The sequence below is a fragment of the Sceloporus occidentalis genome, unplaced genomic scaffold (assembly GCF_023333645.1).
Source record: "Sceloporus occidentalis isolate IW3139 unplaced genomic scaffold, rSceOcc1.0.p SCAF_154, whole genome shotgun sequence".
Classification (NCBI taxonomy): domain Eukaryota; kingdom Metazoa; phylum Chordata; class Lepidosauria; order Squamata; family Phrynosomatidae; genus Sceloporus; species Sceloporus occidentalis.
Window position 1 is genome coordinate 1,728,793 of NW_028317134.1, and position 65,493 is coordinate 1,794,285.

Sequence of the window (65,493 nt, forward strand, 5' to 3'; positions counted from 1 at the left end):
AGCAAGTGAAGGAGGAGAAATAAGTCTCTCTCATTTTACAAAATTAATCAAACCTGTTTGGATGGACGCATTAGCGCGTAAATTACTAACTGGGGTCCAAGCAAAAGCTACAAGTAAATTACTAACTGGGGTCCAAGCAAAAGCTACAAGTAAATTACTAACTGGGGTCCAAGCAAAAGCTACAAGTAAATTATTAACTAGAGTCCAAGCAAAAGCTACAAGTAAATTACTAACTAGAGTCCAAGCAAAAGCTCTGGCTATAGGCAAAATTGGTAAACACCAGGTCATGTAGAAAAACTACAGGATTCCTAGAGGAGATTGATCGGTAAAGTCCTGTCTTCTGGAATATCCTTGGCGCCCAGCCAAGATACATCTTTCAGTATATGTGTGTAATACATGCCATAGGGCCAAGCGAAGCTTTATGCTTAGTGCACATAGGTCGTTTTTTTCCAAACGCTTTCTGCAAAAGCTTTTTTTTTGTGCTGACCTCAAAGGCAGGCAAGTATCAGATAATAAAGATCGAAAGCACAATTCCCCATTTTTATATGTGAAGAAGCCACCCTTGCCTGCACGTCATAGTAAAAGCAAAATATACGATTTAGATAAATAGCCCTATTTGTCATTCAGACAGATGGTGCTGCTGGAGACTCAAACACTCTGTATTTTTGTTCATCCAGGACCACTTCCAAATCTCTAGTATTTCACTTTTAGGAAGCTATGAATACAATTCCATTCTGTATTATAGATCAGCTTAAAGCATTGTTCGCATTCAAATGCCAAAAGAGGATGCCGCCTTGGGCCCACTCGACAACAGCCAAGGTCTGGGGCAGGGATAGGCAAAGTGTCTGTATTAGGACACCAATGTCTGTTGCAAGGTTTGCGAAGGCCTATAGAACATCATTAAATTGTCCACCACAGACCCCAGTAAATGTCCACCATGAGCAATGTTGGTGCCTACACCTGGTCTGGAGATGGAGGTCTGCAATGCACAATAGGTGTTGGTGCCGCATCTGACTCAGACCTCTACCTTATAAATTCATCCTTTGTGACCTATACACTCCCTGAGGTTACCGAGTAGTCTTAGATATCCTTGTGGCTAACCCATGCATGTTTAAATACCATTACTGTATTAGTCTCTGCCACTTCTGCTGACATAGTATTCATATTTTATGTACAATATGATTACAATATATGTCACATCATATTCCAATAGTGCAAATGTCTGTATTGAAGGCTTCACCTCCAACATCCCATCAGGAGCCCTTGAGCAGATAAAACTGGGTTAAGGGTCCCAGTCAGGGACAATTGCCCCATATTGATTAAAGATAGGTCTACTCAGCCCAAACAGGCCATAATTAAGAGTGTGTCCTAAGAAGAGTCCCCACCCAGGAGTGTCTCGATCTTCACTTCAAATTTTCCATGACAAACGCATTTCCGACTGATCCTACTCATTACAGCTGTGCAAATCTAAAATGTGAAACATTGATGGTCTTTACGGGAACTGACCATAAGAGTTCCCAATTCTTGGTTTCTGGGCTATGTGCATATTTGTGGAATAATTGAGAAGAACAAAAACATCATCATAGAGAACGCGCAATGCGGATGTGTGGTGACCCTCTATAAACTTTTCAGAGCCAAGGACGTGATTAAACTGATTTCAGGGCTCCATGATGCCACAACAGAAACCTATTGAAAACTCAGACAGGATGCCACCACTCAGAAATCACACAGACGGTGCCATTAAGGAAGCCCGGTGTCTGGTGAGTTGTGTTAGGGACGCTTTCTGGTTTGCCAGGAACTGCCTGAGTGGGAACAGGTCACTGTCCGAGACCGTCCCAGGCTGATCTTCTGCTTGCTCAAACCTGCTCCATCACTGACAGTCTTGAGGAGCAGGATTAAATCCCCAGTCCTCACAGCCCTTGGACAGTTTTCAAATCTCCTTTCCACAAACTCCCACCTCTTCACTAGGGTGACCACATGGGCCATGTTTTCCTCGACACATATAATTTTTTCATATTGCTAATGCAGTATGCGGGATGTATAGACTAATTTAGAACCATTTAGTCAGATATACATCCTCCATACTCCACGGCGTCTCCATACTCCATACACATGGCTGACATAGTCATCTTACTAAGCACACTTTCTCTATTCCTGCTACAATACAACTTTTTTGCATCCACCGAACCGTTTTATGTTTTTGCCACATATCATGATTGCAGTAAAAGCTAAATATACGATATGATTACCTTGTATCCATTAGGTAGGGTGTAAGGGGCCCTCTGGGTCATTCATACCATAAAGGTACCTCTTAGAGATTATAGAGACTACAGGAAGTTCCAATCAACCAAAAAACGACATCATTTAGTAATATACTTAATCTTACGTCTTTATTTTTAGCCAAAATACACCAGTTTTGTGACTGGCTCATTTCTAGCTATTGATGCATCTAATAAACTTTTGGTGGAACTTCACCATTAATAAATCACAAGTATACCTTTAACCCTTTTTACTTATTATAGGTTATTATTATTAAGGTGCATCTCTTGATAAGGTGAATTCACAATTTTAACAGCATCTTTGTACATAGTGAATATCCATAGGATATTACATGTGTTTCCTTTGTATAATATATATCTTATATGTTCTATACGGAGCTGTGAATGCAGGACTAGTACTGGCTGCTCCCTGGCAGTTGGGAGGTACCCTGTGCTGTATACTTCCGGTCCAGTCACGTGACAGGCTGTACTCCTGCATGAGTCATAGGAGCAGCTGTGTCTGTGGAGCTCCCTGGGAGAGTCACCGGGGGCCAAACTGTGCCATTACCATTCAGCACCTGCTGATACATTGTAACAATAGGCTCATCATTCTCTGCTGCGCTGCGGATGGTGGCTGCCGGGTGGATCGCTGCTGCGTGCGTTAAAGGCACAGGCACACATTTCCCGAATGGTTGGAATACTCTGTGCAGGTTCCTCCGATACACCGATCTCTCCTATTCCGCGGTGACTACGCCTTTATGATCGCCCCTTCATCATCATCATCATCATCATCATCATGATCACGCCTTGTGTGCTGCTGGCTGTCTTTTGACTTGTGAGAGATCAGCCTGGGCAGAGACTGGAAGACAAGAGGAGGAGGAGGGGCAGAGTCTACATTATCACTTCATTCCTGGGCTCCTAGATGGAGGGGAGACTTCATTAGTTGCCATCAGACAAAAGGCTAGGAGTCCAGCCTTGGAGATGGCTTCCTTAAGCCTTGGGTTAAACCTGTCCAGGAAGAAGAATATATCCAGGAATGCAGCAGTGGAGAGGAAGAATCTGATCACAGTGTGCAGGTAATGTCATTCACCCTCTACCAGCATCTGCAGAAAAAGTTACCCATGGGCACTGCTCCTTTACTCGGATACTGGCTCACTTATTATTATTATGCTGCCCAGAGTGATCTGACTTTATTAGAAGTGTTAACACAGCAGAAAATGCAAACTAGCACACATTTTCCTATACAAAAGGGTTAAATAGACATGTTCAGTTTTCTATGTATTATTCATCACAGGGACCTTGTACTATCAGGAGCACCTGCAGGATCCATCACCCCTGTAGGAATATATTAGCACCTTTTATGAATAAATAGCAGGAGGGCAGAGTGGATGCCGCTGCTATTTATAATGTGTTCCAGTATGTATGGAAGTGATCTGGAACAATGTATTGACGAGTACGCAGAGAGTAACCTCTTTATAGAACCAAGATCAGCAACACTTTGGGGTTTATTCACTAAAGGGTGAGTTTGCTGGAGAGCTGCTGTTTCCATTCCTTGGCTGCACTATACATTATGGACTGCTAACCCTAGAGAGCTTCTGCTGCAGGAAGAGCTTGGCTAGCCCTGAATAATGTATAATTAAATCAATGTGATGTCTTCACTGCCCAATTATACGTAGCTAGCTCACCCCTTCTTGGTGTCAGTCCTTCATAATAGTGAATAAACACATCTAATACTCTGCAGAGTGTGGGATCTACTCACCAAATGGTATATTTTTGTGTACAACTCACTTAATAAAGTCACGCTTCTTATATGTGTCTGTGATGCCAAAGTTCAGATTGGATTTTGAGTTGATGCTGTGTTTTCTAACATCCACTTTTTAAGAATTGCTCAGAATGCAGGTGTGAGGGATATCCCTACCTTGGCTTTAATTAAAAGCTCAAACAAAATGCCAGAACCACATACTGGTACCCAGGGATAGCCATTCTTGTCCAGCTAACACATAAGAGACGTGGTCTATGGATGTCCTCAGGGTTTGCACAGTTTTGGGATTGAGTAATAAAAAGATTGTTTTGGTTCTGGTACTCGGAATAATTTAAAAATCATACTGCTGTTTGCTGGAACATAAATCTTCACATGCCGCTAACTGGGGCTAATATGGCACTGCAGCATCAGCATACAATCCCATATCACTCAGCCAGCCTGAAGACCAGATGGTGCTATATTAAGGTAATATATCTATACACACGCACATGTATAGTATGTATGTACATGAGATCCGCGGACATAAGCATGTAGAGGTGTTCTCATATTTGTGAAATAAAAGATGATACTCCTAACTGAAATGCAGTAGATTCCAAGCTTTCAAGATTCCTTAGCTTTATTCTTCAGGCATATTTATACAGTTGAACCTCTGTTATATACCAGAACAATAGTCGCAAGTATTCTCAAAAGCTTGCACTCTAAAGCAATTAAGTTAGCCAAATGGGGGTATCACCCAATTTGATTATACACCTGTATATATTGCTTGATAAAAAGAAATATTGACCCTAATGGCAGGTTCTTAAAAAACCAATGTTCCCTCCACCATGTCCTCTGTAGAACCACTAGGTCTCATTTTTGCCTATATTGGTACAAGACAAAGTGTCCACACAAAAACACCACTCTCTGCGACAGTTGATCAGTTGGTTTCTGTGGGGCATTTACTTAAATATTCATCACAAAGCTTGTTGCTACCTAGGTAGGCGTCAGATGAGGGTCACTATTGGAAAAAGTTACTGGCGAAAAGCTCCTTTCACCCCAACCATGCTGGACCCAAAGTGGGTTGCTCAGGCATGCTTGGTGCTGTGTTTTGTTTAGTCTTGAGGGGCCATAGTCAGGCCTGCTGGTCCACAAGAACGTCCTGGTTGAAGCTGGGGAATCCTTTTGAAATGTTGCTTTCATTTATGGTTCTGAGTGGATCCTCTAGTTTCTGTGCCCAGGGAACAGATTTCCAATCTCGCGCTCTGCTTACAGGAGCGCTAATTTATTCTCCTAACTGGATCATTCCTAGAAATAGAAATATAATAAGAAAAGGTGGCTGACCAGGAAAACACTTGGGAAAAGATTAAGATCTAAAATACATGTGATGTTCCCCCAGCTTTTGTTTAAGTTATGCCTTTTATTTTCCATTATATGAAAATGCTGTGGTTGATTGTTCTTAGTCTGTATTATGTGTGACTCATCAGAAAATCAGGAAATACAGCGATAAACCGCTGAGGAACAGTCTGTCAGAGGAAAGCAATTCAACCTTTTTTAAATCAAAAAGATTTTAACAGAGATCAATGCTTTGCTTCCTTAAAGAGTTAAAGGGACACTCCAGCCATCGTACACACTTTGAAGCATATCATAGTTGCGTTCCCCATTTATATTTTCATGTAGTGCGTTTCACAAATGCATGGGGGGGATTCAGCAGAAAATCCCCCCTATGCACATGTGCCCCCTTTTCCCAACACATCTCCTTGCGCATGATATACTCCGCTCCAGCGCTGGTTCTGGACCCACAATGCGCATGTTTGGAAAGGACTGTCATTGATTTCAATGGGAGAATGCCTTCCTGTCATTGATAATCGTCAAGAATAGTCAGACCATGGAGGAGGAGGAGGAGGAGGAGGGCAGCTGTTGTTGCAGGGCCGCTTTTTTGTCAAGTAAGACTACAACAATTTTAAAAAAGGGCATTAAAAAAAGATGGTTGGGGGTATCTTTTTAAGATATGATTTCCAAATGCAGTGTCCGTGATATTATTAAAGTGTAATGACATGTATTCTAATATAAAATATAGTTGATTTAGCGAGCCCATAACATTAAAAATCTTTTGTTGTTGGGCACATTGTAACCAAATTCACTTATACACGGGTTGCAAATCGGCTACCATAAAAGAGATAAGCCCACAACTTTCAAATCGAATTAGCTCCAAATCAATTACTGATTGATAATCAAAAATTGCAAGCTGTGGCTAATTTTAATAAATGATCTTATGCTAAAAATTGTGACAGTTTCCCTTTAAGTTGAAGCACATTGTGTTGAGGGGATAATAAAATATATAATTTTGGTTAGATAAGTACCGGTACATTACCCTTTTGAGTGACAAAGGTATGTGTGATATATTGCTTACACCTAGGAAGTTAAAGTGTTAAATTTGTGTAAAAAAGTAGTGTCTCTCTCCAAATACGCATGGTTGTCCTCTGGCTATAGTGTTTTACGGAGTTTAATTTCCTTTTGTAGCATTTTGTTTTTTTCTGGGTCTGCAGAAGATAAGGGATCATTGTATAGTCTGAAAGAGAAAATAATAATTCTACTAAATGGGGTAAATATAACAATGGAGACAGAATCTCGGTGGTGTGGATCGTAGGATGATTACCCTGGAACTATTTCTATGAATTTCTTCTGCATGCTTCTTATTGTGTTCTTTTTGCCTTCTTGTTAAGATGTTCTCTGCCTGGCTTGGAAGTAACAATACGAGTAACTAATCGTTTCTGCACAATGGATCTCCCAATGTAAAGCTTTGGCTATAGTAAATAGGCTTGTGAACAGTGGCATTTGCTGACATTTTACGAATTCTTATGGTTAAAGGGACACGCCAGCATCATAGGCGCTTTAAAGGATGTGATTAAATGAGAAGTCTCTTTAATTGTACATGGTTTGTGTCGAATTCCCCCCCCCCATATGTATTTGCCCCATTCTCTACCCCAAGCTATTTGCTGTCCACTAGTGTTGCAGGGTGGGATCTAATGAGACCCTCCTGTACATGTGTGGAAAGCGCCCCTGTTGATTTCAATAGTGTCCCTTTCCTGCCACTGATTGGCTGCTTCGAGTTGCCAATCAGTGGTGCACATTGCAAGATTTCAAAGCAGCCAGGGTGTGCTGCAGCTGTTACCTGCGGTAAATAATGTTTTTTTAACATTTAAAAGAATGCATATGAAATACTCTTCTTTGTCGAGGGTTGAGACATCAAAACTGTCCCTTTAACCCCCAAAACACCTTGGTGTAACACCACTAGTCTTCTGTTCTGTCTTCTGTGAAGTCAATGGGTTAAAATACATCTTTCCAGCAAACTTTACAAGTCTGTATTTCTAAACACACTTACTTAATTACACTTATTTTACAGTGAAAACAGAGTTAAAATACAATGGATCCACCAAGAGAGGATAACAAATGCATAAAATGTGGCGTTTAGATTAAAGGCCACAGTATATTCGTGGTGTCTTTCATGTGCAATCTACGGTATTATTTTTATTTTCCAACCCGCTTTATGCTTATTTTGTTTTCTTCATCAGGAGTTAGACCTTTTTTAACTTTTATTTTTAAAGATTTTTTTAACCGGTTCAATAATAGAGCATTTTCTTTTTCATTTACATGCAGCTCCTTCTGAATTAACGTACTTTTTGAATTTAGTTTATTACAAATTCAGGTCATGAATAAATCCGGGATGATTAGCAGTAAAGCCGTCTCTATGTCTTGCAGAATTTTAATCCTACAAAAAAAATGCTTCGGTGTTCTCTTCAATGCTCCTATACTGTAAAAACGAGTTCATTTTATCCGCTTATTGGCTTATCGCATTTTATATTAAAATGTAATTACTTATTAATATAGGAGCTAAGTCAAAGGTATTGTATTGGGTAATTCGACCTCAAATGGTATTAATTATTCACAGTATTTTGCATATGTGTCGGTTTATATTTTGGAAGGGGGTGAGTTTTGTTGATAAAGGGAAAGCTACCCACCAGTTTATTGTTTCTATTTTAAATAAAGTTATCAGATCTTATATTTTACTTTTTTCCTACGTAATTGTGTTTGGAAATTTAAACAAATATATACGTCTGAAAACCCACCTCAGTTATTCACCGTGACAACCACCGTCTTTTTTTTTTTTTTTTTCCTTCCCTTTAGTTAGGTTATTGCCCCTTGTCACGGAAAGTGATCGCTCCTAACCATCATTGTAATAACAAAGGAAGAACGTCTTACTTCTGCAACGTTTTGGCATAGCTCTCCCCTTCCAAAAAAAAGAGTCTTTTTAGTTGATATCTTTTACCAATATACAAAAGGATGTAAAGTTACATGGCTTTCGGGAACTTAGTGGTCTCCTCCTCAGATGGAAAGACTTCCTTCACAAGAAGAGACCACTAAGGTCCTAAAATATTGTATATTGGTCCAATAAAATATATCAACTTTTCTCCTATGCGATTACAGTAATATAGGACAGGGGGTTTCATAAGGCTAAAACTAAAGTTCCCGTTAATCAGGTTTATATCTAATTTCCAAGAGCCCCTTTTAAAGGCTATAGATTTCCTTAATATGAAAACTATTTAGAGAGTCGAAGACCTCCTTTTCTGTTAGAATACGGGCTTCTGGCTGACTCCGTGCGACCTGCCTTCCTCCTACATATCGTGCTGTCGCTGGAGCTGACAATGGAAACGTCTGGGTAATCACGCCGCTTTGAATTTTTCATTTGGTTTTACTCATTATTGGATACGTTTGTATTCTGCACCTTATGTGCGTTATCTGTGGCCAAGCTAATTACGCATGCAATCTGTTCCCGTTTTTGCCTCCATTGCTTAGTAATGTGCCTTTATATAATGTTAAAGGCAGCCTCCTCAACAAAGAATGGATATTAAAGTACTTTGTGTCATGTTTTAGGGGAAGCCGCAGAACAAAGCCTCCTCATGGCACAATGTTTCATGCCACTCATTGGCTGCTGGAACTGGCGGGAAAGGGAGCATTCTCTGCACGTGTGCCATAAGAGACCTCTACCACACGCTTAACTGGTGGGAAGTATATCATGCGGCAGGAGATGTTTGGCCGAGTGCTTCTCCTGAACAGCAAAAAGCTGAGGGCTTGGAAAGGGGCAAAAAAAATGGGGGGAGGGGTATTTTACTTTTATAGGGGGGCACAAAAATTAACGTGCCTGATACTGTATTTTGAAGTGATCTATCAACAAACATCCACAAAAGGAATGCCGCTAGAGAAAACATGTTAAGGAAAGGAAACAGGTTTATTATCTGAAATGGTTTACTGGACTTGTGGCGATTCATTTTATAGAGCGAATATGGTGCAAAGTGGGAAAAGTTGAGCAATTGGCAGGAACATTCGATAGGTTGCTATGGTGATTGCTCATTGCAACTCATTTTACACTAGAAGTGCTCTTTACCTCAGATGACTTAGGAGTCCCAAGAGGACCACTTCTTCTTGGTGCTTGTCAGGGAAAATGTGCTGTTTGTAGTAGTGAAACCTTCAGTGAATGCATTGCCCTCTCAGGCACGTGTTTTTTTTATTAAACCTCTGCGTGCGTGTGTCGTGTTCATGAGATAAATATTAAAATCCATACATCATATCTTCACATCTCCCTTCTCCTTAATTTGTATTGTTTTCCATGATTTCTTTTGTCATGTTTAATGGCCATGTCTGTTAAACAGTATGCTACGTTTACAATGGCGTGTCGGTTTTATTGAGTTTGTTTCTCTTTAGTTTTATAACACGTGTGTATTTTTTACAGTTTATATAGCTATTGATGTCAATTGCCGGTAACGTAGAAATGATTTGGGAAGAAGCTTCAAAAAAGCTTTATTTAACTCAATCACAATGAAGTAATCAGCTTGTAGAGGGCAGCGTTCTTGCCAAGTTCTTCTGAGAATTGTCTGCCGTTACAGATATTGGCTGACGCACGGATCCGAAATGAGCTACAGAGATGTATTTTTGTTTCAGAAAACAACTAACTCACTACTAGAGGCCTATAAACGTAGTTCATTTTAATCACTTTATGAAAAAGCCCAAGATAGAATAACACCGCAGAAGCCTCCTTAGAAATCCTCCCCATCCTACCCATACACCTTGAAAGCAACAAAATTATTTTTTTCCTGTTCATTTACTTATTTTACACTTCGTAGCATCCAGATGTAAAACGGTCTGCTCCAAGTTGACATGAAGTCTGCATCATAGAAAAAGTTTTCTTTTCCCAAAGTTTGTCTTTTAATTAACAAAAAGACGTTTTAATACAATATTTTTGCTTTTTCCATTCATTGTTACCTTCCTGTAAAAGTCATATGACAACCTAGTCATACAGCAAGCTGTGTACATACATGCGCCACCAGCTGCTCTGAGTAGTCATGTTGGGATGATTGCTCGCTTAAAGGGACACTCCTGTCATCACATGCACTTTAATGCATATGATATTGCATTAATATCCCTTTATTTTTTGGCGTGGTCTGTTAGGCAAATGCATAGGGGAGGGGATTCCACCGAATCCCCCCAAGTACATTTGCACTCCCCACCTAGTGCTGGCTCTGGTTAATGCTGCATGCAGAGGTCTGTTTAGACCCCAAATCTTCTCTTTTGTTTCAATGGGAGCACTTGACATTTATCTCATTGATTGGCTGCTTAAGGCAGTCTGTGGCAGTAAAGTCATGGAGGAAGAAGGCAATTTTGCAATATGGTTCCAAATTCTGTGTCCGAAAAGTGCTTTAACGTAATATGCATTCTTCCAAAACGAAAATAAAATTAATCAGAGTTCTTAATTAGACTGTCCCTTTAATAGAACATTATGTAGCTCCAGATGACTGTATTTGTTGTTAGGCTCTTAAGTATTGATATTAAATATTCATTTGGGTCGCTGTTGCTTTTAAGTGACAAAATGAAAAGTCCGTGACGGTGAGTGCCCTACGAGAGCTGGTCCTTGGAAGAATTGAAGCTACGTAACTTAGTGGAGTGATCACAATAGGCATACACTACTGTTCACACGTTTGGGGTCACGTTTTGTGCCAAATTTTTTTCTGTTAAAATAACATGAAATGGATCAGAAATACAGTGCAGTACAGACTATTGTAGCTGGAAAAAGAAATCCCTCTTGCAATTATGTGACGGCTAGAAATGTCCTTGTTTTCCAAAAACCTTTGAATGGTAGTGCGTGTGAACATCATTGATACGAAAACTGGGGTAATTAAAAAAAAAAAAACAAAAAAAAAAAACCCCCACAATCTTAAAGGTTCCTTTAAGATTCAAGGTTCAAGCCTTTTTGAAAGGAATGTTTCTGTGCTCTTCTTCCTGCTTAATAAAGAACTGGCGGTGTTGGTGGGATGTGAAAACTACACTCTGGAGATAATAATTAGAATATTGGGCAGGCAGATGTTGTAGCGATCGCAGATTTTAGTTTGTGCTTTTTTTTTTTGGCAGTTCTTTATAGTAATATATAATACAAAGTCTTGTGGATGTGTGTCCCCTTTAATGGCACGTCTAATCATGTAATGGTTGTAGACCGTTGGGTTTTCCATTTACTTGTTTATGGAAAAGCCCTTGCATTGATCTTTTTAAAATGTTTTCCTGGCTGATGGGACACACTGACAGGTAATGGTGTCATGCAGAATACTGTTTCCCTGCTAATTCCTAGTGGTTTTGTTGTTCCTTTCCATGTTTCTTGCGTTTAATGAAGCACTCGGAGTGCTGAGAGCAGCGCATCAGAAAGTGATTGATCAGTGAAGTGAACACGCTCTACTTCATCTCTTAAAAGCTGGGTGGTTGAGCACATTTTCCGATTTCAAAATACTTCATTAAGAGCATTCTCTGAGATAGGGGAAAAAGTCAAATGTTTTATCTCTGACCGTCTCTGATGTTCTTGGTAAATTAAAAAAAAAATGATAAAAGTATATTAGCGCAGAGTTCTTAGATATACATAACATTCAATTTCAAAAAGTGGAAATGACATGAAAAACATTTTCAGTCAACAAATTAGTTGTCTATTACCGGACAAAACCCTTTAAAAGGGTTATTCAACTTAAAATACAATATAGTCCTGATGTTTTTTAATTGTATATTCTTTAAATGTATTTTTCCTGCATTTCTCAATTATGTAAACCGTATTACTGCAAGTATGGGCTCTCCCTTGTGTGGGCAATGTTGTCTTTAGTTGATACTTTTTTACTTGGCCACCATAAGCTCTTGGGGCATCAGGCGTTTCTTCTTCAGAAGAGCACTGCTAGTGAAACACTTACCAAGCTATGGAATAAACCCAAAGGCTGATGAAACCTAATCTTTCATTGGCATAAAGAGATGATGACACCTAGCTAAATATGTTTCAGCAGCTACTATAAATAAAATTGTGTTGTGTTACCTATAGGAACAATTAACCAAGGAGTCTCAGAAATTAATCCTTTGTCTGTTCGTGATTTATTTTATTTATATATGAAGGGACCTGAGAGGTCTTGAAAGCTTGCAATCTATATTTACTCAGTTAGCCAATAAAGGTATCATTCAAACTCCACTTGTCTCCTGTAATTCTACAGCTAACACGGTATCAACTCATCTTTTATCATGATTTATTTTATATCCCAAGTGTTACCGGTTTGCATGATACTTGTTTCGACTTTGTTTATGAAACCAGTTGGTTGTCTCAAGTTGTAAACATCCATTAAAGGATTAGTCATTCTTACCAATTATCTGGTTCAAGCCTTGCTGGAAGGGACACCATCCATGACTGATAACTGCACAGCGCGTTTTGTCCCTGTATTTAACAACAAAGAATCTTCTCAGGCTCTGCAATTCTGTGAACTTTTATTTTTTAACATGCAGACAGGAGTTCTTTGTCAATGAAAAAGTGTTTAGATATAGATAACTGCACAGCGCGTTTGGTATTCTGCGCTGCGGAATATGATGGCGCTATATAAAACATTGAATAATACAATACATATACAGTCTGCACACTTTCTTCTATCTCTTCTGTCATTTTTGTTAATACGTAATGAGAATTGAGAGAAATCTTTAGCTGCTGCCTGGTTAGGAAATGTTCTGTTTATCGCAGTGATACATAGTTGGACAGGGAGCTCAAAGTTTTCTTTCAGTATCTATTTTGCCGCCTGTCACATCGCATTTCACATCACGTTTCACATCCTCTCAGAACTGATAAAATACACAAGAAAGGGAAAACAAACAGTCTTTATCCCGTCGACCTAATATGCAAATCTCTAATTGTAGTTTATCGTTATTGTTCTAATTATTAGGATTAGCCTTAAAAACAAAAGTTGATTCTGGAGGCAACAAATATTACTAGTGATTTTTACATCTGTTTAATCATTTATATCATATATAAGTTGTAATTGCGAAGATTGCGTTATTGGCGATGACCTCTTTTTTTTTTTTTTGTCCAGACAATCCTGCTTTAAATCTATATTTTCACAAAACACTATATTTTAATTCCATACCAGATTTATCATCATTTACAGGGGTTGCCATAACGAGACATAAGAAAACTATACATTTTAATCTAAGGGCGAATACCCTAAAGGCCAATGAGAGAAAAACGACCACTTAGAGGATTGCATTAAATAAGCAGCCAAATGCTTACAACACGTGATGAATATAATATCTGGATGGCAATATACGGTTTTTCTTCTGCATATGATTCATGGCCTAGGAATGTTATGACATTTCATTAACGGCTCCTTTGGCGCATGTACAGGCCTGTGTGTTATCAGGCAGTCACCGACTGCATATTCAAAAAATGACATCTTGAGATGGAACTCTGTAAATGTTTACATTGCAGACATTCCCTGTAGCGTATTTTAGGTATTGGGACATGCTACTTAGGTATTGAATTTAGGTGTTTCAGTAAGAACCATTGCCACAGGTGTATTAAATCAAGCACCTAGCCATGCATTCTGCATTTACAAACATTTGTGAAAAAATGGGTCGCGGGGTACTGCAATAAAATGCCACCTTTACAATAAGTCAGTTTGTGAAATTTCATCCCAGCCAGATATTCCCCGGACGGCTGAAAGAGGTATTATTGGGAAGTGGAAGCGTTTAGGAACAGCAGCAACTCGGCTACAAAGTGGAAGACCCACGTATAGTCACGAAGCGGGGGCGTTGACTGCTGGGTCTGCTGAGTCCATAGCTGAAGAGTTCCAAACTTTCACTGTCATTAATATGAGTACAAAAACTGTGCAGCGGGAGCTTCAGGGAATGGGATTCTATGACTGAGCAGCCGCATGCAGGCCTCGCATCACCAAGTACAATGCCAAGCGTCAGATGGAGTGGTGTAAAGCCCAGCACCGGTGGTAAGTGTTCTGTGGAGTGAAGAATCACGCTTCTCTGATGGGCGAGTCTGGGTTTGGGGGATGCCAGGAGAACGTTAGCTGCCTGTAAAGTTTGGTGGAGGAGGCATAATGGTATGGGGCTCTGCAACAGAGATTGCGAGCCAGGCCTTCTCATCCAACATCAGCGCCTGACCTCATAAATGGTCTACTGGATGAATGGGCAAAAATTTCCACAGAAATCTTATGGAAAACCTTCCTAGAAGAGAGGGAGCTGTTATATCTGCAACGAGGGGGCCGAGTACATATTAATGTGTATGTATTTAGAATGCAAAGTCATAAAAGTCCCTGTTGGTCCATTAGTCCATTTAAATACCAAGACGCTCCGCTGTATGATGCTTTTGAAGGGAGAAGAGGCTGGGAAGACAGAATTCACAGGATTCGAGGAAGTACATCTGAGAATGAAGTTGTTTTGTGCAATGCGCTCTGCTGTTATACAGCTCGCAATCATAATAATGCTTAGAGTTGACTAAACAGAGCAGATATTGTGTTTTAAATTAAGTATAATTGACAAAGTTGCAGTGTACAGAGTAACTTTTATCTATGCATTTGCTGCCAAGATGTGTAGGCATACCTCCCAAGTGTCCCGCTTTGCACAGCTGCACAGTACTGCGTTCTCACTTTTGTTTACCGTGGGGATTGTAGGCAGGTTTAAAGAGATCCTCTTATGTTTTCTGATCATCTCGCTGAGCTGTGGCCACACGCCTCAATCACAGGTCCTGCATGACCATCTTACGATGTTGAGATCCCCCAACAATTTTACTTTATCTGGTAAACTTATCCTTTTCCTCTGCTTATTGTAGAGCTGCTCAGTTTTCTGCCCCTTCATCAGGCACTGACGGCTGAATTTATATCAAAATGGCAATCTGAATTGGCCATCTGCAGAATCATTTATTCTGATAAAGACTAATAACCCCGATATTCTGACAGCGGTATAAAATATGTGAGTAGAGGGAAAGTTAAATAGCTTTTTGTGCTCACAAGAAGCTCGAATACCATTGCATTCAGCATGACTCTGGTTTTATTATAGGGATCGGTAGCGTTCTGTTAAAGGGTTAATGCGGGGGCCACATACGCTTGCCATGAATATGCTGTACACTTTGATGTTTTATTTATTCAGCCTCTAGATAGGCTTCCTTCTCGGTGCTAAAAATAAACTGCTTATTGAGAAATCCATGAATTTGCGGCTCCTTTAGTAGAATTTTATTAGAATCTGCAGTTTGGGAAGATTGAACCAACTTTCAATTCTGCCCTAGATCTACTTTAGCGAAGGAGAGAGCTTTAAATATATAGGCTATGCAAGGAAACAACAACGGCATTAATTCTCAATGAAGGCGCTTAATCTAGAAAAATCAAAGGTGGACCCCTTCAGGTTTTTAATATTTTTTTGATTGACATGTAAGAAAACATTTCACAGGATGGCTCTAACCAGGTATTGTCAACACAGAAAAGAAATATCCGTGTGCATATATCATGTTTGTATTACATACGTGTATATACGATCGCATGTCAGTATGACAGCTGGACACACGTCGCTGCTGCCATGATGATATATGCACGGCATTGTGCACTGACATCATGTTTGCCGTGAATAAATTTTCGCCTTGCTTGTAGATGAAATGCAGACGGATAAGTGGTCATGGAATACGTTTGAGGGTTCGATGTAATGGAAGATGGTAGTGGATAAGTGGAATAGCCTTCCAGCAGAGATCTGGGTTAGGGTAAGCAAAAGGGTGTCATGGAACATAAGACATGGCTAAGGATCAAATAAGCTGTAGTACCTTTAAGAACTCAAAACTTATCAGTGGCACGAAATGCCAAGACACAGAGGCACAGGAAGCTTCAAATTCAAAGGCAAGTATATATATTTCCTTCAACTTTCTTCACTGGAAGAAAAAGCAAATTTGCAAACTAAATTCCTCTTAACCGTCCTCAAGTTCTATATTTCTACATCAACCGTTCAGACATACCGGATATGCGTAAGCACCAGGAATATAGTTTACCAAATAGTATAATGGACAGCGGTGTACATTAGGCGAAAGGTAGTTTGTATTTTTTTGTTTTTTTTCCCAACTCTGTTGTGAAATAGACTTTTCTAGACAAATAACTTGCACATTCAGGACCGGATCGGCTTATCTTTTTTCCAGCACTTTCTTCCCGTCGTATAAGTAGAAGTGAAGCTTCTGCATGTCTGCGACTACCTTGGTAGATAAACAAATCACTCACTGTTTCTTAGGGCCTCGGGTTCTTAAATTGGATTGTCTGGCTGCGTGAGCTCCGTTCCTTGTGCTGCTGCTTCACTTGACGGAATCAGAGGAAAATAATAAACACAAATATGTTAAAAAGCAGGGAGCTGGGAAATAGAACAAAAATTATACATGTCCTTTTCTGGATCAGAGTTTGCTCTTGTATGCTGTCAGCACGATGCCTGCTAATATACCTGTGTGTGTGTATATGTATGTGTGTGTATGTATATGTGTGTATATATATATATATATATATATATATATATATATATATATATATATATATATATATATATATATATATATATATATATATATATATATGGATCCATAAAAAAATAGTAGCTGTAATTCAAATGTCACTTCATTTAAAGCATTGTAGCGTAGCAAACACATATAATACGGTGCAAACAGATAAAGTCTACTATTTAAATGCATGGGAGAACAATATTGTAGCCCGTGGAGCAGTGCACAGCTTAGCGGAAAGGGCCCTGACTGTGCGGGGAGGTGGGCTCAGGGTAATGGATCAAGGGGTCTTTGGTCAGTTGGTTTTGGGTGGTCACATATATACATACCTGGGAAAAGAGTTTTGACCGGAGACTCTGGGTAAAGCACTGCTTCTCCGGGTCAGTGTGGGGAAACTCTGGGTCGTGCCGATCACTCCCTGCCCGCTTCCCCTCCAACAATGGCGTGTTTTCCACGTTGGCGGACCGCCTACCCTGCAAGGTGGGGGCTTGGGCAGCCGGAACCAAAGAGTTCCCAGGTATATGTGTGTGTGTGTATGTATGCGTGTGTGTATCCTTTTCAAAATTCACAGCAAACTTCATGCCCATATTTTGGAATAAGTTAAGTTATTCTCGGCAGTGTGAAAGAGTAGAGTGGTGGGTAGAATCACGGATTGTTATTCGTTATCTTCCGTTTATCGTATGTTTTATGTTCATGTTTGGAGTCCATACCCCACTTTTATCAGTACGGGCTGAACTGACGATTTATGAAGCGTCAATGTGAAATTGTCTTCAATGACGGCTGGCATTGTTTTCTTGCCAGTTCTGGGTTTGCATTGTGAAAGAATTCATGTGTTTTCTGGCTTTTCTTTAAGTAAATTGTATCCAAATAGTCTTCTCTCAATTAACCATTTTTGACCAGGAAATAGAATTACTTACGTCTTATAGCTGCCAAAACTTTGAACCATGACGCTTTCCGGGGAAGATTAAGGCATAAAAAGTAAAATAACACAATGTTCTGTCCCCAGATGTATAAAGAACATTTTCCAAACAGACAAATGTACGAACAGACGCACTTTAGCGGGAAACAAATCTATCGACCGGTGCCGCAGAACATGGTGGATTCGGAGCACGTTCCAAATTTTCACGTCCACGAGGGGTTCCTGAATTTGGCTCTCGGGACATCTGTGTGATGGCTTTTTTTATATTGATTTCTCCTTCTTTGTGAAAGTAGTAAATGGAATTTGTTTTCCTTTTTCCAATCCATCTGTGTTTCAGAAGAACACTTCGCTTTGATATACATCATCGTTTGGCCGTATACTGGGTATAAATATCCTTTTAAAGAGATGTATAATTCATTCCGCTGTGCAGATGGGGCCAGGAGCTTCCATCCAGATTCAGCATTCAAAGAAGCTTCGGTCTTTATTGAGAAATATTACAGATTTCTCTTCTTGATGCTTTTATGCGGTTTACAGGGGCACCTTCTATATGGCAAACAAAATGCTTCTCCAACCGAAAGATCTCACAAACTAGCGAGGAGGCAATTTTATTATGTTTTTTTTTAAGGTGAGCTGTCAGAAAAAATCATTGCAGGGCTGCCTATTCTGCGGAGAAATATCATATTTATAACATTGCATAATTAATGTCTTTCTTTTGAACCCTTATAAAAATAGTTTAACAATGTTAATGTGGGCTAGATGGGGTTCCAGCCTTTAGCCGTGTGTTCCAAATACAGTAGAACACGCTGCTTACCTAGGTTAAAAGGTGAGATAAGATTGCTATAGCAGCAGAAAATACTAAGTAGGGTAGGCACACAGTGTTTTGATTCCATCACAATTCAAAGCAAAATATAGTTGGAAAATATGCATGTGATGGTAGTCTTCGACAACCCCTGGATCCATTTAGATTTTTATTTAAGAACATGGCATCCATACGTCGGCCACATTGGAGCCGAGTGGTCTGATGATGATGGGCTACGGTCTGATCATGTTTGGCTATCCGACAATACTAGGAGGTAAATTAGTCTGAAAAGCCTTTGTGTTCCATTTAGATAAGTAGACTTCTGTCTTGTCCAGACTAACAATCCATTATCTATATAGGAAGCCTCGATAGCAGGCGTTCCCGCTATGTATAGCCATTTATGCAATCAGAAGCTCTCTACCTCGTACCTCTCTTCATCCTACGAAGAAGCACAACTACTTCGGCATCCTCTAGCTTTAAAATGAGATCTCATTATTGTAACCATAAGGTCTCTGCAGAAAACATAAAAATGAGACGCATTAGTAAGAATGTGAGTTTCAGAGTGAAATTACTTTACATTTTTGTGTTTAATTTTCTGCAGTCATTGAGTTTTTTTTATAGACCTTTTTTTCCTCTGTTCTTGGTAAATAGTAGCAAAATCTGATCCTGACTCCCACCTCTTACTAACGATCGACCTTGAAAGTCTAGCATTCAGGACGGTATAAATCAGATGAAGCAATTGGCCGTTCAGAAATTAAGAACATTTTATTTTGCTAAATTCCCTGTTCTGTTTTGAACATCATATAAACCGTTCCCCGTTTTTACACTCTCTACCCCCAAATCTTCTATTAAAGCTATCAAAATCTAAAGTGTCCTGAAAAATGTCAGGCCCATAATTACAGCGTCCCACGAATACAGCAACCTTCCCTTCTTCATTCTCTTAGCTGAGATGTCTCCCGTACACCCATACATATACATTATGCAGGGCCACATCCCAGCTGGGAAACGAGTTGGGGATGGCCCTTTATATTGCATAGTGAATCAATGACCCCATCATCTCCTGCTTTAGTGAATATAGCCCATATTCTCACTTAATCCCTATTCCCAGCTTCCACAAGTCTCAGTCTTTGATAAAATTGCAAACTGAAGATCTTTCTCTTTTTGAAGACACGTTGCGCTAGAACTTGGTATTCTTTGTGTAAATGAGAAACGTGCTCATTGAGCATCGGCAGCGCTGTACTGTCTAGATGCTGGTATTGTCGCCCGAGGCAGGGCATGATGCCGATCTGTTGCCAATTATCTGCTCGGAGCTTTCCCTATGCAGGATGGGAACGAAATTCCCATCCTGCATAGACAGAAGACTGGTGAGAGTTTGAGCCAACAACAGTGGGTGCACCAGTGGTGCAAGAAAAGCACTATTCTCATGGGCATATGTATTTACTACAGAGTCTTTATTTAGCATGATTATGGTATGTGTCTAGTCTTTGGCATTGTCTGCTTAATACTGTTGATTGTAAAGATTTGCTGAAGATGCTAATTTGTTCATTTTTGTGTTAGATGTTAATGCAAAAAAAGCATAAATATTTTTCTTTCTGTTCAGGTTTTCCGTGAAGACGCTGATTGACCGTTCATGCTTCGAGACCATCGATGACTCTGCACCAGAATTTGTCAATTTTGCTTCCATTTTAGAGCATATCCTGAGCCATCGCCTCAAAGGTAATTTACAAAATACGGGGAAAGTTGATCCGAGACCTATTTTATTTTTCTGAGAATATTTAAGTGTGCCATCTTATTTAACCCAGTGTAATAATATGGACATTGGGCTCCAGCTTCAGAATCAAGTAGCCAAATGTCTGAGATACTACCTACTACAGAAAAAAAGTACGTAAAGTAAAAATATACTCACAATAATAAGCGTAAATAATAATAAAAAAGCAATACCAGTGACGGGAGAGCTATATAATGGAGATTCCCAAAGTTTTGCTAGATTGCCTTTTTGGAGAGAGTCCTGGGATGTTGCCCCAGGATTTGCTATTTCGATGTGCCTCTCTAACTCATGAATGGACCTGGTAAAAACTGTAAATGAATTCAAGTCCTGCACTGGAAACGCAAGCATTGTCTGTTGCCATTCTGTAAGGGTTTGTTACGTTTGTCTTTCACATGCTCAGTAGAACATCCATACTGTTCAATTACAGCTGAGCTGAGTAACAACGTGTGTTCTGCTAGCGTGCATGTGATTGGCTGCTGCCTTAGTGTCTTCAGTGGCAGCGCTGCAGAGCAGTTTCAGTAGATGCAGCTAAAGTGAACTCTCATGTTCTAACTGCAGTAAATTAAAAACTCAGCAAAATTAATTGAATTCCCCATAAAATGCATTACAAAAATCCAATTTTGGGGTCTAGATTTTTCTGTTAAGGAGGTTTTGAAATTGGCCGCATATTGGCCGTTACATGAGAAAAGGAAAAAAATGTTTGTCCTAAAAAGACACACACACAATTTAGAGCTCTTAAAAGTTTATGGGCTGTGAAAGTAGGGGGAGGGGATGTTATTTCTGCTTCCTTATAGTTAGATTTACCCGCTGCTTTGCGGGCTTTAATCAGGATTTCACATTACGCTGCTTTATAACTACCTAGCATTTTGCTGGAAATTGCTGTATGAAGCGTCTCCTGCTGCGACGTTAACCGTATGCTGTGTTATTGTAAAGCCTGGTGACTTCATATAAAAATAATATATATATTGATAGGGAGACCTGCGGGTTTCACACATTATAAAATGCGGTGATTACGGGTAATGAAAGCTTAGTGAAGTGCAGCACTTGCAATCTGTCAATATTTGAATTAGCAAAGAATTATTGTATTTCTCGAGCATATTTACAGAATTGGTTTTCTACAACTGTAATATAAAGTACAGGTTTAACCTTTTCAGTGCCGATGATAACCTGTTATTACATTGGGATCTATTTCGTTATTTGCATTTCAAAATTTTGAAGCGTTCCAAGTCTATTACCAAATAATAATAATAATAAAAATTAAACATATAAAAATAATACATTGCTTCCAATTGGCCTGTCAGAGTAAGGTGATTTCGTTAATACTGGTGTTCAATAAGATGTTTTATTTTGTGATCTGCTACTGAATTATAACAAATCATCATAACTATAACATGTTATATCCTATGCTAGATGTTATTAATAAAATTAATGTAGATTCAGGTCATTAAACTGATGTGCATTATCATCTTTTGGCCTCTTTTTTTTTTTCCTCTTCTCTGTCTCCTTTCTCTCTCTTCTCTGCCTCTCATTCTCTCTCTTCTCTGCCTCTCATTCTCTCTCTTCTCTGTACACAATACGGTCTGGCAGACTCTTGGTGTAAATTGTTGGTACCTCTGGAAGGGACGTACAATGAAGTTCCCAGCCAGTACGCCCAACAATCCCCCCCCCCCCCGTGACAAAGCTATAATATATAACATGGAAAAAGAGAGAGAATTCCGAAAATGTTAATTTAATACACAGTGCAAGAGAGTGTATAGATGCATGCTTTATGAACTTCCATATATACCGAATCAATATATTTATTGTGCAGTGATATAATGTTCTAGGTGGTTTGAAAACCTGCTCAGAAAGCTAACCAATCAGAACAAAGAACGCGTTGGAAGGATTGTATATTCAGAATCTCCGGAAAGGCCGTGTCTTTTAAATTGCTCTCATTTATTTTAATTCTGTATTTCTCTGCTTGAAGCTAGAAAGCTCCAAACAGTGTTCTGATTTAACAATATTGGGGACCATCCAATTTAGATCCATATGTTTTTAGTCTGTTAGTCGAAAAATATTATACTGTGTACTATTGCAATGCATATTTGTTACCGTTAATGCCGCAGTCAGTATATTTCCACAAATGACATATATATTGGTGACCATAAAGGCTAACAAGTCCCATCAGAAATGTTTGTGCCAAAAAGAAAGGTAGTTAACGCAATTCTAACCACAGATATATATGTATTAATCTGTGATATAGCTCTCCTATTCTCAGACCACAAGGGAGGAAGTATTAATGGGGAGTAGTCCGCACACACCTTCACCTCCCGACTCTGGTGGCTCAAATGGCATGTGATGTGGGCCCTAAAGTACGCCTGGACCCAGAGCAGAGCAGAGCATGTTAAAGAAGTATTCATGTTCAAATTACTGTCACTTTAATAAGCCCAGCCATATATTTTGTAAAAACAAACCCAAAACATATGCTGGAAAGTGATTTTATTTGATGCATCAATTCTGAACATGTCACGGATTATCTCTGGATTCATGATTCTCCTCTTATTTATTTTTTTAATAAAACAATTTCCAGGTTGGCAGATGACTCTGATGAGGGCAAATTGAATTTGTCATATCTCATCCACTTGATTTATATTAAAAAGGTTAAATTTTTTTTTTTATGTAAGATTAATGGCTGAGTGACCTTTTATAGTTAATAAAATTCAAATTCTTCGCTCCTTGTGTTGATCTTATTAAAATGTCATTTTAAAATGTATGCGTTTAATTGTAATTCTTACAAACTGTTCCCTTGTTGTTAAAACGTCATAATCAAATTATAATAATAAAAAAAAAAAAATGTCCTCTTTCACTCAGAATGTATTTGTGTATGTAATATATATCTTCTAACTTCTAAGTGTCCAGATTTTGGGAATCTGTCCCGTTTTTGCGGCCAGTGGAGCTAGTGGAGGCTGGTTGGGGAGATCTTCCCTCCCCACCTCTAGTCCTATAACCCAACACAGGAGTCCGGTTTGGTGGATATATATATATTTATATATATATATATATATATATATATATATATATATATATATATAACACCATGTGTGGAATTGGAGGACACAGGGTTAAAATCTGAACCCAAAACATCTGACACACATGCTTTATGCTAGCAGTGTAATGGGAGCCTGGGGTCTACTAGGAGATCTCCGGCTGTTGCTGTCGCCTTTCTCACGGTTTGAGTTACCGATGGCAAAGTCCAGAGAAAGGTCTCCGAAACATTCCCTTACCACCATTAATGAAGGGGCACACCAGTCCGGGTGTAAAAGAACCAGTCAGTGCGTACTGGGGGGGGCACAGGGTTTGTAAGGAAACAAGACTAAGGTGACTCCAGGTAAAAACACAGGGAACAATTCGGTTAATTTGTTATCTATAGTCAGTGAGGCTTTGATTGTGACGGGCGACTGTCTCTTTTAAGATGGCCAAAAGATTTAAACCTGGGCAGGTGAGACATTAGAACCAACCAGAAAGGTGCCTACTATTTGAATGGGGAAACGTGTATGTGGCCCCTCTGACTCACCTGGAGGAGGGCTATAGGGGCGAGGGGCACGATTGCAAATGGGACTCCAATAATACATTAATAACTATGTATAAAAATATATTAACAGCAATAATACAGGAACGGGTCGCATATCATCAGCAACAACAGATTAACAGGACCGGACTTGTTACAGGGGGTATGTATTTAGTGTGTGTCTTTTTTGGCCACTTTATTTATATTTCTGAAATTGTTTGCCTGTGCGTATAGTTTATTGCCCGATTTTTAACAGACTTATAGTTTCTGTGTGGGTTAACGGTGGCAGATTGTATTAGCAAAAACAGAAGGCAGAATGATGTAATCGGCATTTTCTAAAGAGAAGCGGAGACGTGTGAGAGTGTTTATCGACTGAGAAATTTCTCAATAGAAGTTACATTAGAAGTGATTTCAATAATTTGGTCAGTTTGTTCAGTGTGTTTTAAACTACTGCTATATTACAATATATATTTTTTATAAAATAATATATTTTCATTTTATATACTAGTAGTAGCCGTAGAGCGAATACAGAGGGGTTTTCATGGAATAAAATATTATTATTTAATGTCTGCACACATGTGTAATATGTTTAATAACAAACTTAGTTTATTTTGGCGCAACATTGTCTCTTCTTGCTGATGGATTTATTTAGAGTGAAGACGGTACGCGGAGGAGGGGGTACTAGATTAATGCAGTTTTGGGGAGGAAGAGGGCATTTTCTGTCCTCTTGGAGTACTTCCACATAAGGGAGAGGCAGACGATGGTAGACGACCGAAGAACAAGAAGAGACTATAAGAAGTGTAGCTGTGGGGAAGGAGACAGGGACACGGAAGCGGTGGGAAGAAATTGGCAGACTGTGTGAAAGAGTGTTAGAGTGAGTAAGCGTGTGTGAGAGAGTGTAAGAGTGTGAGAGCAACAAAATGCAAAAGAAAATGTGACGCTCTGCTTTCGGTTTCTTTTTCATTGGAAGGCCCCTCCTTGTTTTCAGACATTCATACAAATTAAGAAAATTAGCAAATTTCATAAAAATGTTCGTTTGTACAAATCTGAATGCACAAGTCAAGTTTTTTTTTTTTCTGGATTTTTTTGTTCTGTCTCTCACTGTTCAAATAAACCCACCATTAAAATTATAGACTGATCATGTCTTTGTCAGTGGGCAAACTTACAAAATCAGCACGTAAAGTTTAAGTTCTTCGACAAGAATTCTGGACTTTTTTACTATTATGTGTCTTATGCGTGTAGGTGAAACACTCTCAAAAGATTCAGGGCTTTGGAAAAAAATAAGGATTGTTCTCCCAAATTCTGTTGTTTTGTTGGAGGCTATGTGCGTGTGAGCGTGAGTGTGTGTGCGTGTGCCTGTGTGCGTTGCAACTTTATTTACTGTAGGTTTTCTGACCATAATCTTGACTCCGGTACGTCAAACTGCAGAATGTGTTTATTCTATCAAACAAATGTAATCCAAAATTGGTAGAGTAGAAACCTCCCTTGTCAGAAAAGCGGGATGAAAAAGGCAAAGCGGTGGACCGAAGCAGAGCAGGTCAAATTCCACATTGAAAAGAAAAACGGCAGAGGGAATTGAACTTGTGTTAGTTACAAAAGAAAATATAAACAGTCTTTCCTATAAGATGGCACTTGATTTACTGATGGGAGGCTGTTCTATTTATCTACCACCCTCTCAGTCAAGTAAAAGTTTCTTACATTGGATCTAATTTACACTGCATAGAATATTAAGTAGGATCCCAGAAGCCATTTATTGTATGGTCCAACCACTGGCTCTTAGATTATTGATGGAATACTTTGTCCAGGGTGTGCTTTGGAAGTGCAGCTTGGCTTATATTCAACTCAGAAATACAATTTCTTTTTGGGCCTGCTTCGTTTTAAGTTGTTTTGGGCTGCTTGGACCATTGTAGGGAAAACTGTAAAACACAGCTCGGGTGCATGTCAAACATATTTTAAACAGGTTCATGTAGGCTGCACCATTACCCCCTCTGTCCACGAGATCAAGAACTTTAACAGAATAAGAACCCTGATACATTTCATTAAATACAATACAACAGCACCACTCCGCACCGGGATTTTGATCTCACATACTTAAGCAGAGAGGGTGGTAGAGAAATGTAACGGCCTTCCAGAATAAATGGTAGAGACTAAAATAGTGAGAGAATGTAAACATGCATGGAATAGGTATATCTCTATCCTGAATCTAAGACAAGACCAATAAATGGTGAAGATCTGAGTCTTTACATCAGTAACACAGAAACATAGAATATGATGGTAGATAAGAACCATTCGGCCCATCTAGTCTTCCCATTTGTAACCATCCCTCCTAAACAGGGGCACTTGTTTGTAGAATTGTATTCATTCTACAATTGTTGTGCCTTTTCATGGTGTTCTTTAACTATTTTTATTGATTTAAATAGCGCCACATATTCTGCAGCTCTGTAACAAGTATGTCCTCGTCCCGAAAATTCACCAAATGTTCCTTTGTATCTTACAAATCCCACACACATCTCCACCAAGTTCTATAGGTAAAAAGATCTCCTTTTAGGACAATGTGGGGTCAACTCGTTATGGAACACCTCTAATTAAGCAAGAATATAAACGAGTTCTCTTCAAACTTCATGAATGCAGTGGGATAGTGTTTGATGAATTAATAGTCACCTTTGTGTGGGTATGGTGCCAACCCAGGCCCATCTTCCCTACAATGCAGATATCACAGTTTAAAAACCATTAATAATACATCATACTGCATTATGTAAAAGGGACAGAATGCATATTAAAATACTCTGAGATCTTTTATATGTATAGAAAGCCCCCAACTTTGGAAAATGGATCGTTTAGAAATTCTATGCACAAGTCAAGTGTTGCGTAACTGGTAGGCATACTTTATTATACAGTAAACTGCACCTTATGGTACCAGTAGACTTTTTAGAAATGTTAGTTTTCCGGACATTTGTGCAAATTAACCAACAAAACCAACTGAAAACGAAGAGCTCTGAATTTTCATTTATTTCTGTTGGTTGTTTTAACGCACACTCACTCGCGCTATCTCTCAATGTTTCCCTACGTTCACCACCGTCCACTTCCATGTCCCCTACTACTTTTCCGCAGCTTCGCTCCTTGCCTTGTCTTCTTGTTCTTGTGTCTTATGTATTCTTTTTTTCTGTCTCCTTCTGTCTGCTCCATTGTCCAGGCTTCTTAACAGTGCTGCTGCAAAAGGGCGGAGTCCCCACACACACCCTCTCCCCAGATTGGAGGGATGTAGGAGAGGCTGTCCATGTGGCGTGTGCCGAGGCTCCGCTCTTTTGCAGAAGTACTCCAAAAGTGCAGAATATTGTAGACAGATTCACGGGTAAAGAAGTGTTTTACAGCTCTTTGCTGCTTGAAGCAACCAATCAGTGACCAGAAAGCACTCCTATTGAAACGAACACTTGCTGCACATGTGCGTGTGGATCTGAACACACGTGCGTGTGGATCTGAACACACGTGCGTGTGGATCTGAACACACGTGCGTTCTGTGTTTGGCAGAACGCGTCTCTTGCATGGCATTTAGTTGGGGAAAAGGGCCAATGCATTTGGAGGCATTCTGCAAAATCCATCTATTAATGGTGGCCGTAATATCCCTTTAATCGGTGATCTCAGAATTTGTGATAATAAATTGCTTACAATCAGCATGTCTTCTATATTACGCATTCTCAAATAATTATTGCCATCTCATGCTCATTCCAACATACAGGGACTTGTTTTATCTTCATGGTGAGTAAATGGATGTAATTAAGAGTCTTTATGTTTAAAATCTTTGCGACCTTTCAAAATCGTTTCCATGAATCATTTGCATCTCCTCTGTTTTTCCATCTTTATCACAGTCTGAATAAAATAAGCTTATCCTTCTGAATGATACAAGTACTTGGCAAACACACTTAATGCCAAACCACACTGGGGAGCTTATTAATTACAAATTGGACAACATATTAATTAAATTGCACCAGCGTTGAATTGAATGAGCTGCAGCTGTTGGAATATTTTTTTTTTTACTAATTTAGATGATATTTCGTGATAAGTTGGGTTGGTGGTAGTTGTGAAACTTTTGGGAAGATATTTTCAAATGCAGTCTATAACGAAGGGGTTAATATTTAAGGCGCTCAGGAGTAACATCTCGAAAGAAAATATAAGTTATGAAATATTTATATATTAATAGTACTTCAAATAATTACTTAATAAAAGCAATTTAAAAGCCCCAAGCAGTATAACTCTTCACATCATCATGACCATACCTGGGAACTTCTTGGCTCCGGCTACCCGGGGCCTTCCCTTGCGGGACGTGGCCAGGACTGCTCACTGATGTCAGCGGGACCGCCCACGGACGGCAGCAGGAAACACGCCCATTTAATGGAAAAATGGGCGGGGAGCGGGGCGTGTCAAGGCCCTGCAACCCGGAGGATTCGGGTCTTGAACCGGAGGTCAAACCCGGAGAGTTCCCAGGTATGACCATGACCATAAGGCAGATACGGTTGCCATCAAAGCATTGGATTCAGACAATGCTGCTTCCTTTAAAGTATTTTTCCCTAATATTTTGTTCCAAAAGACACGCTCTCCTCTGTACGTGCGAGACTGAAGGTACCAGGGATTACTGAGGCTTGTCCTTCATCTTTATTTGGTCAACATTTCGTTTACATTCAGGTGTAGGCACCGACATTGCTCATGGTGGACATTTACTGTGGTCTGTGGTGGACAATTTAATGATGTTCTGTTGACCTTCACAGACCTTGCCACGGACACTGGGTCATGTAAATCAGCAAGAGACAAAGAAACAAAGTATTTTGTTTCCATAAGAATAGCTGCATTATTATTATTGTGATCATTACAAAAAAGCCTCAATCTAACATGTCATGTTCAATATTGTTATTCGTTAAGGTTTTCAAACACTCTGCAAAAGTAATTCAATATAGAATGAAATGCATTAGATATATTAAATATATTAAAACAAGACTTGGAAAACGTAAGATAAGTACTAAAAAAATACATTAGCCTGGCTTTAGTCCACAGTTTGGATATTAGACCCGTTTAGGTTTGATGGTATTTTAAGATTAGTTTTCAAGTTCAAATGTTATAAGCATTGTTTTTGAAAGGGGGTGGGGTTATTGGAGTGTCCAGGGCGGGGCTTTACAAGATTTTAAATGACTTTGTGACCTATTGATTTTATGTAATTGACAGGAAAAGAAAGAAGAATGTATCTTGTTCCATTTTTTTTCTTTGTTGTGTCCTTATTTTTATGGTTGGTGACAGCTGGTTAAAAGGAGAGCCAGGTTCCCTATGGCATTTAGCCTGTGGACATCTGGCTCTGGAGAGTAGATACCCACTGCTTTTGGTGACTAAGGTTCTTTAGTAGTTGTTGTGCACAGCCTATCCGTGTAATTGTATTTACCCGATTTCTCCGCAGGACAGATCACTTGGTTTGGCTATGAAAGCCCTCGTAGCTTTTGGGATTACATACGGGTTGCCTGCTCCAAGATGCCTCATAGTTGTATCTGCAGTATTGAAAACATGGAGAATGTCAGCTCTTCGAGAGCCAAGGTAAACAAGTTGGTATTAATTAGCGCTTTGTTTATTATGGGTTTGTAAATTAATTTGTTAAAATGTTGTGATTATGCTACATGTATTTTGGCTTTACGGCAGTTGTAGGGAAATACCTGCCAGGCAAAGTACAAATCAACTCTTTAGTCATTTCTATGATAGAAACATATGTTGAAGGGTCAACACCAATTTCCTTTCATGATTAGGCAGTGTAGTATACCGCCTAACATATTAGTTGTCCGGACAGCTTTGTCGAGGGATGTGGCTGGAGTTGAGGCAGGGAAGGGTCCACCTGTGTACCTTACCCGAGGAGCCACCTCGCAGGGCTCATTTGCAGAGTATTGCTAGGAGGCCAAAAAGCCCACACCGTCTATTTTTGCACTGCCTAGGCCGATCGGGCAAGATCAGAGGATCTTCCCAACTGCCCCATGCTACTTGCTGCCTGCTCGGTGGGACAGTACCCAAAAATCATGACTGTCCTGTCGAAAATGGGGCACTTGAGAGACTGATGGGTTTTGTCCGATGGGGTTAAGCCCTAACACTGGCGGGAAAATGCTGTTAGCATAGTGGGCATGACTGGCGTGTTTAATGTACACTCGTTGGCAGGTATGAATACATAAAGATATGTTTTGGTAAACTTGCAAATAAATACATAGAAATCGCTTGAATATTTCTCCAGTCTGTTTTTATAAGGCAGTTGTAAAATGCCATTACTTTCACGTGCCATATAACCTTTAGTTAATCTCACAATATTCAGACAGATTCGGCCTTACGTATATAGAGCAACTCTGGCGCAAAATTCTAGATACAGCATTTTCAGGTCTAGGCATGGGGCAGCAGGTCTGGGAGACGGTCGCCTCTGAGCCGCTGTTCTAGGGAGAGAACTCCCTAATGGGTTATTGGCCTTCCTACAGCTCTTAAGGTCTCAGTTGGAGAGATCTGAGATCTTCTATGAAACTAGCCCAGTAAGACTGTGATGTTTTCTGCTGACCTCCATAGTAGCTCTTTGACTAAATTTGGATGGCAGCACAAAGAAGACTGGCAAAGAAACGTGGTATTGGGTAGGTCTTAGCTGCTGCCCTGGATCATGTCTAGCATACAACACCCCTCCCGTATAAATTCATCATTGTATTGTAAATGTTTGTATCTTAGCTTGTAGTTTTGCTTCTTAGTTGCCCTTTATAAATATGGTCCAGCATGGTGGCCTGGCAGAGACAGTGAAGGTTTTTATGAATAGTAGGTGCTTAGGGGAAAAAAATATAAATTCTTATTTCATTTTTGTCTACCAGGTGCATTCCGAAAGCACCTGCTGGAAAGAAATGTGTTTGGTCAGAAACTGTTTCTATAGATGGAATGTTTTGGGGTTTTTTTGAGAAAAGATGGATATCCCTTTATTTTTGTGTTTTTCTGGGTATAATTCCCCTTTTTATTTGCTCTTGCAATTATATTTTCAATGCGCTTTCCAGTAAGAAATAAACATTCTTCCGGTAATTTATACTTGATTCTTACTGTGTACTCTCTGTTTCTCGTAGGGCAGAGCATGGATCAGAGTTGCACTGATGGAAAAACGTCTGTCTGAATATATTACCGCTGCACTGAGAGACTTTAAAACGACCAGGTTTTGCAGATTTTTGTACTTTGGTCAAAGAAAAAAAAAATCCATCAAATCTGAAAAATCTAAATAGAAAATAAACTGCCTTTTGAATATTGGTTCAAAGCTAAAAGCAAAATAAAAAGTACAGGCGCACGGTAGATCTTATATCAATATAAAGTAATCTACAAATATTTTCAAACACGTTACGATCTGCAGTTCCTGATGAACATAGAACTTTTTCTAATGGAGAACATCAAGATATATTTAAAAAAATGCAGTTGGAGATTATGCTTGAGGTTATGTCATCATAAGATCTGGTGTGTTATTGACATTTATTCGCAAAGCTGACGGCTGTTTCCATCCCTGTAGGAGGTTTTACGATGATGGGGCTATTGTCTTGGGTGAAGAAGCCAACATGCTGGCTGGTATGCTTCTGGGACTCAATGCGATTGACTTCAGGTATTTAAACCGTTTGTCACTCATGCCTCTTACTTACCGTACAGAGACCCCCTGGAAAGCCGTCTTTATATTAGTGAAAGGACTTACTTAGAGCTGAAATAACACTAATGCTCTTAGGACAAAGCCACGAGAAATCACCATCCACTAAATCCGTTCATAATAATTGCTGCCAGTGAGCCGGCATCCAATAAATCTGCTCTGTTATGACGAACAAAATTATGAGGGTGTTAATGGTTTTATCGTTTCAAAATAAATTAGTTGCAACAACACCACACTTATCATGGTGTTCATTGTGATAAAATCTGCCAATGTGGACCCTTAAACATTATGCTTGCTGTTAGATATTACATACCGGAGGCTACTATATAGACATGTGCAACTTAGAACAGTCTTGTTGCCTGTTCAGTTAACGTGATGTATATACAATGTAAAAAGTAATTAATCCTGTTATTATATCATCCTCTATGAAATATTGTCCACATTTCATGAACTTGTTCTTCCCATTTCTTTCTGGTCCAGCTAGTCTATTGCTATGACCCATCAGTGATAGTATTCACATAGTAATGAATGTTTCTAAATGGGAGGTGAATTACACATTAGTAACGGGGGTCTTCAAGCTGGATATTAATCTTAAAAATTGTGGACATGTTCTTCATCAGCTTCTGCCTTAAGGGAGAAGGTCTGGATGGCACCTTCCCAGCTGTCATAGACTACACGCCTTATCTGAAATTCACACAAAGGTATGTATGTCTTCTAATGGGAGATCTCGGTGGTTGCAGTATTTTCTGTCCACGTTATGTTTTCATACTACAACTGTCTTCTGCATCAATACACAATCCTAATCAATTGGTGAAATGGCCAAAACGACTCTGCTGCCTCTTGAGAGTTAGAGTGGGGTGCTTCATAGAAATCTTACTCTTGGAACATCAGGATCCATCAGTGTTTTTAATCTATTAATTAGGAATTCTCGCCATTAGAAATAGGCTTTGATTGTGTGACGTAGCCAGCTATAAATGACAGATAGAGCTGCTAGTCTAAGATATACAGTATCTTGGTGGGAAACAAATTGTATTGTCCTTACCCCATACCTTTCCCCGCTGTGTTATGTGAACTGATAGAGTAGTCAACAATGTAATTAAGATTAACAAAAAAAAAAAAAAAGGAAATACTGAGGCATAAACAAGTAGAAAATAGCACCAATCTCGGCACGGATAACTCTGAAACTATTCTAGGAATTCTTGTTCAAGTTGGTGATTATATGAAAATGTGTAGGTAAGAAATACACGTCATAGTAAAATGTGAAAATAAAAAGGTAAAAGGCTGAAAATATTTTCCTCTGCGTGAGATATGACCGAACAGCGCAAATTAGAAAAGTACTAGTGCTGAGGAAACCCATAGGTTTATTAAAGCCATAAACCACTGTAGTGATACCAGCAGCATAATGGCCCCATAAGTACGTGTTTGCCATCAAGTGAAAGATTATAACCTTCCCTGTAATGTAACTTTGTAATTGGTGTTCAGACATGTTTGTTCAGATGTCAGCGGACAAGTGTTTCTCACTTTTATAGCTCTGACAGCATCAGTAGTGATGAGGAGGAACTTCGGACCTTGGGGAGCAGTGGCAGCGAGAGTAGCACCCCAGAAAATATTGGCCCACCTTTCATCATGGATGAGAACAGCTGGTATAACAAATGCAAGAGAGTGGAGCAGAAATACCGCTTGGCTCTGGAGCAAAAGGTATATTAACTGTGCTCATTAAACCTGATCTGTCACTGGATTTTGATCTTTGGGATTAATTCTCTCTGAAAACCATGATTAGTTGTTGGTTTATATAGCGCCATCATACTCTGCAGTGCTGTACAATGGGTAATCGGGACATGACCAGTAGTGCATAACCAAAACCTTTTTGACTTATAGAAGGTGAGGAGGGTCCTGCTCAAATGAACTAACCATCTAGACTACCATTATTTGTAATTGAAAATAAAAAGTTAATCATTGTGTTACAGGGATATCTTGAGGAGCTGGTCCGTTTGCGGGAAGCTCAGCTTATGGATTCAGTTTCACAAAATAAGCTGGTTCTTAAACGGATTGAAGATACTGAGCTTAATCACAAGCTGGAGAAAGAACAACTGGAATACATCATTGTTGAACTTCAGGATCAGCTGTGAGTAGGACTGACAGTAATGAGATTAACACAAATGTATTTAAATGGTAAATTATCACACCTCCAATTAGCTTCATAGACTCAACAATCTCCTCCTGGAAATTAATCAGGGATGGTGTTCTCTGACTGGAATTGTAACCGGAGCAGCTTAGCTTTATATCTACGAGAGCTGTTGGTCGCAGCTAATTAAAATGCAGTGCTTATTGAGTGCGTTCCGAGTTCTGTTATTGAACGAGTTCTTATTCATCGGCTTTCAGATCATTTAGTCCGGTAAGTGAAGGAGAACAGAATACAGAATAATTGCTCTCTAAATTAGTGAATGAAAAAAATCTTTTAAAGAAAGAATAGATGGAAGATAAGAGCGGGAGAGATGGCTGCATTCTGTGCCATTTTCTCATCGTGAATGCCCCATGAAGGGCAGTTCCTCCATTGTTGTCCTTGGTTTTCAGTCACTTGCTCCCCCTACTGGTTGCTTATTGCATAGAACAGCAATCAACCCTAAGTACACTCCTTCCCAACCTTTTTTTAGTTTATACTGGATCTCTATTGGTGCTTTATACGAACATGTGAACTTAAACTTTAATATTGATAATATACAAACAGATAAAAAAACATTAATGCATCAAGAGAAACAGAAGATGGCCCTGCTTCTTTGGTGCTTACGATCAACAAGGAGTCTGAAGGAGGATGAGATGAAAGGTGATGGACTGCTTGGGTTAAGGATGATTTAATGGTAGAGAGGGTTATGTGGAAAAGTCACGAAAATCGTGACGATGGGGTTTCTTTCAGAATGCAAGTGGCTGGTATTAGGACAATAGATCATAAGCTTCTCTGAATAGGTGAATAGGGAGACCATTGAAGACACTTATTCAGTGTTGGCTCTTAGATAGCGGTATTGTCAGTCTGTGATAAACGCTATCCTGAGTGACGGCTGGCCTTCAAGATTTATATATAAAGGTAAAATCTCATGACATTAAGAATTCATTCTACGATTCAACATTCCTCGGAGTGAGAAACCAGGATACTGAACTGACTGAACCAAAGACATTTATGAAAAAGCTAATGTATTCTATGTAAAAGGACAAAGAATCACTGCTTTGTTCTACGTTATAGGTAATGACAATCAGAAATGATAGCCTTTAATCTAATTTAGTGGAAGACGATTACCTGAATGGCTGTGGTGTTAATATTGTGAATTAAATGAATTAAAACCTAATAAAAGAAAGGCGTTATTGCTATCCCAGGCGTTCAACTGGACTTACACATATCCAGAATTATTTGTTCTACATTGTTTTAGGACATTGATACCCACAGGGCAGAGTCCTTTAACGTGTGACCTCTTAAATATCGGCCTTAAATAGGATAGGATATGTGCGTTATGGGAATAGCAGAAAAGCTGTTTATGTATAAAATAGAATTAACCAAACTTGACGCACCCCCGTGCTTGATGGGTTACCACGACTTGTGAAATTAACATTTTTCTTTTTGTGAGATAGCAGCAGGATTTTAGCTATCAATGACGAACATTTTATGGAATCTTATCTTATATATGGAAAGTTATAAAATTGCTACTTATATGTTGGTGGGAGTTATATCCATTATAAAGGCAAACTACATCCTTACACTAAGAGACAATCTCGCTGATTTTAATATGATTTATCCAGGACCATCCAATCTATTCTTGGAGTAGAAGCTGGTCCTTCATAATGTATAGTGATGTCTGTGAGATGGAACTCTCCAGCCAGCTCCCACATCCGTGAATAAACACCTACTTTTTCTTTTGGGTGGGGGATACTGTTTATTTCACCTGTGATTTCTTTATATATAAGTGCGGCTCTCGGTGTGTATTTTTTTTCTAGCAAATGTATAAATATAATATAAATAGTCTTTAAACTATATGACTCGCTCTTCTGCAGATAAGGTATTTTTTAATAAAAGTATATTGGTGCACATGGATTTACTTTAGTGCAAAGTACAGGTTGTAGTTTTTCTTCATTTTGTTGTCTTTTGGGGTTATTTGTGCATAATTTTCATGCCATGCTAAGCTTGCTGGTGACCCCTTGAGTTGCTCAAATTCATTACCCAAACTGCTGGCAATGTGGATGTATCCAGTAACTCATCAGCTCTGCGAATTCAAAGTACAAAAATACATCATTAAGCAGTTTTCTTATACTTTTTGGTTGGTATTTGGCAGCACTTACTGCATCCTTTGGAGTGTGGCCCAGTTTATTTAATCAACGTTAATCAGAGAATTAATTATATATTCACTAGGGAAACTCTCTGCAATGTTCCCTCTGAAGTTTAGAATACATGCTGTATTAAGCTTATTTTTAATTATTTCCTTGAAGAATGTACTTTATTATTTTATACTGGAAAATATTTCATCATATTGTCAATACTTTTCAGTATATTGAAGGATTTGACACATATCTCATTGTCCCTCTATATGGATCTCCCCATTGAAGTTTTCCAGAGGTTTTGTAAATGCAATGAGGGTCATTTATTAAAGATAGAGATCAAGCTTCATAGAATGGCGTTATGTATAAAGGAGCCCTAATGTGTAATCCCCCCCCCCCCAAGAAAATAATAATTATAAAAAAATTATATATATATAATATATATATATACACACACAATTGTGGTCCTTTATACTTATGTATATACCATCTTCCGATGGAAGATAATTTAGTAATGTAGTCATTTTTGGTGAATTCATCTGACTCTTCAGTTCTTATACTATTGTATCCAGTCTGCGATTCTCTCCCACTGCTGTGATTCTGGCTCAATTTAATGGAAGATGTCAGAATCATAAAATAATATCACGTAGGTGCCAGGTTTAATAACGATGATGTACGACTTGGGGTTATTTACCGAAAAAATACGTACATGTAGGACTTTATTGTAGTGTATTTGCAAAAACTTATTACTGAAAAATACTACTTTATTTCCTAGATTTTCAGACTGATATGAAGCCGGATCTCTGATCGGCGTGTAATGCTGTACCTTTTGGCTGTAGTAATGAGTGCTATGAGGTCCACCCAGCAGTATATGTTGTTTAGTGTTATTACTGCATTTGACGCTGCAGTCCTTGCAGAGTTGATCCTGTTGGCGTAACGCTGATTACTTGTTGTATGTACTATTAGATTGGTTACAGTTCATTATAATAACCAGAAGACAAGACGTGCCTAAAAGTATTGTGGCGCTTAGCATTGTTTATTTTTGCCGTGTTTAGAAAGAGCTAGTAAAAATTAAATACCATAGTTTACTGATAAAATTACTAGGGCTAAAAAAAAAAAAAAAAAAAATTACTAGGGCTGAAACAACTAATCAATAAAATCGATAATAATTGATAATGAAAATCGTTGTCGATTAGTCGAATCGATTTTTATCGATATAAAAAGAGGTTTTTTTCAGAGCAAATGCTCTGAAAAACTCCTCTCTTTATATCATCCGACCTCAAACAGAGATCGGATTATAACACTAGAATCCAGATTCCCCGCAACGCTGCAGGGGACCTGGATTCCCCTCACTGTCGGCCGGTTGGTGTCCGTGCGATACGCACAGACAATTTCCGCCTCTCCCCTCCAATTCATACACCCCTCCGACTCCTCCCCCCTCCCATACATCACACTGCCTCTCTCCCGACTCCCTGGTGCTTTGTGAACCTCCGTTGCTGACAGGCACTTTCACTGCAGCTTCATAGAAGCCTCAGCGTAAGTGAAGGTGAGTAACGGAGGCTCTCTGTGCGCATCGCGCAGACCCCCACCGGCTGACAGAGAATCATCCTCTCTGTCAGCTGGTGGGGGTCTGCATCGCACAGACAGCCTCCGTTACTGCCCTTCAGTAGAGTCCCATAGAGCGATCTGCCCCTGGTAATGAAGCGGAGGGGCTGCCGAAGCAATCCTTTTATCCTCTTTGTCCTGTGACCTTGTCCTTTATCCTGTGAAGAATTCTTAGGACCAGATATGATTGTTCTTAAATTATTTGACAAAAGCAGGTAAATTAGTTAAAAAAACAAACAAAAAAAAAATCTGTGACGTATCTGCTGCATTGATTTGCTAATATAGGAAAGACTGTTAAATTACAATTCTCTGGGTCAGTCTTCATTGCCCCATAATCTATTCTGAACAATAAAAATTGAGACGCAGCTGCCAAATGCAAAGAAAAACATACTTGAAAAATACTTTAAATGCTTATAATGTGTTCTAATGCTTCAGGTATCTTTTGTGTTTATGGTTATTATCATTTTGTACAACCATGAAAACAACAGAGAATAATACCTTTTCATTCTCTAGAAATAGCCAAGAACTGAACGAAATAGAAGTACATTCAAAGAATCGGATAAGAAAATGGAACGTTGTTTCATTTTTTATTTTCCTTAGGACAATATAATGTGGAATAGATTTTGCCGAGGGCCATTTTCTACCAAATGTAATTTTATGAGCTGTTTGACATTTTCACTTGTGTGATGATTACCATTATGTGAATAATTTTGAAAGTACCACCAACATGAGGTGTAGGTCTCTCTACGTAATGTACCAGGAAGGAATTCATGGTAGGAAATAGATGCCTTTTAAATGATAAATGAAAATAAGAGCCTTAAAAATAAAGATAATTAGTACAAGAGAAAGAAGATGTGAATGTGTAAGACTGAGGAGCAATATATAGAATGAGGCTTGTGTCCCATTGAAGTCCTCCCCCAAAGATACATTTACAGAATGCCGGAACATTGCCTATTACTATAGCATGCATGTGATTGGCTGCAGGTAGAATGGGCGTTATACAGTGTGTGTGCAGGAAGCATACTGAAGTATGCTCCCTAGTTGTAGTAGAAGCAGCTGAGGGAGGAGCTAAATAACACAAAACCATAGGTGCAGTCCATTATATGCACATTTCTCACTAAAACACAAGATTAAATGCTTTCAATATGCAAAACGATTTGAAGACAATCCTTTTACCATCTCGTTCATCTTATGTTAATGTCACCCGTCTGCTGTAATGCTCTGTCATCGTATATCCCACTGTAGTTTGCAGTAGTAGACGACATACTATAAATTGTAAATGATGGAAGCGTGTATAGCTCAGAAGCGTGGTAAGTATTACCTGTGAGTGGGTAAGAGGCCTGTGAACCGTTAGTAGGTTTCAGGTCTAGCATTTGTAACCAAAAAGTAATGCATGCCTACGTAATTGATCCCTATAGAAGTAAGAAGCAGTTTATTGGAAAGATCTTTTGTTTCCAAGAGTACTGCTTGACCTTACTTCACCTCTGAATGTTCAAAGTAGGGCTGCAACTAACGATTATTTTCATAATCGATTAGTTGGCCGATTATTTTTTCGATTAATCGGATAAAAAAATGAATGTAAATTTTTCATTTATTTAAAATAATGTAATAAACAAATTATATTAAATACAAACAGCATAATAAAAAACTTTGATAAAATGCACTTCTTGCCTTTATTTCGCAACCAGCCCCCCCCCCAATTTATGCTCGTTTGAGCCCAGGCTTGCCACGCTGCCTCCCAGACATGCCACGCTGCCTCCCACATATGCCACTCCACGCTGCCCCCCACATATGCCATTCCACTCTGCCTCCCACATATGCCACTCCACTCTGCCTCCCACATATGCCACTCCACTCTGCCTCCCACATATGCCACTCCACGCTGCCTCCCACATATGCCACTCCACGCTGCCTCCCACATATGCCACTCCACGCTGCCTCCCACATATGCCACTCCACGCTGCCTCCCACATATGCCACTCCACGCTGCCTCCCACATATGCCACTCCACGCTGCCTCCCACATATGCCACGCTGCCTCCCACATATGCCACTCCACGCTGCCTCCCACATATGCCACTCCACGCTGCCTCCCACATATGCCACTCCACGCTGCCTCCCACATATGCCACTCTACCCCCAGATATGCCACTGTGGCCCCAGATCTGCCTTATACACCCTGATACACCACTCCATCCTCCCCAGACATGCCACACTGCCCTCCCCACATATGCCACTCCACTCTACCCCCAGATATGCCACTGTGGCCCCAGATCTGCCTTATACACCCTGATACACCACTCTGTCCTCCCCAGACATGCCACACTGCCCTCCCCACATATGCCTTATATACCCTATATGCCTTATACCCCCAGATATGTCACTCCGTCCTCCCCAGATATGCCTTATACCCCCCAGATATCTCATAGTCCCCTCATAGAGTCACAGACCATACTTTTATAAATAAGTACTGGGTTAATCTTCACTGCCCCCAGGGTTTAGATTCCCCTTAGTTTCCCCCTTTATCTCTAACTGCACCTTAAGTTAACTTTAATAAATTAATAAAATTAACCCTCAGTCCTCATCATTAAATTAACCCTAAACACCCCATTAACCATAACTGCCCCTAAATTAACCCTAAAGACCCCATCAACCACAACAGCCCCTAAATTAACCCTAAACATACCATTAACCAAAACTGCCTCAAATTAACCCCAAACACTCCATTAACCACAGCTGCTCCTAAATTAACCCTAAACACACCATTAACCATAGCTGCCCCTAAATTAACCCTAAACACCCTATTAACCATAACTGTCCCTAAATTAACCCTAAACACCCCATTAACCATAACTGCCCCTAAATTAACCCTAAACACCCCATTAACCATAACTGCCCCTAAATTAACTCCCACCTCCCCTAACTTTCAGTAGCCCAAATATTAATTTTATACTTACAGTTAGATGAGTGTCACAGCCATGTGGTTCTGGCCTTCTGGGAGAAGGAAGGGGCGGGGCCAGTTGTCACAGTGATTACAGGGAGGGACTGGTAAGTAGGAGCTGCTGCTGTGAGTCACTAAAACGGATTATATAATGAGGGGTATTTTTCAGAGCGTTTGCTCTGAAAAAACCCTCATTTAATAATCAATAAAAATCGATTCAACTAATCGATAATGAAATTCGTTGGCAACGATTTTCATTATCGATTTTTATCAATTTTATCGATTAGTTGTTGCAGCCCTAGTTCAAAGGAATAAATATTATTATTAGAAGAAATCAGGTTGTCGCCTGTTTCTTCCATGTCACTGGCTCTGGCTCCTCCCCCTCCCATACACCACTCTGGCTCCTCCCCTCCCATACACCACTCTGGCTCCTCCCCCTCCCATACTCCACTCTGGCTCCTCCCCCTCCCATACTCCACTCTGGCTCCTCCCCCTCCCATACATAACTTTGGCTCCTCCCCCTCCCATACACCACTCTGCCTCCTCCCCCCTCCCATACTCCACTCTGCCTCCTGTCAGCAACGGAGGTTCACAGGACACCAAGGAGCTGGGTAGAGTGGCAGGTGGCTCCCATAAACCCCTCTGACTCCCCCCCCCCCCCCCCATACACCGGTCTGCCTCTCTACCCGGGTCCGTTGCTGACAGGCACTTTCACTGCAGCTTCATAGAAGCCTCAGCGTAAATGAAGGGCAGTAACGGAGGCTGTCTGTGCGATGCAGACCCCCACCGGCTGACGGAGAGGATGATTCTCTGTCAGCCGGTGGGGGTCTGCGCGATGCGCACAGACAGCCTCCGTTTCTGCCCTTCACTTACGCTGAGGCTTCTATGAAGCTACAGTGAAAGTGCTTGTCAGTAACGGAGTCGGGAGAGAGGCAGAGTGATGTATGGGAGGGGGAGGAGTCAGAGGGGTGTATGGGAGGGGGAGAGAGACGGAAGTGAGAGACCGGCCGACAGTGAGGGGAATCCAGGTCCCCTGCAGCGTTGCGGGGGATCTGGATTCTAGTGTTATAATCCGATCTCTGTTTGAGGTCGGATTATATAAAGGAGAGGAGTTTTTCAGAGCATTTGCTCTGAAAAAAACCTTTTTATAATCGATAAAAATCGATTCGATTAATTGATAATGAAAATCGTTGACAACGATTTTCATTATCGATTTATTATCGATTTTATCGATTAGTTGTTTCAGCCCTAGTCCTTTTAAACATTTTGTCTGTCTCTCAAAAGGGCCATGTGCCGGCAGCAGCGGAGGCATATCTAGATGTGCATAACTGGGGCAGAGTGGCAAATAAAAGGAAATAAAAACAAAAAAAATGTGAATCATAGTTTTTATTAAGTATGAAATAGTTTACATGTGAATTAATATGTATTAGTAAAACTTTTTTTTTCCTAAAGGGTAGTCTTATATTCAGGCTTTTTCTTTTTTTCCTAAATTAATATTAAGTCCGTATTTGGTGTGACCACCCTTTTGATGTATGATTAAACAATTATACCAAACAAGTGCTAATTATCATTAATTTAATATGTAGGTTAAAACACAATCATTAACTGAAACACAAACAGCTATGTTGGAGGAATAAAACTGTCTTCAGCAGTCACGCCTTGTTAGTGAGTTTGGTTGTTCCTACTACATTAAGATTCACGTGCACAGTAGTGCAAACCCCTCAAGCTCCTCCCCCGGTGTCCTGATTCGCTCGCAGAGAAAGTTGGGCGGTATGTACATACGTATATATAATATATGTTATAATACATGCACACATACTATATTAAAACTTTTTCAGGTCATCAGCTGATGAAGGCTGATAGAAGCTGCAGCTCGCTGCTGTGCTTTTCACGCTACGCATGATAGAGACAGCTAGGTCTGTGCAATTACACTTTTTCTAATATCCAGATTTGCTGATTTCTTTTTTAATTCCTTTTTTGTAGTATAGAGCAGCAACCTAAAACCCAGCTGATGACAGCAGCTCTATCTTCCCTAGCCAAACATTTGCGGAATTGTGTAGTTAACATCCCTTTGGTTATTGGCAGCACTTATTAAGAAAAAATAAATTGAGTCAGATTTATCGTAAAGCTATTACCGGTGGGTAATTTGAATGAAAAATTGAGACTCGTTGAATCCTGTTTGTGCGTCATACATTTGTTTATCCTTTTTGCGTATGTTGGAATCAGGAGGTAATTCATTTCGTTGAAATTTGGAATTATGGTCAGACAAATTGTATGTCAATTTTAATATCTGTATAAAAACAAAAAAACACCAATCGTCTTGCAATCTAACGGGGAACTGCCATTATTTTCGTTCTAGGATCAGATTAAAAATGTTTTTAAATATATTGTGTTGCTTTGTTTTTTAATACAGTCCTAGTTTTTGCATAAACCATTTGTATGAGTTCAAGCTCAGTTACGTTATCTCAATCCACCAAACTACAGCCTACAGAAAGTAATAGAATGACTCGGTCTTAATCACCTAGTCGGACATTCTGACCAATGCAGATCTATGGAGGAACAGACTTCTTTAGCATTGCTATAAAGAATCCGCTCGGTGTGGAGTTTGAGCTGGAAATGTAACCCCAAAATATCACACAACATTAATGGCGGCCTCCAGGTGTGCGGATAAAGGAAATTTATTGGAACAAAATGAGATAAAACCAGGTTTTGGTCTGTTGACTATTTTAGGTTCTCTGGTTACAAGTTTCCTTAAGAGCATTAGCTCAGCTGTCAGTTTTATATGACTGCTTTAAAATGACATGCATATTGTTTTTATATATTTTTTTAAAAAGCTTTGAAACAAAACTGAGATTCAAAATGTATATATAGTGGAGGTGAAAAGTCAAGCTTTACGTATAGATCAAAACTGTGCATTAATGATGGGCTCGGTTTAATGGCACAAGTACAACAGTACATATTTTCTATCGTGCTATGCTTCTCTTCCTCGCTGGGTTAATAATATTACAGGAAAAGCAACTAACGTCACAAAAGTGCCTTTGGGATAAAATATATATATTTTATTAATATTGGGAGTAATGTGTATATGATTTATCAAGTAATTGCAGCTCGGTGGACGTAAATAGTGCAAGCTCAAGGCAGCAGATATCATTAAACTGCCAGTAACGCGCTGGATTAATTAGACAGCGATTTGATCTTGCAGAAGTAGCTGTTCGGTCCCGCGTTGCAGCCGTGAGAAATCATGAGTGCATCCCGGCTGCGTCTAGAAGACTAGTGTACAAGATCGTGATCGTTAACCGCAAACAGGCAACGGAAAAAACAGTTGTGTTCGCTCATCATAGTTAACGCAAGCGTTTAAGTCAACTTCCGTATAGCTGCATGAATTGGAAAGTGCTTATGCAAAGCTGGTGGGCCATGGAGCCCAGGGCCCTTGTCTCCGTTATATAAAAGGACAAATGTTATAGCTTGGTCAATACTCCTTAAGGCTTAATAAAGGTAGTCAATTATTCCTGGGACACAGATGCCAAAGAGGGATATAGGTTTTATCTGTAGTTTTGAGAAAAAAAACCTAATTGGAGATTTTTTTAAATCAACATTATTTTGGATGATTTTGAGTTTGTCATTGTAAAGCTACGGTTGTTACCTAGCTGGTAGCCTAGGTAGTATGCAACTTAGTGCCAGATATTGCTAAATGTGATACCCTAATGATACCACCGCAGCTCTCTGTATAAGAGAGTGATTCTTTTTCGGTGACGTTCACACTCAGAGGCACATTAATAGTGCAGGCACCTCTAGGTCAATGTGAATAGATGGTCCCTGTAACCGCAGGCTATTATAAGAACTCCTTTAAAATCCCCTCAAAATGTATTTTCTTCTGGTAAGTGATGCTGGTTAAAGAGTCACCTTCTTGCTCTATCCCAGCCCCACGTAGGTAAATAATATTAAACTTTTTAAAGCGACGCTCCAGTGACCCAGGCAGCCTCCTGAACAGACAATGCATATTAAAGTCCTTCATAAGTGCTATGAGGTATAAAGAATGTTGACCTTTCGATTAGTTGCAATGGTGATATTACCAGTTTTCAAACATTTTTTCAACAATCACTTTTTATATGTAATGTTTAATATAATTTAAGATAATATAATTTAAGATAAGAGGCCATTTCTTACAATATTAACACAAGGTAACTTATTAGACGATTCAGACGAATCTTTAGTTTTTGGTCTATTCGCTTTCGGACAACAAATTTCCTTCCCTTACGGATAAAACAAAATTAGGAGAGCGGTCTCCATTTGGAAACTCATTCACTCTCACGCACTTATTCACTCTCTCACGCATGCTGTCTTGCACTTTCTCTTAAAGTCTCCCTACCTTCTCCACTGATTGGTGGAACAGGGGAGAGGCTTTCCCTGTGGCGCCTCCCTTTTGCAGAAGTGAACAGAGAGGCCAGAATGATGCAATTTGATCCACAGAGAAAGAGAGACTGCGAATCATCTTAGTCTTCATTATTCGGGCCTCCTGATGAACTTCCACAAAAAGGCGGATCCTGTGGGCTCACCCTCTCCCCGTTCCTCCAATCAGGGGGAGAGGGTGTGTCCGGAAGGGCCGCCATTTCACAGAAGCTCGCCGGGAGTCCGGAATAATGAAGACAAGTTTACGTGGGTGGGTGAGAGTGTGAAATTCAAACAGAAATTTGGAGCTCTGTGCTTTGTTTTCAGTTTCATTGGGGATCCCTCCTCCTTCTCAAAGATTTCTACAAATTAAAATTTGTAGAAATCTGAAAGCACAAGACTAGTAATTATAACCATTTCTTACAGAACTGGTCCTCGCTAAAATGAGTGCCAGCCATTGGGGACTCGCACTGGAAGCAGATGTTCTGTTAACAAACACATTTATGTGGACATGACATATTCCAGAAATCCTTATTAAAAGCGAGAGGTTTGGTTAATTAAGCTGGTTTTATTCATGCTCATCATGCCATAGAGCCGAGTTTCCATTGTCCCCACCTTCACTAATTACCCTTTATTTTTGTACAAAATAAAGGCGTTCACTGTCTGTATTTTCACAGGACTGTTCTAAAGAATAATGACTTAAGATCAAGACAGGAGTTAACCACTCACCTCACCCATCAGTGGCCTTCCCCAGGAGCTCTGGATGTTAAAGCTGTTGCACTGGAAACATTACTCTACCAAACGCACAATGAACGGTGGCATGAGTAAGTTTAATATGTCGTATATGTCACTAGATGGACCCTTCTAGGAGTCCTAATCTGTCCTCCAGTGGATTATACAAACCGGTTAATGGTTCCTTCACACAAATAAAAGTTATCACTGCCAGGAAAACTTTTTAAGACAGAAGTTCTTATCTTTTTGCCATTGTGATTCGGGTGGAAACGCAAGCCATTTTTGTCTTTACGTTTCTGCATATTTTCCCTTCTGATGAATTGAAAAAACAGAACAGTTACTGTGTTACAATAAGTTTCCTTTATCTGCAGATGTGGTGGTTGCTATTACGGGCAGGTAATTGATATTTTGGGGACCTTCCAAGGTCACACAGTGAGATGATGCTTTATGGCAATGCTAATAAAGTCCTGCTTTTATTTTTTTTAATGAGAAGTTGGTGTAATTGTCTAGTACGTTGGGCTAAGACAGAGTGACACATGTGAATGTCTGAAAATCCGGTATTATCTAAAAACTAGAACTGCTTTAAGATGGAAAACAACCCAATATTTTCTAAAACTAATGTTTAATGTGAAAAAATGGCCACAATCAGAAGGGTAAAACCGTTACAACTGTAAGGGGCCTGGCTGTCATGGAGATTTCATTGAGTGATAAAACATTCTGATGCTGGGTTTATCTGAAATATGACGGCTCAATGATCAACAAACCTATCGCGTCGAGAAAGACTTGTCTCTGGGCTAACTTCAGTACTTCAAGCTACAGTAGTGCTGGTGTGTGTTTCTTTGGTAATGGACTCTGAGAGTGTTTTGCTTTCGGCCTGTAGTTATCAGAACTCAAGTAATAATGGCCCTAATTATACAGCCCATCTTATACCCAGACTTCAAGTGCTTGAAGGGATGCACAAGAAATCTGTACTTACCAGAAAGTGTAGGACGGTCGGCAGAGCTGCAGAGGAAATTGTCCGTGTCACTGTCCGCACAAAGCAGGGGCAACTCATGAGATTATTTTATATGTGTTATCTTTGAGAATTACAGACTTGGGGATGGTGCATTTATGATTGGTTTCCAATTACAATTATAAAAATGTTTGGGTAATTGAACACCATCTAACCAAAAATATAGGTGCGGGGGGGGGGTCATGCTAGCCGCTGAAATAATACAGGGTTTTCTGATTACCAGCTGTCAGAAATTAACATTGTAAGAGAGGTATCGGAACATTTACAGTGGGTTGTGCTGGTGTGTCGGTAGCTATATGGGTTTAGATGGTAGAACTGGAGTTCTTAGAGTTCTCTGCAAGGTCATCCTGGATAATCCAAACCAATTGCTGTATGATCTTTACTAAACTTAGGGTTCAGTGTTAAAACGGCTACGTGGGTTGATATCGTGTTATTTTATGGTTTCCTTTATTGCTACAACAGTTCCAGTTAAGAGTCCCAGTTTGAGGGAGCCAGGCTGGTCTATAGTCAGCATTTCTTCTCGGGCTGGCTGTTTTTTTTTTTGTTTTTTTTCATTGGATTTCTCTGATTCTTATTAATAATCCACGGCTTGGCATTCATATACTTTATACAAGTCGTGCAAGGGGTGTGTGCTGTTGGCGCCCTATTATTTATTTTTTCTGCCACCTCTGAAGCCAAGCCTAAAAATTGGCATTGGGCTTATCACCCTGTATTTACATCTGCTCCATAGCATGTCCTCAGGTACTAGAGCAGTGGTACTCTAGTTAATGTCAGTCAATACACAACTATTCTGGGTCGGAATTAAGTATGTTAACTCACTGATTGACAGAACACTCGCCCTCTGGCACTCTCACTATTGTGTTTTGGAAGGCCCTTAGTATTCAATGTGTTTTTTTACTTCTTCTTCTAAAACTCTTAGCCTGTACAGGACAAGCTAGAGGTTTGTATTACCATATGAATAGAAATACCCCGTTCTGCTGTTCTGATAAAAGGAACCAACGTGTAGCTGCATGCCAGCGAGTTCTCTTTTGATAAAATGTCCCAGCGGCACAGCAAATTACTACCTACTCAATTCTGCAATGTTTAATCACAATAAAGTCAACACTTTTTTTTTTCCTTTTGGGATTGCTATACATTGAAAATCTGGGATTTACAGAACCGTGTCAAGAAAACTGGAGGATTAAATATTTGAGCAATTATGCGTGCCCAGAACAATGAGCCTGCCAGGCTTTGCTAGGAGAGCGCATTCTAACTATTGTTTGAAGCAGCGTGTTAACATATCGCGGACACTTATTTTCTATCCGGAGAATTGTGAACAGTCATTTGAATGGGGGTAATTTAGAGCCATAATTTTAGAAATTGGAAAGAACAGTACCTGCCGCATCCCATTTTTGCAGAACTTGTTTGTGAAGTCCATTCTCTGGGTTACCTCCTGCAGTACAGTTGTTGAATGTTGTTTAATGATGACTTGGGACTGCACTTTGCATAGGTTTTATGTCATGCAATAGCTGCCAAAATTCACAAATTTGCTAGACAATTCTGCACTCTTCCAACCATCACACAAAATAGCAAATCTATTTTATTTCACCCGTGTGTTTCTCCCTCTGCTAAATCTATAATCTGATTGTGTTGTGCCCCTGTTTTCACCCTTTAATGTTTTATATCCTCCTCCTCATTTCGTTTAACTCCTTTTTGTGTTCTCTTTTCCTTCCAACTTTTACCAGAGTGAAATATTTATACTCCCCCTTTATTTTTGTCTCTTCCTAAACAGTCATGTGTATATTACACACCTGAGCCACCACAGCTCTCCCATCTGCCCCCAGACCCAAGGTCTTGAGGGGGAGACCTCCATCTGTGGTTCTTCTACCTGAAAAATGATGGGATATGATGTTGCTTCTTAGTGAAGTTGCACAGACAGGTATAAAACCCAGTTTGATTAGTTGAGAGCAAATGGCTCCTGGTGAAGCGGCCCTAAAGCTACCGCTTTAGGCATAGGCCAGAATATTGTCCTCACAATGTCCTTCTACCCCCTTCATTTAACATGTGTATGTTCACCGGATCATTTGGGTGGGCATCATCTTGGTTAAGCAAAGAATGCCTCTGTGCTTCTGTGGATCATTCACCTCTTACCTCAGGAGGACCTTTTGTTTTTCTGGGGCACTGACCATGGGGTCCTCAACAGTATGTAATTTATTACATGGACAATTCTCTACATGTCTTTTGTAGTGGGGTTTGGGGTCCCTTGATGGCCTTATAGGGTTTATTGACTAATGAAAGTATCTTAGATGCTAAGCTTCTTGGTTTCTAAAATATGTCAGGCATATGCTGCATCTCCACTGCAGCTGAAATTAACTTCTCTCCAAGTTAAGCCAGAGCTTTAGATGCCAGCTTGGCTCCATTTTCCATGAAAACTTGGCTCAAAATCTCAAGCAGGTAGAAAAGCTGTTTTTTTTTGCAGAAGCCTCCATGTTGCCTGGGTGCCAAGGAACCTCCTGTTCTGCCCTATCACCATTTACATTGTAAGCGCTTAAAAGCCGGATAGAGGTTAAGTTATAGTTTAAGTGAGTTATTTCTAAGCCTATTTCATTTTACCCAGCTGCACGTAACACCTTTGTGCCATTATAAATAATACATTGTGCATAAAATACGTGCGTAGGCGCATGAATGTTTTCCCAGGTCTTAATCACATAGGTGGAATATGTCATTTCCATTTTAATACCTTGATTTTCAACCTGTCCTTTTTATGCTAACAAGATTCAGATGTGAGAGCCGATTTAACAAATTGCAGAGCATTTCCCTGCCTCGGCACCGGAGCAGTGCGAAGAAGATGCCATGTGTCTCTTCTGTAGAAGTCTGATAATGGAGTGGTCCTGTTGCCACTGGTCTTCGGGATGTTGATGTATTAAGAACCTACAAGTGCTTCTTGGTTTCCTTTTTTTAGTGTGTTGGATAAATTAAGGTTCTTTTTGTTTGTTTTACTTCTTGGGTTTAAGGGTCCAGCACGGTTCTGATGTGCATTTCTGCTTTATGTATAAGAGGCTTTAGTGTAATTTGCATGATGCAGATTATTTAAACAGGAGACTAAGACTTGGCATTCTATTAAATGGTATGTTAAATAAGTATAATATATTTACCAGAGACCCAGAATGAGCCAAGTAGTGGACTAATGGCTAAAACCCATTACCTCCTATTCATACAGAGGGGTAATAGAACTCACCAAGGAGAATTCAGCCATCAGTAATAAACACATCCCTTTCTGGCGTTTGGTAAATTTTAGCCCTTATGAGGATAATGGAAAAGCCCCAGAAATTCACCTACCCGTTCAAACATTGTCCTTTTACATATTAAAGCATTATAACCGCTTTGTTACATTACGCTTACGCAATTTCCCTGTCAGAGATCTTGCGGCTAGTGAACAATAATCTACAAATAGTACCACTTCTTCCAGAACACACACAAAATCAATGAAAATCCGTTTATTTTGCAACTGACCGTTCTGTTTGAAGCTTTGTAGATCAACTCAGAGATAAATTCAGTGCTTCCTGCGTAGGGTTATTTTTATGGTTCTCACAGTAAGTTGATTTTGGCCGTGTATAGTCCGATACAAAGGGAATTATTTATAAAACACGTTGCCGGTGCAATGTTTGGAAAGCGGTCTTATCACCATAGCAACTAATGCAATATTCCTGCTGATTAGGCCATTACTTTTGTTGTCATGACAGCAAGACTACTTCTTGGAACATTGTACCGGGATCATTTTTTTTTTTTTGCAAAAGTGTTTATAGGGATCTGTTTACCGGATGTGGGGTGGGTTAAAATCCATGTAACTAAATAAAACAAAAACATTTCCCTTGGACCATGGAAATGGCGGCAATCTTACCCATCATACACAGGTGGCAATGTGGACTGAAATGTTGAGATTATTTGCTAGATGTGAGCATTTATATAGCCCTGCGTTATTCTGTCTCAAAGATATGTTCCTGTAATAGTGTTCCGACCAGCCATAAAACTTTCCGGGATTGTGGACAGAGGTCCATTACATTATTAGCAACACACTGTTCCACCATCGTATCTCTATAGTAGGTCACTATAATGATAACTCAATACAGTAATAGCTGAAAATTGCACATGGTCATAAAGAATTATTATCTTTTATGTATATAGCGCCCACAATTTACGCAGCGCTTAATACAATACATATATTCAAAGGGTATGAGAAGACTAGAATTGACAGACTAAGACAAACCGATATATTAGGTGGAGAGAGCCCGGCTTACAATCAAGAGGGAATGGGGTGACAAACATAAGGCACAGAAAAAAGGTGAGAGGTAGTGTGGTGGTTGTATCAGCGACAAGGAACATTCTAGCAGCTAAGACTGGCCACGTCAAAGAATGTATTAAGCATCATTTTTTACAATATATTTTATATTATATTATAAGGGGCATTTGCGATAAGGATTGTCTAAAGAAGACCTTTTTGAGACCAATTAATATGTAGATTAACAAGTAGAAACCTGCTATGATGCTGGACTCTCCGGGTCAAGTTCTTAGATGTCCACGATGGCTAGATTGTTTAGATTAGGGTACTGCATTCAGTTCTTTGTAATCCCAATTATGCGATTGTTTTAGTTACATATGTACTGTAGATCTTTACACGTTAGTGTTCTAGGCAAACCTTCCCATGTTGGACTGCTTATCAATGTATATATCAGTATTTATTTTATTACCATCGGCCTCTCTAAGTGAAGAACCTAATGCATGTCAATGAGCATCGGGTCTCACAGGGTCTTGCTGTGTATTTCTTGGCCATGTTGTAATGCAAGAGTGGAAAATTCCCTTTGATTAGTAGGGAATTTTTTCATGGATTTGGTCAGTATTTTTGTTCCATTTCCAACCATGGAGGTGTGATAAAACGTGTTTAATATTAAAGATATTTCTTCCTGATGTCTCATTGTTTTGGGACACCAGAACTACGGACAAAGTTTGTGACAAATATTTGTTAGCTGCAGTGCATAAATGGCATCATAAAATATAATTAAACACAGTTTGTTTTATAATTATGTTTTGATTGTTGCTTTTCTGATGTGATGTTCATATATTCTCAACAGGGACGGTTTTCGAATCACTTGACTGGCCGCGTCACATTTTTGACAGCCACAAAAACCCACTTTTGAGCTCATGATGCATTTGTTTGCTAATGAGCCGCAATGCATCGTGAAAATGCTCCAGGTCCGGTTTGACATGGGATGCAGAATCTTACACCATAACAGTTTTAATATTAGAGTTAATGATTCCTGGGTGTAATTTTAATCTGAAAGCAACTTTTAATATTATGAGAGCCAAGATATTCTTCATTATCATTGTTTTTTTTTACTCATTATGTAGCTGAGCCCCAACTTTACTAAATAGTGGTAAAGTTCTCCTCACGTTTGCTCTAAAGTCTCTTTTATTCATAATGTAGACTGCCTCCTATCATAGCTCAATACAACCTCTCCCTCGTACCTTTTCTTGTACATATATACGTATATTTCTCACCAGTCTGCTCTGATATTGTTTTCACTCAAAGGACTTGGCATCAGTGATACAAACTCTTCACTGTGATATAGGTATTATAGAGTATATGTCTTTTTTTTTTTTTTTTTCACAATTTGTGTTTTCTTTCATTTCTTTTAGAAAAAGTTTCCAAAGCTTGGGTCCGCTGTCTGCAGATGCCAGCCTTTCTCAGATTTCATTTGACCCAGGACAGTCCCAAGATGGAAATGGAAAGCTCGACGATTCGCACTTAAGTCTTGGTACGTATAATGGTGAATCACTTCCCAGTTAGTGATGGCGAGCCTGGGTTGCAACAATCATACGGCTCTACCCGATCTACTGTATAAGCTGCCAGAATTCCATATAGAAAATGGTTCATGGAGGAAGGGGAGCACCTCATACACACAAAGTTTCAGCCATATAATTTTAGTTTTAACATTCATCTGTCTGGATATGGCTTCTCAAAGATAGACACACCAGTAGACCACCCAATTTGTAGACCATAGAATGTTAATAATTGACATTTTTTTTTATTAGTTATATTGTGTAAATCAAGTCTGCTCCACTTACCCTTTCCTCTACCAAAGCCTAGAAAGTATGGTTTCTGTTTTCATTGAATTTTATCTGGGTTTCTGGTGGGGTTTCATGGTGTGTTCAGTATTAGAAAGGTTTCTAATATTGTGGTCTTATTATTTTTCCTATTACGCCTGTCATTAGTGTTTTTGTGTGTTTTTTTTTTTTAATACTGTTCTGAAACAAAGCGTCATACTTTCTACTTCTCTCCGTGTTTTTGTGACAGGAAAGGAAGACACCCCATCTTTACTTGGGCTTTGCGGTTCCCTTACATCTGTGGCCAGTTACAAGTCCCTCACAAGTCTCAAGTCCAGTGAATATCTTGCAAGTCCCACGACAGAGATGACAACCCCTGGGCTAACTCCCTCCTGAACCACGATGCCTACCAAAAAAAGACAGGCTTTTCTGTTGTATGAAAAGTACATTCCATGTGTGAGCGGCTTTGAAGGAGAAGACACTCCAACATGTTAAGTGGCTGCTTTGTTTCACGACGCTTCCCTCGCAACCTCATTTTCATACAGACTGGAGCACTCCGGTTTACAATGTACAAAGATCAACATAGTTTTTTTATTTAGTTTTTTTTATTTGGAACATTTTCACTTTATCTTCCTTGGCACTAAACATGGCTGAACTTTGGAACCTTTCTTTGCTTCAGATTTCCATCAACTGAAAAAATCAATATCGTGTTAATTGCAGAACAGGGCACAGGACCTAATGATTGAATCATTTGTTTTAAAGACTTGTATTGTTTTAAACATATTCCTGAGTGCCGCCGGACAGTTGCACTTAGTATGTTGTGTTTCTGCCTTGAAACAAGCCTTGTTAATAATATGTGCCATCTGCCTTTTTACACAGCAGCATGTCTTTTATATAGATACATATATTTTTTTTTTGTCTCACTTTAAGAAAATTCTGTAAAATACTTAATATAAAACATGATTAATAAAACCCAAGCATTCAACAAAAAAAGGATTTAAACTTTGTTTGCCAAAATAATTGAAATGAAAATAAAATGCATTTACGGTGTTAAATACTTTTTCTGAATGGGTAAATATGAACACATGCAAGACAAGCAGACCAGACCATTGCAAGCAGCTTACGCGAGTACATTGTGAAATAACATCGCTGGGAAGCCACGGCGCTTGATGATACTTACAATCTGTCGCGCAGGTAACACATGTCCCTATTCTCTCTACCCTGGGCTCAGCCATGCCAATTCCCAAAATCATCTAAAAAAAAAAATATGGCGTTCCTGACGTGTTTATGCATTTATTTCTAGTCCATCACTGACTGTATTCTGAATTTATTTCGTAAATATCAAATCCAGGATGTGTTCCCTTTTAACGTTTGATCGAAATTCCTTGTGTGTAGGGATACGTTTGAGCCGTCAGTTTTCTGCTCGCTAATAGATGCTGCCTGATAATATCCCTGCCTCAACTGAATTACTCAAAGGTCACCAAGATTCAAGAACGCACATAAGTTGTATCAGTAATTCGGCATATAGAACTTGGCTGTGGGTATTTTGTTATTTCTTATTATTATTTTTGCTTCTTTGTTCATGTAGACTTTTTTTTGCCCTCACCGTGGTACTGAACTTAAAATATCGGTAGTCTAATGCTTTTGTTCCTATTTCTTGATATGTGCGATTTTGCCTAATTTCTGTATACACTTCTCTCTGCATTAACCCTTACAAAAAATTACTGCAGTTTTTCTGAAGTAATACTGCAGTTTTTTGGACATGAAAAAACTGCAATACTGCACTTTTACTGCAGTTTTACTGCATTTGTACTTCACTGTACTGCAGTTTTACTGCACATTTAGTGCACTTTTTTTTTTATACTGCAAACCTACAGTTGTACTTCAATGTACTGCAGCTTTATTGCATTTGTACTTCCGTACAAAAATAACTGCAGTAAAACTGCAGTACAGTGAAGTACAAATGCAGTAAAACTGCAGTAATACTGCAGTAAAAGTGCACAGTATTGCAGTTTTTTTCATGTCCAAAAAACTGCAGTATTCAGAAAAACTGCAGTAATTTTTTCGTAAGGTAAGGATTAAGTCTGGTGCCTAATAATTAACTGGTAGTAAAACCTGTATGCCTGGATCTTGAAACATGCTTAATTATATATCCAAGGTGTGCAGCTCTTGATACGCTGAGATTACAAGGAGTAAAGTGTTTAGCAGCCTTAGGCAAAAAGAAACTGAACATATACAATCTAGACAAATCACAGAGACACAGCATGAACCCATTAGATGGGGTCATTATGTGCCATTTACATGCGTATTCGGTTACTGTGACCGCTGTGGGTGGCAGTAAGGGTGTATGGTAGGACATGGACAGCCTGCCTACTGCGGTTGGTATAAAACTATAATCCAGTCCAGTGAAATAGTAACCATTATATGCAGCCAGCATTCATTGGACTACTTTCTCCCTTAGGTGTCCATCTGAATATATTGTAAACCTAGTTTATATTTACGCTGCACAAAAGTCATACTTAGAAATATCCTATAAACAGGACTAGTCCTACTATATAGCTTGTATAAGACACTTCACCTACAATGCTAGAAACTCTAGGCCAGCCCGACCTTAAGCATCCCCAATGAATTGGCTTAGTGGCTGCTTACATGCTCATTTCTTTCTAGAGTTTTAATCTATGCTACCTTTATTATGCGTTTAGGCTGTTAAAGTTATTCTTGTATTTATCAATAACCAATGGAATGGTCTAGTTGGCATGTAATTTGTAATATTAAATCGGTTATTATGGGGATAGACATTACATATATATATATACGTGTGTGTGTATATATATATATATATATATATATATATATATATATATGTGTACTTGTACAGTATGTGTTTATTTTCTGGCCTGAAGACTGCCATTACTATAAATGTTTTATATATATTCTCCGTGTGTTGCCAAAACACAAACAACTGCACAATATTTGAAGTGCTGGTGAGATATTTGCCCTTGTACATACAGGGTAAATAATTTAGATCGATGGATATACTATATAAATGTTCACATACACTAACATTAAATAGTATGGAGTGACTAAGCCATTTTCATGGAAAACAAGGACATTTCTAGCTGTAACATAATTATAAAGGGGTTTTCTAACGATCAATTTGCCTTTTAAACTTTAAACTTAGATTCTAGGTACTATTTTCTCCCCCACGCTTGTTCAGAATGCCGCTGCTGTGGATTGTACTGCAAACCTTCGCCTTCATCATTGATTTTTGTGTTGTCTTAAGTGGCTTTGGATTTATTCTTAGTTCTTTAACTTGATACGAATTACCCAAAGATCGTACACGGAGGAAATTGTGTAAATAAATCTGTTAATGACAAGTTTGTACTGTATAAAAGGTTAAACTGATTACTCTTGTTTTTCTCGTTTACATCTCATGGGTACCATTAGTTTGTAGTTTTGAATGTTTGTTCACAGAAATGTCAAATGGCACACAAATAAACGTGATGTTTTTTAAATATATATTTCCTTTTCCTTTTTTTGTCTGGTTTTGCATTTCATTGAGAACAGAGACATCTACTGGGCATGGAGGTGAACCAACCAAACTATTCAAATTTGTCATAACCTACTCAAAACAGCTTCCACGTGATGGAACCCAGTTATGCAGCAGCAGCAGCTGCAGCTTCCAGGTGAACCCCACTGGCCACAGAGACCACTACGAGCTACTCAAGGTACCGTCTAAGGCTCCTGACACGTCAAGCATGCGGTTGCACACACCCACGCACTCAGCAACACGGACACCCACAGTTACACACTACAACACTTCCAATAACATGCACACACTAACATACACAACATACCCACACACGCGCCCACAATCACATACCTGGACGCACATCCCCATAAAAACAGATTTCCAGATTCAACTCATGCCACTTAGTGACATTCAGGGCCCGTCGTAGACCAAGTGGCCCCCCGGCAATATACTCTTGTGCACCCACCCCGCATACAATAACACACATAAATGCAAACTGCCCATATATATGCCTGCCCATACACATACACACTGGCTTACACATGTGCTTACAACACACATTCTCCCAATTATCTACCCCCCATTCTCCCTATATGTCCCTATCAGATACCTCTCTTTCTCCTCATCATCTACCCCCCAACCTCATCATTATCATCTACTCCTCTTCCTCACTATCCCCTTACCCGCTTCTCCCCATCTCTTCCTTTCTACTTTCCTCCTTCTCTTCCCACCCCCTGCCTTCTTTTCTCTTCTTGTGGGAGTGCAAGGCCTTCTGTGATTTGCCATTCCCCAGTAGTGCGCACAGCGATTGATACTGAGCACCGTTTATTTTTCTGCCTGTCTACCGTTTTATTTATTTCTTGTCAGTTATGATATGTGTATTTTAATGGTGTTGGTTACCAGTAAAAATTAAAAGTATGTTTACTATCAATCAAGTGGTTTCTCTTTTATGCCCATACTGACAGCAAACATCAGACTCCTGCTTTGACTGACAAGAAAAAAGAAGACTTAACCAGAATTCAGGAGGGCGGAGGGGGCAGCTAGGGGCATCGCACTGGCAAATAAACCTTATCACGTGCAAGGAGATGTTCAGCCGAGCACATCTCCTGCACAGAAAGTAACTGGAGGGTAGAGATCGGGGCAAATGCATATAAAGGGTGCTGCAGAATCTCACTGTGGATTTTCACGGGGACATCAGGAAAATTTAAAGGGTCCAAACAATTATCATATGCATTAAATTGTGTATGATGATTGGAGTGTTGAACTTGGATAGATATGGGCTCTATATCCATCACTTGGGTTGATCTCTGGGTTGGGTGCCCTGCTTCCCATGTTTATACTGATTTGCCCAATGGAACGAGTCCTAACCCAACATGCTCGATGCCTCATTGACCAAAGATCCTTTAACCTTTCCTGGTAAGTTATCCTGTAGTCCATGAACCAGTTTAGTAGCCCTTCTCTGAACTCTCTCCAAAGTACCTATATCCTTCTGGAGATACGGTCTCCAGTACTGTACACAATATTCCAAGTGAGGTCTCAGCAGTGCTCTGTACAACAGCATGAGCTCTTCCCTCTATCTACTGCTAATACCTCTCGCTATACAACCAAGCATTCTGCTATCATTACCTCCTGCTCTACTACCTTACCCCTAAATCCTTTTCCTCACATGTTGAGGTTAGGACATTATGAAATATTCTATACCCTTGAGTAAATAATACAAATATTAAAGAGAATGGGTCCAAGTATAGATCCCTGAGGTATCCCACTGGGAACAAGACCTTGCTCCGAATATACTCCATTGACTACAACTATAAGAACTTTTTTTTTTCTGTCGCTCAGCCACTGCGTAATCCATTCAACAACATTGGGATCTAAACCCAGAGATTGCAGTTTATTTATAAGTCTTCTATGCGGGACAGTGTCAAAGGCCTTACTGAAATCCAGATACGCAACGTCTACTGCACCACCGCGATCAATTACTTTAGTCACCCAATCAAAAAAATCAGTGAGATTTGTTTGGCAAGATCTTCCTAAAGTAAACCCATTTTGTTTGTGATCTTGAAATCCATGTGATTTTAGATGTTCAACTATCCTATCCTTTAACATTGTTTCCATTATTGTCCCCAGTATTAGTGTCAGACTTACTGGCCTGTAGTTGCCCGACTCCTCCATACTGCCTTTCTTGTGAATGGGCACAACATTCACTAATTTAGAGTTTTCTGGGACTACTCCTGTTAACAATGATTTGTTTATAAACCCGTGAACAGTTTTGCTAGTATCCCACCAAGCTCTTTTAATTACTTGGGGAGTGTCCCATCAGGCCCCATCCATTTATAAACTCACATGTATCATATGACTGATTAATCTTTTTTCCTAATTGCGGTCCCTTTCTTTCATTTTCACCTGTAAACCTGAACACAAATAATCACTGAGCCATACAGCTAGTCCTTTATAATCTTCTATAACCTTCCTTCTTTTGATTTAAATCTAAGAAATCCTTGTTTTACTTTCTGTTTCTCAGTTAAAGCTAAAAAAAAATAGCACCCCCACCCTTTCACTAACTGGGGTGTCATCTCTCCCGTGTTTACTTTGGAAGCTCTTATTACTTTTTCCTCTTACTGCCTAATCTTATAGTTCTGTCTATCTCTCTCACGCTGGGTTTTTTAATAATAAATAAATGCTAAGTTTTTGGGTTTTACTATTTTGGCCACTTCTATTGAGCACCGCAGGGGTTTCTTCAATTGTTTGCTCTTACTGACCACCCTAATGAGTCAACTTTTAAATACTTTATACGGTCTGTCTGTCTGATAATGACTCTGTTCAACATATACTGAGTTACCATTGTACAAAAAGCCTGAGATAGTGGGGAAGATGCCTCCTGTTTTATGCACCTGCTGCTTATGGAAATTCACCCGCAGGTGAATAAGTGTATTATTTTATTACTTTGCTGATTCGGGGGCCGAGTCCACCTGCATGTCCAGGATCCTCCATACATTTTCTTGTCTTCCATCCAACAGGAGTGCGGCTTCCTGTAACCCTGATTATTTGAGCTTGATGGCAGTTGCTTCTCAGAACATTTATACCGTGTGAATGCATTTTTAATAAAATGTAACTAATTTTATATTTTAAGCAGTGTTACAGAAGGTGTATCTCCTTTCTCTTATCTCTCCATATGTCCACTTGAGTCTTTAATGAGACGCTCTACCTCTATTATATCCATAAAATATTCTGTTAGTGGAACTTTGTCTGTTTGTTGTATGACACAAAAGGCAATGATAAACTTAAGTGGCCTTACATAATAACAGCAATAAAATGCTTTTCAAAAGAGAGAAAACCCGATAACCTGTCAACCCATTGTACAGCGCCACGGAAGTTGATGGCGTTATATAAAACAATAAATAATAATAATCACTGAGTAATTGTTGCCGTGTAAAATGTATCTTCTGCTTTATTTGCTGTTCTGTCCCTTTGCTATCAGACGTTAATAACTGAAATGACCTGTGAAGATAGTGGTGTGTGGATAAAGCGATCCTCACAAAATGCTGATTACAGATTACCCTTTAAAGGATAACGTTGTTTGTTTCTCCCCCCGTAGATTTGAAAATGAGTATTACATTTTAAAGCAAATAAGTAGTTTGAAAGAAAAAAATCACAACAATTTTGAGAAGATGAAGAATTTATTAAATAATTGAATACATTCCATTTAACTGGCCTTAAAGCAGGTCAGAGAAGGGGCTACCTCTGGACTCACGAAGAGTCATTCTCCAACATTCAGGAAAGAAAAAACCCCCGATTTGGAGGAAATCTTTAAGAGAACCATAGTTGGAAGAATTGCCCTTCCCTCTGGGCATTAAGAGGTTAATTGTACCTAGCAGACAGGGATTTCTTAGCGAAAGCATTAAGAAATCATTATTCATCTTTATAAAGCACAATACAATGGTATCTAAAGGCTGTTATTCAGTAAAAAAATTTAAAAAGTAGGAACAAAGTATTTGTTTTCAAATCCAGAAATCCAGTATCTTCAGCTGGGATCCCGGCGCTCTGCGAATCTCTTTGCCGGGTAGCCGGCGCTCCGCAGATCTCTTTGCCAGGGGCCAGCAGTTTTAACACGGCTCTTCAGGCTTCTTTGCTGCTCCAGAGTGACCGCTGCGCTCGTGTGTACAGAGGTTTTGACATCACAATGATAAGAGCAGGTAGGAAAGATTCCGGCCACCACTCTCTGTGTTTAACCCTTCAACGGCCAGCACACTCCACATCACACATAGAAGTAGTGACTACTGGACTGATTGCTGGGTTGGCACAGTAAATGCAGATGAGCACCAACTCCTAAAAGTTTGAGACCCTTGTATGTAATTATGCTACCGATTACATAAAATGAAAGACATGTTAATTCTCTTTGTCACACGTGTCCAGCGGTGTCTTATTTATGGAGGTCACAGGAGATAGTGGTTGCGCATAGTGGAGAAGAAAGTCACAGTAATATATGTGGCTGGCACCGTGTGGTAAGGAGTTAAGGAATGGGTAATCACATTTTTTGGGGACTTAAGCAATTAGTCCCAAAAAACTTGCATGGGCGATACAATCCTCGCCTGGGGATATCTTTAGCAGCAGTCCTGTGTATTTCTTCTTTTTTAGTTCTCAGGATAAGGTGCACATAAAAAGTTAAACAGAAATAGGCATAGTGCTTTCTGTATATATAAAATAAATAAAACAAATAAAAACAGTTCACTATATACTCACAATATGGTGAGCAATAAATGGATTGCTCACACCTTCTGGCGTAGGTGGAATGATCCCCACCAAGGATATAAACTTGCGTGTTTAAAACAATAAAAGGATACCAGGAGCAGAAAAGAATGGTTTTTAAAAAACTTATTTATTTTCATCTTTCTGGTTAAAAACCATTAAAAGGTCAATAAAAATAGCACATACGCGTTTCACCTACTAAATAGGCTTCCTCAGAGTGTCTAAAAGAGCTCCTGGCACTGAAATCCTTATATAATAAATTCAAACAGTGTGAAATTGCGCCAAAATGACATTATAAATAAGGGGTGTGGCTGATGACATCATCAGTAACACTTTTCATGTTTAAAAATATAAGGTACAATAACAGGAAATAAAGTAATTTACAAAGTATATACACATCTGATATATGATGCCCATGGTAAAAAACTTAATTTTGAATAGTCAGTAAAAAATGAATTATTTATATTTTTAAAGATAGCTCTTAATGTTAACAAACAACATAAAAATATGATTTTTTTAATTTTACAGACAAGTAAGACTTAAAACAAACTTAAATCTAATAAATAATCCTTAAAATTAGTAAAATTAAGTAAATTTACTAAAACTGCCGTTTTTTGTAAACAAAGCAGAGGATCTTGGGAAATGTAGTTTCCGCCATTTTTTATTTTTATTATTATTATTATTATTTTATTTTTTTATTTTTTATTTTTTTTTGTAGTATTATGACAACTCTGTATATATGAGACAGGTAATAAAAATAAAATAGTGAAACCTGATAAAAACTTAAAGGAAGAGATGTAGATCAAAATCTACATTTAAACTGTTTGGTGTCAATGTTTTTAAGGTGAATATCCAAAACATCTAATTTTTACCCAAAATTTTACTCATATTGCCTCCTCTCCAAAGGATAGGTATTTTTTTAATTGCTAAAAATTTTAAAAGATTGGGGTCTTTGTTATGCTTTAAAAAATGTTTAGAGACACTGTGGGTAGTGACGCCATTTGTAATGTTTCGACAATGTTCCATTATTCTCACTTTTAAACATCTGGTCGTCATACCCACATATTGTAATCCACAAGGACATTCTAATAAATAAATAACATATTTAGTGTTGCAAGTTATACATTCATTTATCTTATAATATTTCTGTGTGATGTTAGATTTAAAAGAACCTTTTTAAATTATTAGTTGACTTGCAGGCTAAGCATGTATTACATTTGAAAAAAACTTTTTCTTCATTTAAAAATGTCCCTTTTATTTCTTTTGTGTTACGTGTATAATTTTTAGTTAAAAGCTTCTTTAAATTTGGTGCTCCTCTAAAAACTATTTTAGGTTCATTAGGGAGTATATTTTTTAAAACATCATCTTCTTTTAGAATGTTCCAGTTTTTCTTATTAATCCTTTTAAAAGTTTTGTTCTTGTTATTAAAATCTGTCACTATAGGTAAAGTGAAGTTATCTTCCTTAAGGTTATCTTTGTATTTGATCAACTCTTTTCTGTCAGTTTTTTCTATATTGTTTATGGTGTTCTGTATTTTCTGTGCATTATAGTTTTTCTCCACCAGTCTTTTTTTTTAAAAATGTGCTTGGGATTTAAAAACAGGGGTATCTGTGCAGTTTCTCCTTAGTCTCAGCATTTGGCTTTTAGGAATACCTTCGAGCCATGGCCCATAGTGGCAGCTTGATTGTTCTATGAAGGTATTGGTACAGACCTTTTTAAAATGAGTTCTGGTTTTAATTTGATTATTTTGTATGTAAATATCTAAATCTAAAAACGTAACAGATTCTTGGCTGATACTGGAAGTTAAAACGATGCCCCTATTATTATTATTTAAAAATTTTTAAAAATCATTTAAATCAGGTTTGGTTCCATCCCAGATACAAAATATATCGTCTATATACCTGCTATAGGTAACTCCACTGGTTATTAGCCCAGATCATCTAATTTTCCCAGTTCGCCATGAATAGATTGGCATACTTGTTTCAAGTTTGTTTTTTACAGCTTGACAACCTAAATCGTGACGGATAATAGTGTATAAAGATTGTACGTCACACGTGACCAAAATAAAATGGGGTTTCCACGTAAAATTGTCTAATATTTGCAGTAAATTAATCGTGTCTTTCAGATATGCTTTTGTCTTTTTTACGACTGGTTGGAGAATAATATCTATGAATTCTGATAGGTTTGAAAGGATAGAATTTACTCCTGATACAATGGGGCGCCCTGGGGTTTTTTTCTCATCTTTATGGATTTTGGGTAAAAAATAGATCACAGGGGTTATAGGGTTGGGGTCGGTTATGTAGCTTACTTCATTTTTAGAAATAAAACCATTTTCTAATCCAGTTTCTAAAAGGTTCTTTAATTTTGTTTTTATTTGCTCAACTGGATTGCTTTTCAGTTTTTTATAAACTTTAATATCGTTCAGTTGTCTGTAAGCTTCTTTTTTGTATTGTATTTTATTTAAAATTACCAACCCCCCACCTTTATCAGCGGGCTTAATGACAATGTCCTTATCATTGTATAGTTCTTTTAGGATTTTTTTCTCTTTTATGGTGAACTTGTTATAGTCTATTTACTTTTTCTTATTTTTTCTAAATCGTTAAATCATTAATGACACGTTTTTCGAAAGTCTCTATAGCGCTGGATCTATAATGTTGAGGGTAAAATATTGATTTAGGTTTGAGTTTTGTTTTAGAGATATTCTAAGTTCACTCTTTCTGTTTAAGCTAAAGACTTCTTCTTCCTTAATTTTATAAAATCTTTTTAAAGTCACATGTCTAGTGAATTTGTTAAGATAGCTGCTGCTATTTATAGGACTATTTATTTTAGTGCTGTTTTTATTGTTCTTAGCGCTTTTACCTTCCTATTTTTTGCGGTGTCTTATTTATGTTGAACGGCATAGGTTATACTTTTAACAATAAAATTGAACCAACCTCTTATTTCCTGGTTTTCTCCGTCGGTTATAATACATGATACAGAGAGCACTTAATGTTTTATCAGGGTGAGACAAAGAGTAACGTGTGATTACCCACAATCAGAACTCTAGATCAGCAGATGAGATGATTATTTAATACATCTAACCAGCAGACCCATGCAGTCGGGCACTAACTCAATTTGTCATAGAAAATAGAAGAGTACCTTAATGCTCTTTACATGTAAATGGTGTCCCCATTGCACCTGCCCCTTTCACACATCTCCTTGCACATGATATACTTACCTCCAGTTAGCGCCAGCGCCAGCTCGGCTATTGAGACCCCCGTTCAGTCTCGTTCATTTTCTATCGACATGTGCTAGCTGAGTAAAGCGCTCTGGAGGCCTCTGAGACCTTCCCGGTAAATGATGTATGTATGCATGCATGTATGCATGTACAGTATGTAAGTTAATATTTTATATAATCCATATTAAAGTAATCACACAGTACTTAAATATTCTTTTTCGGGGCATTTCTCCTCCGGGGGGGGGGGGGCTGCGTGGGACATTAACCTTTGGCTGGTCCATCCCTTACCATGGTACTTTTACCTTTTGTGTAATACACCCTAAATCCCTCTAGACTGTAAGCTCTTTTGATCAGGGCCCTTCTCACCTTTTGTCTCTGTTAGTCAAATTGTTATGTTACATACTACTCGTTATGTCCTGTCTACGCATTGTTAAGCGCTACGGAATTTGATAGCGCTATATAAAACAATAATAGGACTCCTAATTTGATAGTAGCAAATTACATGCAATAAAACAAGTATAACATGCTGTAATAACTACCCTCTTAAAATGTCAGTATAAGGGAGTGCTGGTATCTTTTGAGGAGACTAAGTATCATACTGCAGGACCAAGTAATGTCACTTTAGGTGACCCTGCAGAGTCTCTTACAATGTTAAGGGTCATGCTAGGCTAGCCCTCCTTCCTGAAATAAATCTCACTGGCGAGGGAGAGAGAGAGAGTGTGTGTGTGTATATATATATATACACACACACACACACACACACACACAAATATTCTAACTTCACACAATACAAGCTTTAGTAGTGCCACCATACAATACCAGATGCTACTGTGGTAGAGCCACCTGCTGTACATTCTGTGGTAGTGCAGCCTTAGTTACTTTACATACACCAAATCAGGGTTAGGTGAACCCCGCTTCCCCTATTCGACTTTTACAAATGTACATAATTGCAAAAATTGCCTATAAATGGCATTTTGTGATTTACTTTTAATTCTGCTACTGTTTGATAAAAGCGGCCTCTTTTTACAGGCAAATTGAATGCTTCTCGTGGATTCGTGTGTAGATGGGGCAGATGCTTATTCACTCCCCAACACTCAGAATCGATCCCTGCATGGAGATGTTGGTGGCCCTGGCTCACTAGGCTGCCGAACAGGCTAACTCGCTATGAATCTGGAATAGGAGAAACCAATAAGAATTGGAGAATGTTTCTTTAAAAAACAGTGTACAGGGCTGGAGAAAATGAACTGTAATGTCACAAATTATTATTTTGTTGCTTTGACAAAACAGAATTTAACAAGTACACTTGGTGTATCTTTAAAAAAAAAAAAAAAAAAGGAATAAACATTTAAAAAAACAAAAACAGCTATTATACGA

General features: G+C 39.0%; 1 protein-coding gene across 3 annotated transcripts; it reads left to right on the top strand.

Moving 5' to 3' along the window:
- The first annotated feature begins 20,189 nt into the window (after nt 1-20,189).
- On the top strand, nt 20,190-53,020 carry LOC149280561 (RUN domain-containing protein 3B-like). 3 transcript variants are annotated; one of them, XM_089500378.1, is made up of 12 exons: nt 20,190-20,298; nt 22,718-22,761; nt 25,158-25,164; nt 29,338-29,471; nt 31,004-31,089; nt 31,435-31,524; nt 32,184-32,264; nt 33,093-33,261; nt 33,531-33,688; nt 45,477-45,623; nt 52,217-52,335; nt 52,875-53,020. In XM_089500378.1, exons 4-12 carry the CDS (start codon nt 29,409-29,411, stop codon nt 53,018-53,020), a joined length of 1,059 nt encoding a protein of 352 aa, XP_089356504.1. In that variant the 5' UTR covers nt 20,190-20,298; nt 22,718-22,761; nt 25,158-25,164; nt 29,338-29,408. The 3 variants fall into 3 exon arrangements, with proteins under 3 accessions (XP_089356504.1, XP_089356505.1, XP_089356507.1); XM_089500379.1 differs by lacking the exons at nt 22,718-22,761; nt 25,158-25,164; XM_089500381.1 differs by lacking the exons at nt 22,718-22,761; nt 25,158-25,164 and having other exon boundaries at nt 31,438-31,524.
- The last annotated feature ends 12,473 nt before the right edge of the window (nt 53,021-65,493 follow it).

What these genes read in the sequence shown, in the direction of transcription:
- LOC149280561 (XM_089500378.1), top strand. Translation starts at nt 29,409, where the DNA reads ATGCCTCATAGTTGTATCTGCAGTATTGAAAACATGGAGAATGTCAGC. An exon ending in AGAGACTTTAAAACGACCAG is followed by an intron (nt 31,090 to 31,434) that starts GTTTTGCAGATT and finishes CCATCCCTGTAG; the next exon opens with GAGGTTTTACGATGATGGGG. An exon ending in CTCAATGCGATTGACTTCAG is followed by an intron (nt 31,525 to 32,183) that starts GTATTTAAACCG and finishes GTTCTTCATCAG; the next exon opens with CTTCTGCCTTAAGGGAGAAG.